This window comes from Panthera leo, chromosome A2 (assembly GCF_018350215.1).
Source record: "Panthera leo isolate Ple1 chromosome A2, P.leo_Ple1_pat1.1, whole genome shotgun sequence".
In the NCBI taxonomy this organism is placed as follows: Eukaryota; Metazoa; Chordata; class Mammalia; order Carnivora; family Felidae; genus Panthera; species Panthera leo.
The window spans coordinates 12947426-13017647 of NC_056680.1; the positions used below are offsets into that span (position 1 = coordinate 12947426).

The window sequence follows — 70222 nt, forward strand, 5'->3', positions numbered from 1 at the left end:
TCCAGGCTCCGAGCTGCCGGCACAGAGCCCGACGCGGGGCTCGAACTCACGAACCACGAGATCATGACCTGAGCTGAAGTCGGGCGCTTAACAGACTGAGCCACCCAGTCTTTTAACAGAAAGTGTTTAACAGAGGAAACTCTGCTGCTGTAGCCTGAAAGCAGCCGCAGACTGCACCGAATGAGTAAATGGATGAGCGTGGCCATGTGCTAATAAAACTTTATTTACAAAAACAGGCAGTGGGCTGGATTTGGTGGGGGGCGGGGGGCGGGGGGTGGGGATAGTTTGCCAACTCTTGGTGCCCAGGAGCGGGACCAGGACTGGGCCTACAGGAATGATCCTGCAGAACTTGCTCACCAGGGGAACCGAAGCTCCTCGAAATGAAGGCAGAGAGTCAGGTGGGCCTTGAAACCTCCCACGCTGGGCACACACCCTGTATCTGTGATCCAGAAATCGAATGCCGCCTTTGCCTCGGCCACGACTGCTTTCCGACGCCCTCCAAGCCTGACACCGGACAAGGGGATGCACCTTCCAGAACAGCAGGTGTTTCCATGCCTGGCAGCTGGCAGAGCGAAGGGGAAGCAAAAAGCAAGACAGCTCTGGGTCTCTTCTGGCCTTCCAGACTCCCGCAGGCATCTGCGTCGGTGGACCTGAGCACGCGCCCAGCTGCGGGGAAAGTCCGTGAGCGCGGCGACAGCTCGGCAGCCTCCGCCTGGAAAGGGGCTGGAATCGGGGCGGGTTCTGATGTCAACCCACCACGTCCTCCTCGTTTACCGCTGTACGTTATGGCGAGGGTAAGAATGATTGGGTAATTGTAGGATGCATAATCATGGAGCCTATTATATGTAATTGCAGGATTAGGAACAGAGTAATTATCACGCGGTGTAATAAATTATGTAATGAAAGGGAATCGTACATGGATCATGAATCACATAATTGGATTACACCCTCCAGGAACCTGGTTATCTTACTTACGTTCCCTGGATGGTCCCGGCAGGTTGGCAGGTGGAGTGATGAGAGGGTGTGGGTAAATGGGGTGGGATTAGGGTAGATTAAGGGGGGTTGGGGGCAGAGCAGGAGGACAGGGTGAGGTTGGGGCTGGGGCTTCAGGTGACAGGGGCGGGTGGGCTGAACACGGGGATGGTTGCTGAAGTTTAGCCCAAGGCTAGGAGAGGTGAGGAGAAGCAGGAGGGGAAGTCGAATAATGGATTAATTAGGTCAGAGGTTGGCAAACCATGGCCCAGGGGCCCCAATCTGCCCAGCTGCCTGTTTTTCTTCTTAGTGTTAAAAATTGAGGGAAGCCGGGGTGGCTCAGTCCGTTGAGCGGCTGACTTGGGCTCAGGTCATGATCTCACGGTTCGTGAGTTCGAGCCCCGCGTCGGGCTCTGTGCTGATGGCTCAGAGCCCGGAGCCTGCTTCGGATTCTCTGTCTCTGCCCCTCCCCTGCTCACACTCTGTCTCTCTCTCTCCCTCTCTCAAAAATAAATAAACATCAAAAAAGTAAAAATAATAAATAAAAATTGAGATGAAACTCAGATAGCATAAACTTAGCCGGGCGAAAGCGTACAACCCCGTGGCATTTAGTACGTTCCCAATGTCGTGCAGCCGTCACCACCATCTGCCTCCAGAACTTCTCCATCTTCCCAAACTGGAACTCTGTCCCCGTTAAAGATGAACCCCCCCCATCTCCCTCCCCCAGCCCCTGGCGCCCCCCCCCCCATTCTACTTTCTGTCTCTACAGATTCGGCTACTCAAGGGACCTTCTATAAGTGGGATCATATTTATTTGTCCTTTTGTGACTGGCTTCTTTCACCCAGCGTAGTGTCCTCAAGGCTCATCCATGTCGTAGCCTGGGTCAGGCCCTCCTTCCTTCTTAAGGCTGAAGAATATTCCAGAATGTGGATAGACTGCGGTTTGCTCATCCATTCATCTCTTGATGGACATGCTGGGTTGCTTCCACGTTTTAGCTATTGTCACCCATACTGCTGTGAACACGGGGGTACAAATATCTCTTCAAGACCCTGCTTTCAGTTCTTCGGGGAATGTTCCCAGAAGCGGAATTCCTGGCTCACCCGGGAATTGTATTTTTCAGCTTTTTAGGGCCCTCCCGATCGTCTCGCACAGCGACTTGCACCGTCTTCCATTCTTACCGGCAGGGCACCCGGGTGCCAACTTCCCCACACCCTCATCAACACTTGCTGGTTTCTTTCTTTCTTTTTTTTTTTTTTTTTTTTTAATGTGTGTGTGTTTTTTTTTAACGTTTTATTCATTTTTTTGAGAGACAGAGCGCGGGCAGGGGAGGGGCAGAGAGAGAAGGAGACGCAGAATCCGCAGAATCCGAAGCAGGCTCCAGGCCCTGAGCTGTCAGCACAGAGCCCGATGCGGGGCTCGAACCCGCAAACTGCGAGATCCCGACCTCAGCTGAAGTCGGAGGCTTAACAGACTGAGCCACCCCGGCGCCCCAAGACTTGGTTTTTCTCGGTCAGCATCACGCTAACACTTATTCCCGTCCTTGGTCGGAGAAAAGCCTCCTGCAGAGAGAAGGGCAGGAGTGAGCCCACAGGTATGGCCTTGGCTACAAGACTCGGTCGATCCAGAGCCAGCCCGTTCGGTTCCCACAGCACAAGCAGCAACGTGAGCCCCTCCCCGCCGCCCCGCCCCCGCTCCCAAGCCTCAAGGGTGACACAATGGACCCCACGTGCTGAGGGACACGGGGCCGAGGGCTGAGCACCTTTTGTAGCGAGCAGCCAGCAAGCCAGCCCCCTCCGTCAGGGAGCGAGCGAGCGAGCGAGCAGTTACGCAGAAGACACGCTGTGTAGACCGTGTGCCCAGCTATGGAAACTGCCCGGGTGTCAGGGGAGAGGAGAGAAGCTTTGCAGCCCGGCGCAGTCAGCAAAGACCTGCAGGGGCCCCGGTGGCCTGCGTCTTCTGACATGACGCAGACAGTTCCAGCTTGGCCATTTTCACTGCTGTCTAATACTCCCCCGTGTGAACCCCCCCCCCCCACCCCTTCCAAGGCTGCTTCCGGCCTTCCGGCCCAAGTGCAAGGCTCCCTGAGGGCGCACTCGGAGGAGAGCTTCAGGCCTCGGTAACGCCGCTGCAGGTCCTGCTTTTAGCTTTTTCTGTCCCTGGTAGCTCAGAGCACTCAGGGAAACCCGCTCCCGGTGGCCGAGCTCAGGGCCCCTGCCCTGGCCACTCAAATGCGGAAGCCACCCCGGATCTTAAGAGCGGGATCCTCAAATTCACCCAGGAAACCCCGAGCTGGGTGAGGTTCCGTTTCTGCCCCCTGGTGGGATGGGGGCTCAAAACAGAAATTGAAAGGAGCTGTAGAAAAAGGAGGGTTTGTTCTCTGCATATGCGAGCTTATGAAATGAGATTCTTACCTGCTACGTTCGAAAAAAACAACAACGGACAACAGACGGGGCTGTAGGTTGAAGATGAGGGTGTCCCAACTTGCTTGAGCTAAGAGCGACAGCTACCGCATGAATGTCCTCGGTTCAGATCCCGCCTCTTTCCTTCTCTGCAGTATCTTTTTTTTTTTTAAGTTAGCCCCCCCTCCCCCTTTTTTTTTTTTTTTTAACGCGTATTCATTTTTGAGAGACAGAGACAGAGCGTGAGCAGGGGAGGGTCAGAGAGAGAGGGAGACCCAGAATCCGAAGCAGGCTCCAGGCTCTGAGCTGTCGGGCACAGAGCCCGATGCGGGGCTCGAACCCACGAACCGCGAGCTCATGACCAGAGCCGAAGTCGGACGCTTAACCCACTGAGCCCCCCAGGCGCCCCCTTTTCTCTGCAATATCTTGAGTCGCGTTCGTGGGTGGGAAGTGTGTTCAACAGCGTGTGTGTGTGTGTGTGTGTGTGTGTGTGTGTGTGTTAAGTGCTAGGCTGTTTTTGTTGTTGTTTTTGCTGATTCGGGAGTGAAAGGAAGCCACCACACGTCTGAGGCTTTTCGTTTTTTTCTATTTTTTTTAATGTCTGCTGTTAATAAAATATTTTTACAGAGACCAAAAAGTCAGAATAGTGCAAAACATCTCAACACCATGCATTCATGACCGCTTCTCGTTGGTTTTAAACGTTTGTTCCAAGTCACGTATTTACAGAGAGATGGGGGCATCTGTGCCGACGCCAGACCAACGGGATGGAATTAAAACAAACGAACGAACAGACAGCATTTTGATTTCACATTTGCAATCACATGCTAAGAGAAGGTGTGTGGAGGAATGAACCCCCCTGGACTGCGTGGCCGGGTCTGGGGGGGGGGGCGGTCTCAGGGTGCCGGGGTCAGGGGTGAAGCGTGGGTCCCCCTGGCCGTGTGGCCTGGGATGCGCAGGGGACCCTCCGCCTGTGACCTGGGTCTCGAGAGAGCCACCACGGTTAGGCAGGGGTTGGGGAAGGGGGAGGTCTTACTCGACACCGTCAACTTGATTTCTCTCTTTAAAAAAATAAAAGGCAAAGAGAAAAGCAACACGTGTCAGCGAAGACGACTTTGGTCCTTGACAATTCTTAGGAAAGGACGTTCAGGGGGCAGGCGGTGTCGTGATACGAACCCGAACCCCCAGCGAGCTCCCCTCCCTCTCCACTGGGGCAGCAGAGTGTGGGGCGACTCTGGGCTGTCCCTGCCCTGCCCCGCCCCTCAGTGTCCCCATCTGCAAAACGGACAGCACAGGGTGTGGGGGACAGAAAGGTCTCTGAGGTCCCAAAGATTTCTAGTTGGGTGTTAAGTTTTTTGCATCTCTGATGGGGTCACGGGGAGGTGTCAGGCTCTGGAGACTGAGAGGGATTGCGGGTCAAGGCCAGGCACCTGCTCGTGTAACATAAATCCTTCCAGGCTGGACCGGGGAGAGCCAGAGAGACCGGTGGGTTCCTCTTCCTTCTAGATCCCTGATTTCCCTTTCTCCCCATCTCCGAGTCTCTCTCTCCATCTCAAGGTCTCTCTGTGTCCTCTTACCTTCTCTCTCTCCTTCCCTCCTCTTCTCTGTGTCCTTACTCTGGGCCACTGTCCCTCGTGTGGGGGAGGGGTGGAGGAGGAGAGGGGATCGGCTCTGTCCAAGATACAATGTCGCACTCCCCCTACCCGACTAGGGGCCAGCCCTACTCCACCCTTTCCCTGACCCCTGGAAATCTAGGGCCAGATCGTGGCATGAAATGGGTCCGGACGCAACCCCTAGGCCCCACCAGGGCTCAGAACTTCGGGCCACCCCAGGTGAGGTGGTGAGTGGCCTTGGGGAAAACCCTGCTCCTCTCTGAGCCTTGTTCCAATACAGGAACTTCCTAGTTCCAGAGGCTTCGGGCCTCCCAGACTCCTTTCCTTTCCTCTCTCCTCCTCGTCTGCTCTCGTCCTCTCTCCCCCGTGTGTCCTGCCACCCAGTCACAGGCTGGCTGGAACGCCTTCTGTGTGCCCAGGTCTATGTGGGAGGGGAAGGTTGGTATGGCCAGACATAGATAGACACGCAGGTGGACCCTCCACCCCAAGACCGTTCAACTAGGCATACCCTTCCGTCACCCCCCTGTGCCCGGTCTGTGCTGGGTGAACTTGGGGCTGTCAAGAGGCCTCAGACCCCAGTCCGGGGGGGAACAGGGCCTGTCCCGTGACATCAGGGACAGAGGGGTGGGGACGGGGGCTGGGGAAGTCCTGAGGAGGAGCAGGGAGGGTTTTCTACAGGACAGGATATTGGGGATGAGTCTTGAGGGATAAATAGGAGTCCCCTGGGGGAAAGAAGAGGGAGGAAATTTCTAAAACAGCTCTAGCCTGGGAGTCAGGGGAAAAAAAAAAAATCATTCAACAAATACTCCCTGAAGCTCCCTCCATGTGCCTGGGCTGGTGCTGGGGAACTGGACACACACACACACACACACACACACACACACACAAGCAGGTGCGCGCACACGCGCGCGTGCTCATACATACACGCACACACACGCAGGCCTTGACCAGAGACTCCCAAGGATCTTTTGGGAAATAAGTTGGCTCGCTCAGGCAGAAGCTCAGCTCCCCCTTTTCTTGCTGGTCACCCATAGATCCCGCAGGGCTCACCCCAAGACACGTTACCTCCCCTTTGGCTGTTGGCTGGTGTTCTCAGTCCACCTCACTCCCACCCCCCTACCCCCGTGGCCAAAATTTAAAATCTGCCCCTCAGTCCATGTGACAGAGATTCTCAGCTCCCCCCTTGCCACCTCCCAGCCTGCCCCTGGCCCCTGCCCCTCCCCCGCTGTCCTGTATGAGAACTTGCAGCTCAACCTCTGGTTCAGAACCTTCAGTCACCCACAGCTGCCGAAACTCAGGGGACACATGTAGCACCTCCAGGTAACGCAGGAAATGGTGCCACTTCTCCCAGACTCGTCCACGTGCCGGGAAACCATCAGTATAAACACACAAGTCCCAGCACCTAGGATTTGCACATGGCCTCCTTAGAAATGCCAGACCCTTGGCCAGGGCACAGCAGGAACAACTGTACCCATCAGCCCTGGGCTCGTCTAAGGGGTGGGTTTTTGTTTTTTCCTTTTTACTCTATCTCCCAAAATCTTTCCAGGAATTAATTTCAATATCCCGAAAGCACTCTGTCTCTCCCCCAAACTGCATTGGTCCATTCTCCATGAGGTAGCCAGAGGGAGCTTCTGACGCCTGAAATCCAGACTGTTCTCAGCTTTAAGATCTCCTGGGGCTCCCCAAATCCCTTCGGGTAATATCAGAACTCCCCAGAGCAGCACACAAGGCCCTGCCCGGTCTGATATCTCTGCACGTCTCCCCGACATCAACACCTTCTCCCTGTGGTCCCCCTCGCCAGCCACAGTGACCTCGCTGCGCTTCAAACCTGCCCACCTCAGCCTCCGCACCTACGGTTCCCTCTGGTGCTTGGTCAATCTGGCAGGAAAAGCAAACGGCCCATAAGCACCCGTCCAACATGGAAAAGCAGATTCTGGGCAAAGACAAGCCGTGACAAACTTTACCAAAAGATTCTGTCTCCGTGAGCTAAAATGGGGAAACTTGACTCTGGCCAGATTGCCCCACCAACGCCTGCTGGAGGAAGAGCTTCAGGCAGGTGGAGGCCCCACCTGGGGGTATCCTGTGGCGCGGTGCCTGAATGAATGAATGAGATTTTGGAGACTAAGCTCCGAGCATGTTGGTATATTTACACACACACACATATATACACACACCTAGAGTTTCTGGTCTCTTTCTCGCCTGCCTGGAGAATTCTGGGAGAGGAAGAAGGGGTTGGGGGGGGGGGCGGTGCCTGGGTCCAGGGAGCCCCAAACCCTCACTCTTTCTTGGTGGGAGGTCAAGAGTTCTCAGGGAATCTTCCCATCGGGTCCCAGGGGAAGGGCTGAGGGCTGGGGTTTTGCTTGGCAGCCAGCCGTGGGAGGGGGCAGTGGGGGCCTTGGCCCAGAACCCCCATCCCTTGTAAGGAATGGGGGAGGTCCCCTGAGGAGGGGTTAGCAGCAATGGGGAGCTGTGTCGGGTCATCCGATTTCAGCCCACCCTTAGATGGGGCACACAGGCCAAAGGGAGTGGGGAGAAGGTGTGGCACTGGGGCCTTCAGCAAAGTCTCGAGCGGCTCTCTGGGCCGCAGTTCTGCCATCTGTTAAACGGGTGGGTTCAACTCTATGCTATGAGGATGGGTATGTTGGGGGAAAAGGAGAGGCAAACCCCCATGGGGAAGTGGGGGCAGTGCGGGTGCTTCAGAGCCGTCCACTTGGCCCCCAGGGTTTGGGCGCCCGAGGGCGCATGTGCTTTTGAAATCCCATCCTCCCCTCCCTCCCTGTTTATTTTTTGCACAAACATGAAAAGACACTCTGGTCCAACCTGGGCCCTCCAACCAGCTTTCTAGTGCCTCCAACCCCTAGACCACCCCAGGGGGCGCTCTAGGAAGCCCTGCCCCTTGCCCAGGGCCCGCCCCTCCAGGGAGCTGAGAGTTTCATACTTGGCAATTGGTCTCGGGCCCCAGGATTTGGGGACCCATCTTATGGCTTTTCCAGGGGACAGGAGGCAGGGTCTCCCCGTACCAGAGCCCCAGGACCTGGCCTCCTCCACAGGGGGGCAGGACTCCCTCCCATCCCAGCTCGAAAGGTCCCCTAGGCGCTGGGGACTTGGCTTCTGGTAGGGGATGTGGCTTCTTCCTTCATCGCGCCCTAGGGCGTGGCTGCTCGAGGGGGCGGGGCGTCGTCCGTTCACCAGTCCCTAGAGGTGGGAGCTAAGTCAAGGGCGCAGGCGCACTCAGCCCTCCGCACCGGAGCCCGGAGACTCGGCCTCTGGGAGGTCCCAGCGCACAGACGTCGCCCCGCCCCGCGCGCAGGCGCAGTGCTGCCCGCCCGCGTGCCCCGCGCTAGGGCGCAGGCGCCGCGCCGCCCTCCTCGGCGGAGCGCGTGTCCGACTTGAGCTTGACGAACTCCTTGGCCACCTCGTCGTTGCTGCGCTGTGACAGGATGCGCAGCACTGTGAGGCCCGTGTCGTCCATGTGGATGCGGCGACCCAGTGGCAGCCAGCAGGCGGCGCTCCCGCGCTGGGCCAGCTCCCGCAGCTGCAGCACGGCCAGCCCCACCGTGCGGTCCTCGCGCGCGAAGCAGTAGTCCTTGACGCACACCTGCAGCTCGTAGCACTCCGGGCCCGCGTCAGCGCTCAGCGTGCTGCGAGGGGGCGGGGCGTGAGGACAGCCCCGCCCGCCGGGCCACCACCCCCTCCTGCTGACCCCGCCTCCGCGCCGGGCCACGCCCCCGAGGGCTGGGCCCCGCCCCGCCCCGCCCCCAAGTAGTGTCTCTGCCCCGTCACTCCTTCCTCCCTTCTAACCCCCACCCCACCTCCAGCCCACAATACCGCCACCATCCTACTTTCAGCCGAGGGCCAAACCCCGTCCCCACCCCAGGTGACACTTTTCCCAAGACACCCTGGCGAGGCCATGCTTCCACCCGTCCAAAGCGCCCACACCTTTGGCCCGCTGAGCTGCTGCTCGCCAACCTGCCCCAGACGCCACGCCCGGAAGCCCCTTTACCAGGCTGCCACCTGAACTCCGGTTATCTCCTTGGCGTGCCCCACCCCCATACTTCCTAGCCCACCCCTCTCACCTCTAAGGAGATCTGTCCGCGCGAACTGCTCTCAAGCGTCACCGTGAGTGACCCGCCCCACACTCCAGCACGTCTCCCCCTACCAGCAGGCTGTGTCCCCAGTGACGCTGGGCTTCTGCCCCCAGGAGACCTGCCCTAATGGGCTATGCCCACACCGCTCCCTAGAAACACCCTCCCAGGCTGCATTCCTGGCCCTCAAGGACTACCAGCCACCCCAGGAGACATTTGTCCCCCAACTAGATCATGGGCCTGCTCCCAAGCATTGCATCAGGTGACCTACCACTCCCAAATCCTCTGACCAAGAGCCCTCTTCTTGTCCTTCAGGGGTCCCCACCTCTCCCCTGTTCTGATGCTCCCTTACCCCTCTGCATTTCTGTCCCCCAGGAACAGCCCCCTGCCCCCACTATCCTGCCCCAGCGAGGTTTACACCTGATCTAAATGTCTGCCCATCCCAAGTAATACCCTGATCAGACATATTTATGCTCCCCAGGTCATCTGCCCCTCTGGACCCTGGATGCTTCTGACTAAGCTCACTCTTGCTCACCAGGAAGTCCCTTCTGGATGCGACCCCACCCCACCCACTTGACGGGCATCCCCATGCCCTGGACCACGGTCCACTCCTGTCCCCCAATGCAGACTCCTCCTGACCTGCCCCAGCAGCCCTGACAAGGCTCACTGCTGACTCCAGGACACCTGCCCCCATGGCCCTGAGACCCTCACCCACACGTTCCTTGCCTCATCATGATCGCTCATGGCCCTTAACCAGACCTGAGTCTCCAACCCCAGAAATGACCCTGCCCAACATGCCCCCTCTGCTCAAACTTCCCTTCCTCTTCACAAGCCTTCATCAACATGTTATATCACATTTACTGCCTCCCCTGGGAACTGCCTGTCTCCCAAAGTGGTTACCCCCATCCCCTCGCCAGCGTCACTCCTGCACCAAGGCGCCTCGCTTCCCCGGGCCCTCACCTAGGATACGACCCCTCTCCTTCCTGCACCCAGATACCACTGGCCCACCAGACTTCCCTCTGGCCTAGCGGGCCCTGAAATTCACGCAGCAGATGGCCCCTCCCCGTGATCCCCCAACCAGCCTTAGACTCACAACTGGAAGCTCTCGTTGTACTTGGGGGCCCAGCTGTTGTTCTTGGATTTGGTCGCAAACTTGCGTTTCTTGTCGCTGAGCTGGGGCCCGATGATGTTGACCTCGATGAATGGCCGGAAAATGCCAGAAGTCTGCCACTTGAGGTCATTGGCCGCCACCACTGTCGGGGGGGAAGTAGAGGGTAAGACTGTCAGGGTCCTCTCTACGCAGCTGTGGTTTTCAACGCCTGTCTGAAAAGCCCCAGTCCCCGCAATATTCCTACAGCTAAGTGCGGCCATGTGACGAAGTTCCAGCCGGCAAAACGGGAGAGGAAGTGATGTGTACAACTTTCAGGTTGGGGCTTAAAGGGCCGGGAGAATGCGCTACACGTTCTCCTTCTCCTAGCTGCAGGCTGGGATGCTGGTGGGGAGGAGGAAAACATTAGAGATGTAAGTGGAATCAGAGAAGGTAGGGATCCCCAACACTGGAAAACCTCCACGTCAGCTCCGGGCTGATTGTCCTCGGAGTTAGAGAAAATCGCATTCTGTTTTGTTTAAAATTTTTTGTAATGTTTATTGATTTTTGAGAGAGAGAGAGAGAGAGAGAGTGTGCAAGCAGGGGAGAGGCAGAGAGAGAGAGAGAGAGGCACAGAATCCGAAGCAGGCTCCAGGCTCCGAGCCCTCAGCACAGAGCCCCACGTGGGGCTCGAACTCACGGACCGTGAGGTCATGACCTGAGCCGAAGTCAGACGCTTAACGGACTGAGCCACCCAGGCACCCCTCATTCTATCTTGTTTAAACCAGTGGTATTTTAGGCCTTGGTTAAAACAACCGAGTCTGTTTTAATCTAAAAATAAATAAATAAATAAATAAATAAATAAATAAATAAAAGCCAACAAAAAGAAGGCAGAGCAGAGGAGGGATGGAGAAAGTGGAATTCAGTCCCATCACACTTTCTGGAATTGTTTAGTTTTATGAAATTTTTTTTTTTTTTAAATAACAACTATTTTTCTTGATTAAGCTCGTCTGAGGGCGGTTTCTGTCATAGGACTAGCGAATCCTGGAGAGGGCACTCTCCCTCCCAACTCAGACCACTCACCTTTCACAGTGACCTTGTGCTCCCCGGTTCCCGGATGAGTGAAGAGCTCGACGTGGACTGAAACTTCACCCACAGGGTCTTCCACACCCGAGCCTGGGCGGGGTAGGGGAGGATGCTTGGCGTGAGCTCCATTCCTCCCACCCACTTAAGGGACCTGGACCACCTCCCACCCACCATGTGCTGGCGGCACTGGGCCATCAGCCCTGACAGGGTTGGCACTGAGGGTGGGGCTGGGATGGCACGTGGTCTTAGGAGGCCAAGAACGCTGGGTTCTGCCCCTTCACTGCCTTGCTGTAGGGTCTCAGGCGGATCTCTTAACGTCTCTGAGTTTAACGCACCTGCCCCCCATTTTTCTCAGGCCAGTGATTGCCGTCTGGTCGAAACTCATCCTGGCAACACCTGACCCCCTAGCTGCCCGGGATTCATTTTCTCCTTTGGGTTGTCACAGTGCCAGACTCTTCGGGTTCCCATCCTGTACACTAGCTGAATACACCAGAGAATCTGTCCCACCTCCTTAGCCTCCATCCCGTCCCATCCCCCACCATCACATGCCTGGACTATTGCAGTAGCCCCCTTCTGAATCCTCTTTTCTCAGTACACCGGCCAGAGAAATCCTATTAAGTTAGGTCACTTCCCTCCTCTGCTCAAAAGCTTTCCATGGCCTTCCGTCTCACTCTGAAATGATCGAAGTCCTTTTTGTGATCTGCGAGGTCGCTCCCAATGTGTCCTCGCTATTCCCTGGCCTGCCTCGTTTCTCTCCACTCTCACCCTCGCTAACTCTGCTCCAGCCACATGGGCTCCCTCGCTGCTTCTCCAAAACACTGCGATAACCCGACCCGACCCAGAGTCCTCACTTCTTCTGAGGCGACAGCTTGCAGGCTATCTTTTCTCTCCCTCCTTCAATGCCATTCCTCTTTTCAATAGAGAATCTCAAGTTTCCATTGAGAAATACCCCCACACCCACCTCAGATCTTGGTATGGCTAAATGAACCATGGCTGCCCAGAGCATTCCCTGCCCACAGTTGCAGTGATTGGCTCCGGAATGGTCATGTGACCCACGCTGGGCCAATCAGAGTTAGCTCTGGGACTTTGGCTGCAACTCTGAGGAAAGACTCTTTGGTGCTAAGCTAGCAAGGCTGTCTCTGCCCAGTGGGGGGAAGGCCTACCTCACAGATGTCTCAACAGAGACCAGTGACCAAAGACATTGTTAGAGGCTCTGGATTCAGCTATTATTGGTGTCAGCGTAACCCTTAATCTTTCGGTTCCAGGCCCACAAATTCCCCAGTCTGCCTCTATTTCTAGCTACCAGGAATGCCCTGACTGATTGGTTCCGATGGGGGTCATTGAAGGAGCAGCTTAACACTCTCTGTCCCATCCCTCTCTCTGTGGCTCTGGAAAGGGCATCCTGTGGGGCCTGAAACCTGTGACCGCCAGCACCCCCACCAGGCCCCTCCCCTGCCCCTCAGGAAGCTCCCCACACCTTGAGCGCCCCATGCATGGGGGAGGAAAGGGAGAGTCAGGGGTGGGTGCCCAAGGTTAATCCGGGTTACCTGGCATTGGGTAGGAAGTGACTGAGGCTCAGGGGGCAGAGAGGCCTGGAGACCCCCATCACCCCACTGCTGGGGCGTGCACCACCCCCATCTTTGCTGCCCACCCCAGGCCACCTTCCTTGTCATTTCAGGCTTCGGTCCCCCCTCCCCCCACCAGTCACATGCTCAGCCTCACCTCCCCCACCCCCCAAGGCTGATGCTTCACAGCAAGCTCAATCCGGGCCAGACTGAGGGTGCCAGGGGGGGTAGTTGGGCAATGGTGGGTGGGGTGAGGGGTCAGACCATGGCCAAAGCTAGTAAGAAGGGGGAGGAGGGCAGTGCTGGGCGCCCCCATCCCGTAGTTTGCTGGCTCCAAGGGGAAGGGTCTTTCTGGGGCTTCCCTGTGCGTACCCCAATCCCATCCCTCCCCGAGTATCTTCCCGTCGGGGAAGGTTCCTTGGGCAAGTGGCTTAATCTCCTTTGAGACTCAGCTTCCTCATCTGTGGAATGATGGACCATCCTGGGGGGCAATTGGGAGAAATCTTTTCAAAAATCCCTGAGAAATGCTTCTTGGCACAAGCGCTGGCCCAGAGTCAGAGCCTGAAAACTGTTAGTTTGCTATGCTTGGAAGAATGACATCAGTAATAATATTAATTAATTAATTAATTAATAATAAAAGTAACAACAATACACTCGCTGGGAGCTACTGCATGTATGACAGGTCAGGAACTTCTCTACATTTAATTCATCTAATCCTAAAAACAGTCTTATGAATTAGGGCCCCTGACGGTTCCCATTTCACAGATGAGAAAGCTGAGGCTCAGGGAGGCGACATGCTCCCTGCAGGCGTCCGGCCCGCCCAAATGGCGGAGCTGGGATCATAGCTCACTGGGATCTGAGCCCACTCTTAACCGTGCAGGCGCTGTCCGGGGGACCGGGATCTGGCTTAAGAGATGCACCTAGGAAGAAGCGGATTCCGACTCGAATCGCTTCTCCTTCCCCACGTGGAACCAGCAAGCCGTCCTTCCCCCTCATCCACCTAGGCCCCCACAGCCGGTCCGGCCTGGACGGGGCCCGGCGGGCCGGGGAGGCGGAAGGACGGGCCTTTTACTAGCCGGGGCCGGGAGGGGCGCAGGCACCGGGCACCGGGCGGGCGGCGGGCGGCGGAGGCACGTACCCTTCTCAGGATAAATGTCTTCACTAAGGGTAAACCTAGTCCCTTTTCCACCATGGACTAATCACGGGGGAAGGTGGAGAAAGGAGGGAAGGGAGGGGTGGGGGGAGAGACGAGCGAGCGAGAGGCGAGGATGGAGGGCGAGAGTGTACGTGGCGGGGAGCAGGGGAGGCGCGGAGAGGGGGCGGCGAGTGAGAGGGAGGAGAAACAAGAGAGAGAGAAACGTCAGCTGCAGACGGACGGACAGACAGCCTCCCGCTCCGGGGGGGGGGGGGGGACGGGACACCAGGGACACTAAAAGCAGCAGCTTGGACTGGGCACGAAGCTGAGCACAGAGGCCTGACGCCCAGGGAGCGCCCCGGGCCCTGGGCTGACTGGAGGGGAAGGGGGCCGCTCCCCTCACCCCAGCTTCCGGCTTGCGGGCAACTCTCCCTCCTACCCCCCTGCCGGAGCTAAGCCTGGGTCAGCGGCCAAACATCTCTCCCCGGTCTTAGGGCCCGTTTTGAAAAGGGCGGGTCCTCAGGGAGGGGAACTAGGACCCTGGAGTCCTGCTCCCCTCAGCCCCAGCTGCTGTGTGGGAACTCAGAGAGGGACAGGAGACAGAGACAAGAGGAGAGAGAGAGAGAGAGAGAGACAAAGCGAGAACTTGAGAAATGGAAACCCCCTCTCCGTCCACTCCTCCAGGTCGGGGCCCCGCCCATCCCCGGGACAGCCAATCATTCCTTTGCCGCGTGACGTCATCTGCCCCGCCTCCCCCCGCCCCTAAATGTCAACCACCCCCTGGACCCTGCCCTTCAAAGCCGCGTCCCTTGGTGCTTTCAGTCGCTCCCTGGTCCTGGCCTTTCAAAGAGGTCCCGCCCCACAGCTTTCAATCCCCTCCTGGCCCCGTGAGGTCATAGATTTTCCCCCAGGAAATGCCAATCACCTCCTGGCCCAGTGACGTCAGAAGTCCCGCCCCCACGAGTTGTTGATCCCTCACTGGCCCGGTGACCTCACGGAGCTCGTGAGCGCCGAGAGCTGGTCAGTTGCCCCGGGCCGTGACGTCACAGAGGCGAGTCAGTGGCAGCCTCGCTGGGTAGGGGCTGGGTCGCCGCGCGCTAGGCCGCCGCTTACCCTGGGCCGATTGCGTCTGCACGAAGGTCTTGATGAGCAGGTCGGTGGCCTGCGTGTAGAGGGACAGGGCGTAGCGCAGGGACTGCAGGTCTGGGCTCTTCTCCAGGAAGGTCTTCTTGAGGCCCACGCCACCTGCGTGGAAGTATTGCTGTGGAGGACGGGGTGGGGAGAGGTGAGACCAGTTGGGCAGCCCCAATCCGCCCTCCCCAACTCCGCTGCCCTCCGGTGGTGACGCGCCCCGGATGGCCTGGGGGCCCTCAAAACACCCAAGTCGTGCTCTCCACTCCCCGACCTCCAACCCTGTCCCAAATCCACGGGTGGGCTTCCAGCACTCTCAAAGTTAATACCCATGCCTCCCGCCTCTCCCCAAGCCTCTGTGGCCCCAACCCTGCAACCTCCCAGGCTTCTCTCCAAATGTCTTCCCCAGAACATACCTGCCTCGGGGTCTTTGCACTTACTGTGCTCACTGATGGGGAGTCCCCCCCCCCACTTCAAACACCCCCATTTTGCCATGGTGGTCTTCCTCTGGGTAAGGTCTCGAGGAGCTTTCCCTGACCACCCTCCTTACTGTGTTGCGAACCCTGTTTCACTATAATTCTCTGTTGCAGCAAAAAATGTCTTCTAGAGTAATTTTCATGCTTTTTGTGTCATGGAGACCACAGTGTTCTTGCACGGGCTGGTCCTCTGCCTGCAATGCTTTGTTTGCTTTGCCTTGTGAACTCCTACGCATTCCTCAAGACCCACCTCCCACATGCCTTCTTTCAGAAAGCCCTCGCTTCTCCGTTCCTGGGCTCCCTCAATTCCCATCCTCCCTTCTACCCGGCCCTGACCCCACAGAGCTGGGGCTGTCCCCCCTGAACCTAGGGCTCCTCGGGGCCCCGCCATCAGCCAGCCTGGAGCTGACAGAAGAGTCATCAGGGGGTGTTTGTAAATTGGATACATTGAGGTGGGTTCAAGCCTAAGTCACACGCTCTGCCTGCTCCCCCTGGGATGACACAGGGGTGGGAACTCTCACCTTGATGGTGTCCAGGGCCAGCTCAACTACTGCACACTGCTTCGGGGTCAAGCTCTTGGCTTCTTCTCGTACCATGTGGTCCTGGATGGATGGAGAGAGGGCCCGGGTGGGCAGACCCACCTTAGGGATCTGCCTGTCTATGGGCCTCATCCCTGTAAAACTCTGAGGAGTTGGAGAGTGGGTCTGTCTTTTCATCACGATGTCCCTGGTGCCTAGCGTGTGAGTGGCACACAACAGGGGCTCAATATTTGTTGAATAAACTATGTGTACCCTTGATCAAGCTGTATCTGAAGCCGAACTTTGCACATCTTTGCAACACAGTGGAGCAAATCAATTATGCTTCCGTCAGTCTGAGCAGGGTTTCTGTCCCTTGAGCATGTCACCATTCTGGGACCTCTCCCCCCAGGAAGCTTCCCCACCCCAATCTCCTGCCCCCACCCCTGGCCTCACCTTGAGTTTAGACAGCTGACCCAGTTCTTTGGCTGCATTGAAGATCATCTGGGTTCCCTGCAGATAACAACAGTCACAGCCAAGGTGAGCGTGGGGGTCCTCCAGACCAATCCCCACAGCCTTACTGACACCCCAGCCTGGGACACGATCTTAGTTTTTGTCCAGAGGCTCTGGGCAGGGCAATGGTTGTGTCCCAGGGACAGAGGCCTGGAGCTTCCCCCTCAGAAAGTGCTGAGGAGGAGGTGGTGACTTTGTCCTTGCAAATCCCAGTGTGGGCGTACTACCCACCCTCTTGCCTCCCTCAGGACCCCAGGTTTGTGGGACAGAGACGACAGAATGGGCAGCGAGGGGCCGTGGGTTAGGGAGCCGTAGATGGTGTTTGTCAGTATGGGATGGGCTTGCCAGCCCGAAGTCAGGGGGTTTTGAGAAAACTAGGGGATGGGCTCTAGTGACCCCCGCCCCCAGCCTTCCCCGCCCCCTCCCTGGGCCCATTCCCTGTGTGGGCGAATTTCCCCAATAATCTGGGTGGCTGTTAGTCTGACCTTGTAAAGGGAAGAATCCTCCCCACCCACACACACCTCGGTACCCATCCCCCACCCCACCCAAAACAGACGCCAGCAAGATGGCGTCCTGGTTATGGCCCCGATGAGCCGGGTGGGCCTGGGTTCAAATCCCAGCTCTGCTGTGTGGTCCTGGGCAAGTCACTTAACCTCTCTGAGCCTTCCCATCTAGTTGGGGGACATCGTATCCACTTCACGGCTTAGCTGGGGCTCAATCTGTCTTTGTTCGGTGTTCGCTGTTATTATCATTTGGTCTCAAGGTCATGAGCGGTGCTGGGGGCAATGGTCCTGCAGCCTCCGATCGCTGTGCTGGGTGACCTGCGGCATGTCCCCGGCCCTTTCTGGGCCTCAGTTTCCTTCCCTGGTTAACAGGGGCACCTACGCTAGCTTGGGGGATGGGGGAGGCCGAAGTGTCAATGAGGTAATGAGTCCTGCGTTTACTGGGCCCTGGGATGGTCCGGGGTCCTGAGCAGGGCGAGGCAGGGAGGAGGGCCATTCATAGCTGGGATCTTTGGAATCGTGTGGAGGGTCGACCAGCTGGCCGATGGGAGCTGTTTTCATTCCTTGTCTGTGATGACCGGAGGCTGTCATGAGGTACAGTGACTCAGGAGCCCAGCCGTCTGGTCCTTGGTTCCCCCTGCCACCCTCTCCTCCCCTCCTGCTCCCCCCCCCCGCCCGCTGCCCCTCGCGAGCAAACCAGACAGACAAAGGAAGAAGAGACCACGGATGGGTTCACAGTGCGCCCCCCGAGACGGCACAGACCACAGAGGTGGAAGGAGGCACGGGGTGGGGAGGGGGTGAGGGGGTGGGAGCCAGACAGACAGTGACGGGCTGGTCTTACATCTGAGTGGCTTGGCAATTTCACCCTGCCCTGTGGAGAGAATCAGGCGGAGGTCAGAGTTTGGGCGGCTGATGGGAGGGTGTTCACTGGGGTTTCCCTGCCCCCTGAAAGCACAGTTCCACTCCCCGGCCCACAAGCTGCCCTCCCCCCCCCCACCCCAGCTCCTGGGTTTAACGCTGGGCCCCCTCCTCAGCTAGGCACCTTCCCTCGTCTCCCACTGGGAGCTGGGGGGCTAGACGCCCGGACTAGCCAGGAGGCTAGAACCAGCCCGTCACCTGGGGACAGCCTGCCCAGGGATGAGGCGCCTTGGGGAGGAGGAGAGAAGAGAAAGGGCTTGGGTTTCTCTCCTCCCCCAACTCCCAGGACTCTTCCCTGGGAACCCTGGCTCTCAAAGAAACGTACTTCTAGGTACCACAAGTTCCCTCAGTCTAGAGAAACGCACCCAAGCACATCCACGCAGGTGCAGAGAGTTTATGCCCCCTCATACACACACACCTGGATCAGCATACAACACACACACACACACACACACACACACACACAGAGCTCACACACTAAAATACACACGTGCACTCCCAAACGCTTGCACACGTGTGCACAGTCACACACATCAACCCACACACTCTCACCCCCACACGGATGCACTTGCATGTAAATGGTGCCCCCCAAAAGGGCTACATGAGTGAGTAGGGAAGCCCTACAACCCATGTTCATGTAGCAGAGACCCCTCGTGTGCGCTCACAGGGATGACAGTTCCTGCGTGAATTGCACAGCAAGGGCAACTGTTCGTGTGCTGCCACAGCTCCCGTCTCCTTACAGCAAACACCCGTTAGAACAACAACAAAATCTACATGAACAACAAGGCATGTCTCGGTCGAGGGCCGCGGTGCAGCGTCTGGGGCCCTTCTTGAAGCCACAGAATTTCAGCGGAACCCAGCGCTGAGATAAGCTCTCTGGGTCTTGTTATGAGAGGGAGGGAGCTGTTTGCATACGTTTGTGTACACATTTGCCCACACGTGCACCCAGACTCCAAGCCATGTCCCTGAAGAATCAACTCGTCTCTGACTTCTGGTTGTGTGGGAGTTGGTTAAGACACCTGCCTTTTACCTGTGATCCCCAGCTGACCTTCCTGCCCATGCCAATGAACACACACACGCACACACACACACTCGGACCCCAGAGCTCAGGACCTCAGCACAGATGAGGCCCTCATTACCTTTTCTAATCCCTTGCCATGTTTTCTCAAGAGGGTGCCCTGCAGAGACAATGTCACAGGGTGATCAACCTGGCAAGCCATGTGGGGTGGGAACCCAGGGTGATCACATACGTACTCATGGGGACAGGAGGTAAGGGGCATCTTATACCGCACAAGGGGCTGATGGCTGGGTTGCATGTGTGTGTGCCTCAATGATCAACTCTTAAAGGCTGTAAGAGAGTCAGAGAGACAGGGAAGAGAAAGAGAGGAAAAACAGCAATACAGAGCCAGAGAGAAAGAAGTCACTGCCAAAATATAACCCATTTACGTTTACTGTATATATGAGGATCTTGTTTCTTGGGTCAACAGGAGAACAAATGGGCTCCAAATTCAGACAGACCTGAATTTGAAACCTGACTCTGGCCTACATTTACTATGTGGCCTTGAGCAAGTGACTTCTCCTCTCTGAGCCTCAGCTTCCCTCATCTGCAAAATAGGAACAATAATATCCACCTCACTCAAAGGGTTGTCACGAAGGTGGCCTGTAACATCAGCTATGAGGTCTGGCATACAAGGAATCATCAATAAATGTGAATCCCTGGCCCCCTGGGTGGCTTAGTCGATTGAGTGTCTGACTCTTGGTTTCGGCTCAGGTCATGATCCCGGGGTCATAGGATCAAGCCCCACACTGGGCTCTGTGCTGAGTGTGGAGCCTGCGTTGGATTCTGTCTCTCTCTCTCCCTCTGCCCCTCTCCCCTGTTCATGCCCCCCACCCCTCTCTTTAGCGGGGACGGAGTGACTCCCCTTAGCTCCTTGCTGCCACCAAGTGGTTACAGCCAAAGATCCAGACTGCAGCCACCAAGAAGTGAGACGAGTACGAGTATGTGCGAACTTTGGACAGGTGACATCTTACGACGACCTGTCTTGCCCACAAAGGGAGATCTCTGCCCTCCTATGTGTCTACATATTGCCTCCGCCAACAATAATATTAGCTCTAATTTTAGTGACCACACAGCCTAAGCTAGTCACGGAGATGAGCACTTTAATGCATCATCCCATTTGGTTCTCATCACAACCCTCAACAGAGTTACTACAGTTAACCCCTTTTTCCAGACAAGGAAGTGGAGGTTGAGAGGTGAAGTGACTTCCCAAGGTCACAGAGAGAGTGGCTGGGCTGGGATTTGACGCCAAGATGGCCTGACACAGAGTCACGGATGCTACCTCCCACCTGGGTGCCTGGGCGTGTGCCCGGGATTCATGTGGTCGTGGGGTGGGACTGGGAAGGCAGAGGTGGCAGGAGGGTCTGCACTGAACAGCCGAGTGGGGACCCAGATGGCGAGGGCCTGTATTTTGGGAGGCTGCTAGCAGTTCAGAGCCCAAAGGGGAGGTCAGAGCGACTCCGTCGAATTTTAACCTCCTTCTAGCTTCGGGGAGAGACTGATACCCTGCTGGAGTCTGAGAATATGGGAGGAAGGGTGGTTTCCAACTAAAGGACGAGGTCAGATGGGAAGGTCCTGGGCTCGGGGTTTGGGGTTTGGGAGGCGGAAGGTAGGTCCTCTCTGCTTATAACGGGGCGGGGTGGGTGGGCGTGGCCTCCCTCCCTCCAGGCCCCGCCCCCTCCCCATGCCCCGCCCCAGACAGACACAGGCACATCTAGGCGGGAGGTGGGACAGTGGGTGGGGGGCCGGTGGGTGAGGAGGGGGCGCTGGGTGGGGTGGGTGCAGCCACGCGGTGGGCCGAGTCCAGACACAGAGCGGACGGACAGACAGACGGACAGAAGGGCCTCTACTTACGATCATCTGTCAGCCGCGATGGGGGCGGGGCGGTGGGGGAGGGGGGAATAAGTCACCATGAGTCTCCCAGGAAGGTCAGGGAGGGGGCGGAGACGGCACCGAGGGGCGGACCCCGTGCCCCTGCCCAGCCCAGAGGAGGCAGGCAGGTGGTCGGAGGTCCGAAGCCTCCCCCACCAGGGTTGCCTCCTGGTGGCCCTGCCCATCCTCCCCAAGCCCCCCTCCTGTCCACCCAGGAATGCCCTCTCACTCTGTGCTGTGCCATGAACCCGTGCCATTGCTGTCCTCAGGCCCCCACACTTCCCGGGAGGAACCCACTCCCAACCACGCCCCACTGCAGAGGTCTCGGGTCCCCCACTCCCTCCTGGAAGCCTGATCCCTGGGGATCACGATCTCTGGGCTGTTCCCAGAAGGGTTCCAGAGGCATCGCCCTGGTCTCTGGATGAATGCTGACCTCTGCTTGACTTCTCTGACCTTGGATGCTCTCTGTGACCTCTGATTGACCTCTGGGAGCCCTCTGTCTCTGATCTTTGAAGTCCATGGTGTCTCCCCTCCTTGTCTCTTGATTGACCCCCCCAAGAGCCCTCCGATGAACACACTGACCCATATGCCCTGTGTGATCCATGGATGGCCATGAGCCCCAAACTGACCTCTTTATTTTCTGGCTGACCTCTGACCTTCGTAAGCCCTCCTGACCCACGGGCGGCTTCTATGTCCCCTTAGACATCTCTTAACTCTACTTGACCTCTTTTTATATATCTGACCCAGGAATGACCTCTTTGACTCTTTGATGACTTTTGACCCGTGTATGACCTCTCTGATCTTTGAATGGCTCCACTGACCTCTGAGCCCCAATGCCTTTGGCATCAAGTTCTCTGGGCTCCCACAGGGGAGGTGGCCCAGGGATCCCCTGTGGGCCTCACCGTCTGGTCGGTGAGGGGTGGCAAGACGATGGTCTTCTCCATGGTGTTCATGACCAGCTTCCATAACTCCTTCAGCACCCGCTTCAGCACCGTCTTCTCGCAGATTTTGGCAAAGAGAGTCAGGCTGGAAGTGAGGGGCAGATCTGAGAGACAGCCCAGCTGGCCCTTAACCCACAGAGCCCCTTTCCCTCAACAAATGTGGGAAAGGACTCCATGGACCCACCAGAGGGCACAGAGCCTCTACAGGGACCCCTGGATGGTCAGCCTGATGGAACTATGGTGTATGATACATGTGAAGAGTGAATGGCAGGTGGACAGGCCAGCAGGGGCCAGACCGGAAGGGGACTCAACACCTGGGAGGAAGGCCTGGGCCTTCGGATGAGGGCAGTGGGGAGCCATGGAGTGTTCAAGAGAGACACAGCCAGACTTTCCTGTTGGAAAGAACAGAGTGGGGGGCAAACTAATAGGAAGGCTGGAGACTAGGGACTGTGAGGGGGCTGGGGCCATGCTCAGGAGAGAGGGAAGGGGACCGATGGGAAGAGGGAAAACAACAGGGGCGCCTCGGTAGCTCAGTCAGTTAAGCGTCCGACTCTCCGTTTCGGCTCAGGTCACGATCTCATGGTTTTGTGAGTTCGAGCTCCACATCGGGCACGGTGCCGACAGCGTGGAGCCCGCTTGGAATTCTCTCTCTCCTTGTCTCTCTACCCCTCCCCTGCTCACTTAAAATAAGTGTCTCTGTCTCTCTTAAAATAAATAAAATAAGTGTCTCTGTCTCTCTTAAAATAAATAAATAAAACTTAAAAGGTTTTTGGCAAAAAAAAAGGAAGGAAAACAACAAAGAATCCGTGATTGGATGTATGGGGATTGAAGGAGACAGGGTAAGCCACTATGATCCACCCAGCAACTGACCCACCCATCCAACTATCCCTCCCCCAACTTCCTTTAATGACCCCTCCATATTTTTCCTTCCCCCTTCCTCCCTGGCTCCTTCCCTCCCAACCATCCTTCCACCCATCCATCCATCCATCTTCCTACCTCCTTTCCTTCCTTCTTTCCATCCTCTCATCTACACTTCCATCCACTTATTTCAATCGATTGATCCATTCATCCATCCATCCATCCATCCATCCATCCATCCATCTTCCTATCTCCTTTCCTTCCTTCTTTCCATCCTCTCATCTACACTTCCATCCACTTATTTCAATCGATTGTTCCATTCGTCCATCCATCCATCCACCTTCCTATCTCCTTTCCTTCCTTCTTTCCACCCTCTCATCTACACTTCCATCCACTTATCCTTATTTCAATCGATTGATCCATTCGTCCATCCATCCATCCATCTTCCTATCTCCTTTCCTTCCTTCTTTCCATCCTCTCATCTACACTTCCATCCACTTATTTCAATCGATTGATCCATTCATCCACCCATCCATCCATCCACCCATCCAACCACCATCCACTCACCCTTACAAATATTTACTCACCAGTCCTTCCGATCATTTACCCACCCGTCTTCCCATCCTTCATACCTCCACCCACCCATCCAAACCATCCAACCACCACCCAGCAAACATGCCCCTAGTGTCCCCTCCGGGTCAGCCCTGGGTTTCTGAGGTCCCATCCCTGACCACCCCCTGGCCGTCTCAGTCCACCCAGCCTGACTCACTTGCTGTCCAGCAGGTCCATGATGGGTTGCAGCACATTGTCAGCATCCTGGGCCACGCTGCTGCAGGCACTGGCTGGCACGTTGCCCGTGCCCTTCACCTGGCTGAGGATGTCACCCATCTGCTTGACACACTCCTCGATGTGTGGCTGGAAGCTGGGGGCACAGGGGGTGGAGCTCAGGCCAGGCTCTCCAGGCCTCCCAGAGAAAGGGTCAGGTGAGGCCTCAAAAGCTGACCCGTGGACCTTGATGTTTTATCCCAAGCATCACGGAGGCATGGCATATCACTGAGCAGGGGAGGGGATGGTGTGGAATAGCAGAATTGGGCACTGTGCTGAGACATTTACTTGTGTTGTTTATTTCATTGCACAGTCCTACCCAGGCACTATTATCATCCCCCACTTTATAGATAAGTAAAGTAAGGTTCAGAGAGGTTGAAGGACTCACCCAAGGCTATATAGCTAGTAAGTGGGAAGCCAGGATCGAACTCAGGTCTAACTCCAAGCCTGAAGTCTTCACCACTAACTACATCTGCTGAGTCTCTGGAGGCCCCAGGCTCAGAGGTCTGGGGGCTGCCCCCCTCTTGTCTGCTCCCAGCCCTAGAGGTGCCCCCACCTGGTAGCAAACACCCGGCTGAGCTCGTCCAAGACATTGTTGAGTTTCACCTGGAGCTCCTTCAAGATGTCACTGGCCTCAGCATCCAGCTGAGGAGGGAGAAGGGACATTAGATCAGGTTTACAGAGCATCCACCTAAGTGGGGCATTTGCCCATCCAACCCGGGGAAAGAGAGCCCAAAGGGCTGGGGAGGAAACGGGCACAGATTGTGAAGCTTCTTGCTTGGGTTTGAGGGAGTGGTTGAGCTGGAATTCATCAACAGCCTGCAGGGACACAGGGGAGATGGTGACCCTGCCCAGGCCTCGCCTTACCTCTTTTCCTCCCATGGCTTCGAACATCTTCTCCAGCTGCACTCGGAGCTGCTGCGTGTTGTTCATGAGGATGCAGGGCTGGCGGTGCAAACAGAGCAGAGATTCAGGACTCAGGATCCCTCCCCAGAGCCTCCCCCATCCACTGCCGGGGACCCTGGGATGGTTTCAGGGTCTGGGTCCAGAGAAAGCTGGGGTCCCATAGGGTCATCTGAGAATGGAAGACAGCCTTGGGATCAGATTCCTGGGAATGTTGGGGAGGACAGTCTCTGGGGATTGGCAGGGGGAATCAGGGCTCAAATAGCTTCTCCCCTGGGGCGGGGCTGGCTTCTGGGAGTAGCAGGAAGGGGAGAGTTCTTGTCACACACCTATATTCTCCTACGTGGTCTCAAAGCTTTGCAAGCTCACATCCATACACCCTGAAGGCTTCATTCACAACAACCAGACTGACACACTGAAGGCACGTGCCCTCACCTCCAGATCCCCTCAGACACACACAGCCAGGTACACGGACACACACAGTTGGACATACACAGACAGAAGTATCAGAGCCCAGGGAAGGATGAGCCCTTGGGGGTACAGAATGGGGATGGGAGGGGACAGGACAGGGACCCCCAAAGGTCACCACTTTCTCCTTCTCCTTGGAGCAGTAAGAGGCGAAGTCCTTGGAGATGATGTCTGCATACTGGAGGAGCACATTACTGATGGTCTGGGGAGGATACAGATGTGGGGGAAGAACAGGAGCTGGAGTTAGGCAGGCCCATCAAGAGCCACTAGTGAGATCAGGGATGAACCCAAACCCCTATGAGCACTCAAGATGGACCCATTTGATGGGCGAATTCTCCACCCAGGATGACCATCACAACCAAGAGGAGACACCACCAGGTAAAGATGATTATTTTATGTAGAGCCAGCTTTTTCACAGAGCAACCAACCATCATACTAACCCAGCTCCAAGCATGAGCGCGACTCAACCCCAAATGGAATCCCAATTCTTACTTGCAGTCCTCAACTTCAACCCAGCTTAAAGCCAATTAGCTGGAACCCTCAAACCCAGTTGGATGGTCTTGACTTCCAAACTCACCCCAAGACCCACCCAAATCCTACGTAAATCCCAACACTCACTCCAACCTCAATGCCAAATTGAATCTCAATCCCAATAGTAACCCTAAACCCAACCCCAACTTCAACCCCATCTTCAACCCTGACCCCAGCTCCAAATTCAACTCCAACTGTAACCACAACCCTGACCTCAACCTCAACCTCAACCTAAACACTGTCCTCAACCACAACTCCAACACTGATGTCAACCCCAACTTCAATCCCACTGATATCACCAACCCCAACTTTGACCTCAGTCCTAATCTTAACCCTGCCCCTGACCTGGACCGCAATCCCAATCTCAAGTGCAACCCCAACCTTGACCCTATCCCAATCCCATCCCTCCCCTGGACTCCATTCCCAACCCCACCCACACTCCCGCACCTTGGCAAAGCGCCTCATGTAGTGCCCCACGATCTGGGGGTCAGGGCACTCGAGTTTCTTGATGATCTCAAAGCTCTGGTTGAGCTGGGAGAAGACGTCCACCACGGAGCAGGAGAACAGAGCGTGCTCTGAGGTCTGCTGGAACTGCAGGGGTGGGGAGGCCATCAGGGAAGAAAGGGGTCAGAGCCAGACAGTCCCTAGAGTCCAACCCTCCCACTCTTCATGGGGAAAGCCAGAGACCAACTGCCCTGGGGTGAGATGGACACTGTGGAAGGGTGACTTAGAGGCGGACACAGAGACTATGGATAGAGAGAGTGGGGCTTCCAGCTGCACGAACTCTTTCATTTGTTGAGTGAACAAAAAACTTTCAAAATCATGAACAAGGTGAAGACAGTAGTCACCTTTCAGAGACTGGCTTCATCTCAAGGGCAAGTTTTGCCTCCATATTGGATCCCAATGGACCCCAGAGGGAGCAAGACCACTGTGGGCAGACTAGGGGCTTGGTCATGGGTCAGTCTCCTCACCCCATCCTTCTTGTCTCGCTCCAGGGCCCCATGCAGGAAATCCCGGGACACCTCCTCATTCTCATCCAGCCACTGGATGACAAAGGGCTCAAACCACCTGGAACAGAGAGCAGGAGTGAGGTCTTGCCACCTCTTGTCCCCTGGCCCTCTGCTTTGCCTGGTTCTGGATGGTACTTGGGCAGGTCCTCCTCTCCCTTGAACTCACCCTGTGGCCTCCGGTGGGGGGCTACTCCCTGCTTCCCTACCCCACCAGGCCTCAGTTACTTCAGCCATGAAATGGACCTCATGACCACTGTCAGAGAAAGGCCCATACTTGCAGGAACCATGGTTCAGATAAACGACCCATGGGTAAGGGCATTTACTCTCTGGGATCCCATTACCTGTACAACAGAGGAGTATCTATCCCACAGTGCTGCTGTGAGCGTGAATGACACAATGTATAGTAGGTCCTCGGTAAATGGTGACCACCATCCTGCTCTCCAACACAGCCCGTGAGTCAGACATCCAGAGTTCAAATCCTGGCTCCGTCACTTATTGGATGTCACCTTGGGCAAGTCCTTCGGCATTTAACTCTCCATTTCCTCATCCACAAAATGGGAATTATAACGCTCCCATCTTATAGAATCGTCAAAAGGATTAAATGAGAAAAGGCACATAGGACTGCTCAATGCAGTTTCTGATACTTATGAATATTAATTGGGCTATAGGAGTCCATAGTCTAATGGCTGAAAATAGAGAATACTAGGTTTGCACCCCACTGTGACCCTGATGCCTAGGGAACCCTGAGTAGGTCAGCCCTCATCTCTGGGCCTCCGTCTAGCTGTCAGCACTACGGTTCTGGCCTGGGGCAAGGGACTTACGCAGGGTACTCAGGCACGCGGTCCTTGAAGGCAGGAAGCTCTGCCACATACTCGTTATATAGCCACTTGACCTTGAAGTGTAGGTTCATGTAGTCAGCACTCTTACACAGGCGATGCTTGTCATGCTCTGGTAGGGGGAGAACGGACGTGGCTCAGTCAGGTAAGTCTCCACCTTCTGTCTTGGCAGCACCTGCTCTGGCCATCACAGGTGTCCAACCTCAAGCTTGAGGGTCCAGGACACTCACAGCCTTGGAGGGGATACTGAGGCACAGCTACCTACTGTAGCCAGGCTGGCAGACATGGGAATTGTGGGGGGGGGGGTACTTACCCTCCATGGCATACTTCATGTCCTGGGCAAACAGGTTCCACATCACTTCAGCACTGATTTTACCCACGTTCAGCTCCTGGGGAAACCTGGTGAAGGTCATGGAAGTATGAAACCTTGGCAGATGGAAGCAAGATGGCACAGGCTGCTTTGGCTTTCTGACCCAGAGGGTAGTGCAGGACAGGCAGAGGGATCTGGATTCAAGCCCCCTCAAAGCCACTGACTTGTTGAGTGACTCTGAACCGAAGCCCTGCTTCTCCCTGAGTCTCCATCCATCTATCTCTCCATCCCTCCATCCACTCATTCACCCAGTCATCCATCTTTCTACCCATCCATTCACTCACCCATTTGTCTATCCACTCACCCATTTCTCTATGCATCCATCCATCCATCCATCCATCCATCCATCCATCTCTCCATACAGCCATCCATCTCTCCATCCAACCAGCTATCCATCCATTCCTTTATCTACCCATTCATCCTTCTACCAATGTATCCATTCATCAACCTATTCACCCATTCAGTATATCCCCATCCCTCCATCCATTCATCCATCCATCCATCCATCCATCCATCCATCCATCCATCTCTCCATACAGCCATCCATCTCTCCATCCAACCAGCTATCCATCCGTTCCTTTATCTACCCATTTATCCTTCCACCAATCTATCCATTCATCAACCTGTTCATCCATTCAGTATATTCCCATCCCTCCCTCCATCCATCCATCCATCCATCCATCCACCCATCCATCTCTCCATACAGCCATCCATCTCTCCATCCAATCAGCTATCCATCCATTCAGTCATACATATCTCCATCCATCTTCCCATACATCCATCCACCTTTCAGTCCATCAATCCCAAATCCCTGATCTTAACTGAATATCTAACTAACCAAGAGATACTGGCACACCAGAGTTAAGAGCCCCTCTAGCACTCAGGGATAAATAAGACACAACAGTTCATTCAGCTAACATAGATGAAAACTCTACAGATACATAAATCCATATAAAACTGTGTACATATTCACACACAATTACACAATATACAGTATTGTATATTGAAGTGCATTCCACAATTGTATGCATATATACTATACACATTTAAACCCATAGGCCACAACTATACACAGAATTACATCCACACACAAGATATAATGCAATTTAAATGTTAAACATTTGGTAGAGTATTTAACACACATTAAATACTTGAACAACACTGCTTATTGTTATTTACGAGCCTACACTATCATATACATATGTACACATTTTTATTCACACAAATCAACATGTACAAAATACATATCCGATTATACCAGTGATTGTGTACAAACACACAGTTTTATGTTTCTGTTTATAAATTATGCCATATTTCATTCAGGCACAACCACACCTACAGTTGCCTCCACATACACATCATTTTATGTGTAATTAGACATGATCACCTTTACACATAAGACACAAAGTTGTGTACACACACACACACACACACACTATAAACATACACCTGCAGATAATTAACTGCACGGATGCACAACTCACTGGTTGAGGCAGGGAGTGTACGAATTCTTGTCTTCCTCAATGATGGACACTATGAGAGTGATCAGCTTGGACCAGAAGTCAAGGTTCTTGATGCTGGGTCCCTGTTCCTCTGGGGGAACTTCTCCTTTCTTAGCCTGGAAGGGGCAATGGAGAGATTGGCCAGAGGGGTCCAGGGGGTGGGTGCCTCAGTTAGTTCATTATTGAGGGGTAGGAGGTTAGTGAGGAAGGGGCCCTGTTAATAGTGTGTGGTTCAAGTGGGAAAACTGCATGAAAAGGAACTGAACTCTTGTAAACTGGTCTAAACAGAGCTCATGTCCCTGCAGCTCAACAAAGCTTAATTAGACTCAACTCATAAAATTGAATAGAACTGAATTTAGTTGAAAAAACCTGAAGCCCATGAAACCAAATGGAACTGAAATGAATGCCAATCAGGCCCACTTAGCTTAACAGATGGAGGTTCTCAGAGTTAATTCAGTGAAACTGAACTTGGACCAATTACACTGAGTGGAGTGGAATTAAACTTAACTGGATTGAATTAAACTCAAATGAATTCAATTGGATTGAACCTAATCAACTCGTCCAAGAGCAACATCATCCTAAGTCAAAATAATGGAAATAAATAGACTTGAACTCAACCCAACCTAAATTAATCTAATTCAACTCAACCAAGTCATCCCAATCCAACTCTACCTACTCAACTCAACCTAATATCCTCAGGCCAGCTCAATCCAACTGTAGTCAGTCAATGAAAATGGACGCAGCTAAATTCAACTGAAACAAACCCAACTCAACCCAACTCATCTGAACTCAACTATACCCAAGGCAACAATCCAGCGTATCCTAACCCAGGTCAACTCAACCCAGTCGAGAATAACTTCAGTTCAACTGAATAGAAAAAAAAATGGATTTTTGCTCAAGGAAACTCAGCTTAATCCCACTCAGTTCTGCTCACTAATTAGCCAAGAGCAATTTTAAGTCACCTGAAAAGAAATAAATGAAGCTGAACAGTTTATAGTTAAACCAAACTCAACCCAATTTAATCCACTGCACCTCAACCCAATTCAATTCAAAGTGACTTGATTTCAACTCAAGGGACTGTAAATGAATGGGATGAAATAAAATCTGGCTAAATTCAGCTTATCTTATCTCCTATCAGAAGCCCAAGGTGAGGTAGGGGTCACCTTAGCTCCCACAGACTCTTGCAATTCCTCCACCCCAGGGCTAATCATCCTAGGTTGTGAATTTCCGATGTATCCACCTTTCCCTTCTAATAAGCCATGAGCTCCTTGAAACCTTATTGACAATCCTGGGACGTTATATGTGTAGATAAACACATATGAAAAGATCTCAAATAAACTGACTTGAAACGGCCCAAACTGAATTTTACTCAAAAAATTCAATTCAACTCAACATTTAGAACAGTGATTCTATCCTAGGCACACTGTATGCCTAACTCAACTAAATTTAGCTAAAACTGAATTTATTGAGCATCGATTGTGTATCAGGTGCCAAGCACTTACCTACACTTTATCTAAAGGTTGCAGTTCATTAAATCTTCTCTTCAATCCTGAGATATGGGTTTATGACCTCATTTTACAGAGGGAGATACTGAGGCTCAGTTAAACCGCTTGAGAAGGGGAAGATCTGGAACTTGGTCAGGGCCTGGTTGGTATCCCCTATTCCTTTCTCCTTTATCTGGGGTCCTCACCGGATCTGTCTGGTATTCCCGGCTGTAGAGTTCATGACAGTTGTTGAAGATGTACTCATAAGTAGAGTTGAGGCAGGCTTTCACGCAATCTTTTACCACTTGGCTGGCTCGGGGTGGGCTCTGGAGTTCTTGCACCTAGAGGGAGGGAGACGGGCACGAGTGGGCATAGCTGGGACAGGAGGTATGCAGGAAATGGCTACAAGTAGCTATGAGCTTAAGGAAATGTAGCAGGATGAAAGCAGAGGGTCACTGAGAAAGGGCACATTTCTCCAAGAGAAATGTTACTCGGTTAGGAGCTAAGAGTCCTGGAGAATGCCCCTTGGAGAGCTAATGGCACCGGGTCCCCTTCTTACCTTCATCCGAAAGAAGGTGATGCTGGTGAGAAGGTCCACAGTGGATTTGAGGTCCTGGAGTCTCTCTGGGCTGCTGGCTGGGAAGTTATTCTGTTGGGAGGGAGAAGAGAGGTTGGATTATGAAGAAGGCTGGGTCGGGGTAGAGTGTTTTAGGGGAAATACAAGAGCTCCCAAGTTCCAGGAAGTGGGTGGGGGGTCCATGAGAACACCTTGAAGCAACTAGGGTGGGAGCTGGTTGGATGCACCAAGCACGTTGGGCAGGTGCTGCCCATCTATGTGTACACATGTCAAAGGAACACATTCCACGTGTTAAGATGGGTCCTCCCATGTGCACACCTGCCGGGAGCTCTCCCTTCCAGGCACACACGTGTAGGAGCAAGCAAGTCATTATGGGTGCACTTCTCACCCGATACATGGAGAGGTCGATCCGAAGGGAGTTGTGCAGCTGGTCCAGAAGCTTGACAAAGCGCTCTTTCTGAGGAGGCAGAGGAGGAGGATGGACAGAAGCAGGGACATGGGGGGTCGAAGCAGGGACATGGGGGTCGAGGTGGCTGCCATATAGGCTGAGTGCTTACTATACACTAAGTGCACCCCATCCATCATTGAAATGGGCCTTCACAATATCCATTTCCATTCTACGAGAGGTAAACTGAGGCTCAGAGAGGACAAGTGACTGGTGCAAAGTCACAGAGCAAGTCAGGTCCAGATTGGAGACCACGGAGTCACACAGGGTCCGACCCGCACAGGGTTGGGCTTGCCCTCATCCCCCAGCCCCGGTCCCCGGGACTGACCCCAAAGTTGGAGGCAGCGAAGCGGTCAGAGGCGGACACGTTGGTGGAGGCGGTGGTGTGCGCGTAGTAGGCATTGATGTTGGCGAGAAGGGTGCTCATGACGGCGGGCACCCCGGGACACATGTACTTGGAGGAGAGGCAGGCAAAGTGGCTGGTGGGAGGGAGTGGGAGGAATTGGGCTTGGCATCCAGCCAGGACAGGCAGTGTTCCCCCCAGAATGCCTCCAAGACAGCATCTGTGAGGGACTCCCTCTGACCCCTCAAACCATTCCCTCTGCCTGATTGTGTCTCCCAAGTTTCTCTCGGTCTCCTCTCTGGGTTGCCCTACCTCTGTGCCTCTAACTCTGACCCTCACCCTGTCACTTTAGCTGCCAGAAACTGCACTTTCCTAACCTCCAGGGGATTACAGGATGCCCACCACACCCACGTCCTCTCTGGCTCCTTCTCTCAAAAACCCTTCCACCCCAGATCTGCCAGTGTCTGCTAGGGAACCCCCTCACCCCGGTTTCCTGCACCTTGCCCTCAAGTCCGCCCCAGCCTGCAGCCTCACGTCATGGCTTGGTAGATGGACTCGACGCCGTAGCGCATGGCAAATTCATCCACAATCTCCTGGGCTGTCTCATCATAGTAAACCTTCCAGGCGTCATCACCCTTGGCATCTGGGATCTTCACAACCCCATTGTTCTGCACGTCTGTCACGAAGTGGAACAGGTTCTGCCACCGAGAGGGAGAAGGCATCGTGAAGAGTGCAATGAGGCACAAGGGGTCGGAGACCCCAGGCTGGAGGCAGCTTACATCATCCATCCGTTTGTTTATTCACTGATTTATTCATCTACGCCGTCATCCACCCATCACCCATCAACTCTCGCAATTACCAAAAAATTTCACCAATCCACTCATCTGTCCTTGTGACAATTCAACCACACAACCATCCGTCTGTCTGTCCATCCACTCATCTACCCATCCATCCACTTGTCTACTCACTCATCCATCAATCCAAATACTCCAAAATCTACCTATGTACTCCTCTATCCTTTCACACATTTATCCGTTTGTCCTTCCGTCCAAGCATCTATCTAAACATCTGTCTGCCTGACCATTCATACACTCATCCACCCACCCAACCCATTCAACTACCCAAAACTTCCCCCATGTGCGAATCCTCCCTTTTAATAATTCGACCACGCATCCGTCCATCCCATACGTCTACCCACAACTTAGTCTGTCTATCCAGCAATGCATCCATCCACCCCTTCAACCATCCATCATCTATTTATCTACCCATCCATTCATCCACCATCCATCTTTCCACCAAGCCGCCTGTGCAACCGCCCCAGATCCACTTATCTATACTTTCGATAGTTCAACCACACATCTGTCCATCCGCCCATCCTTTTATCCACCCATTATGTATGTGTCCGTTCAACCAATCATTTATTCACTCAAAAACTGAGTCATCTCCAGGAGCCCCCTCTTCAGGTCTGGGACGGGCGAAACACCTGGAGCTGGGTAGCGAGAGTCTGCCTGGAGGTCAAGGAGGGCTTCCCAAAGGAGGGGGCCCTGAAGTTGGATGGATAGGGAGGAGTTTTCCAGGCAGTAGGAATGGCATGGGGGATAGTCTTTGAGGCCCAGAGAGTATGAATGGTGTGGCTGGAAACAGGAAGGTGGAGCTGGGGTGGTCAGGGATGGGAGGAGATCACAGTGAGCTGCGAAGGCAGGGAGGGGCGTTGGGCCTCACCTCGTGTAGACAAGTGTACTGGACATGGTAGGGGGCCACCTTTTCTTCGCCTTTGATCTCCACGCTGATGTGTAGCCGGATGGCACCTGATACGGCGGATTTGTCAGTCCGCTTGTCTGCAGAACAGAAGGGGACCTCTGCATCAGACCTTCCCAGTGTAGGCCTGGGATATTCTAATGTGTGCATGACGGTAGGCCAGGAGTCATGACCCTGAAGTTAAGACCCAGGTATGTCTTCTCAGATCGGCTCTCTCTGGGCTTGTGCCTCTCCCAGTAGCCTAGAACTCCCTAGGCCCCGTCTCTTCCTTCAAACTAGGATTCCACACCCTGCTTCCTTGCGCAGATTAAATTCCCGAGTCTGCATCTTCTCTTTAACCAGGAGCCCTAGGCCCTCCTTCTCTCCCAGACTGGGCTCCCCAGCCCTGCCTCCCCTATCAGATCAAGATCCCCAACATCCACTCATCTTAGATAGGATTCCTGGGTCTGCGTCTCTCTCCTCAGACTAGGATCCTCAGGTTTTGCTTCCTGCCTCCATCAGACTGGGCCTCACAGAAGACCCTTCCTCCCCCATCGGACCGGGCCTCACAGAAGACCCTTCCTCCCCCATCGGACCGGGCCTCACAGAAGACCCTTCCTCCCCCATCGGACCGGGCCTCACAGAAGACCCTTCCTCCCCCATCGGACCGGGCCTCACAGAAGACCCTTCCTCCCCCATCGGACCGGGCCTCACAGAAGACCCTTCCTCCCCCATCGGACCGGGCCTCACAGAAGACCCTTCCTCCCCCATCGGACCGGGCCTCACAGAAGACCCTTCCTCCCCCATCGGACCGGGCCTCACAGAAGACCCTTCCTCCCCCATCGGACCGGGCCTCACAGAAGACCCTTCCTCCCCCATCGGACCGGGCCTCACAGAAGACCCTTCCTCCCCCATCGGACCGGGCCTCACAGAAGACCCTTCCTCCCCCATCGGACCGGGCCTCACAGAAGACCCTTCCTCCCCCATCGGACCGGGCCTCACAGAAGACCCTTCCTCCCCCATCGGACCGGGCCTCACAGAAGACCCTTCCTCCCCCATCGGACCGGGCCTCACAGAAGACCCTTCCTCCCCCATCGGACCGGGCCTCACAGAAGACCCTTCCTCCCCCATCGGACCGGGCCTCACAGAAGACCCTTCCTCCCCCATCGGACCGGGCCTCACAGAAGACCCTTCCTCCCCCATCGGACCGGGCCTCACAGAAGACCCTTCCTCCCCCATCGGACCGGGCCTCACAGAAGACCCTTCCTCCCCCATCGGACCGGGCCTCACAGAAGACCCTTCCTCCCCCATCGGACCGGGCCTCACAGAAGACCCTTCCTCCCCCATCGGACCGGGCCTCACAGAAGACCCTTCCTCCCCCATCGGACCGGGCCTCACAGAAGACCCTTCCTCCCCCATCGGACCGGGCCTCACAGAAGACCCTTCCTCCCCCATCGGACCGGGCCTCACAGAAGACCCTTCCTCCCCCATCGGACCGGGCCTCACAGAAGACCCTTCCTCCCCCATCGGACCGGGCCTCACAGAAGACCCTTCCTCCCCCATCGGACCGGGCCTCACAGAAGACCCTTCCTCCCCCATCGGACCGGGCCTCACAGAAGACCCTTCCTCCCCCATCGGACCGGGCCTCACAGAAGACCCTTCCTCCCCCATCGGACCGGGCCTCACAGAAGACCCTTCCTCCCCCATCGGACCGGGCCTCACAGAAGACCCTTCCTCCCCCATCGGACCGGGCCTCACAGAAGACCCTTCCTCCCCCATCGGACCGGGCCTCACAGAAGACCCTTCCTCCCCCATCGGACCGGGCCTCACAGAAGACCCTTCCTCCCCCATCGGACCGGGCCTCACAGAAGACCCTTCCTCCCCCATCGGACCGGGCCTCACAGAAGACCCTTCCTCCCCCATCGGACCGGGCCTCACAGAAGACCCTTCCTCCCCCATCGGACCGGGCCTCACAGAAGACCCTTCCTCCCCCATCGGACCGGGCCTCACAGAAGACCCTTCCTCCCCCATCGGACCGGGCCTCACAGAAGACCCTTCCTCCCCCATCGGACCGGGCCTCACAGAAGACCCTTCCTCCCCCATCGGACCGGGCCTCACAGAAGACCCTTCCTCCCCCATCGGACCGGGCCTCACAGAAGACCCTTCCTCCCCCATCGGACCGGGCCTCACAGAAGACCCTTCCTCCCCCATCGGACCGGGCCTCACAGAAGACCCTTCCTCCCCCATCGGACCGGGCCTCACAGAAGACCCTTCCTCCCCCATCGGACCGGGCCTCACAGAAGACCCTTCCTCCCTCATCAGACTGGGCCTCACAGATCCTGATTCCCCCACCAGATGGGACACACAGACCCTACCTTCTCCATCAGACTGGGCTCCTAGACTACCTCCTCCTGACACTGGTTCCCCACTTGGGCCCCCTGGGGCACCCTCCCTGTCCCCTTGCAGGACACCACCCATGCTCACCCAGGTTGTACCACACGTCCATCTCGCCGCTGAGTGTCCGCACCTCGATGATCGTCTGTCCCAGGAAGTCATCGGATTCCCTCTTAAACCGCTGCTTCACACGGGATTTGATGTCATCATCCTCGTCCCAGACACGCACCTTGATTCGGTCTGAGGAGTTGTGACATTCACTGCGGGGGGGGGGGGGGAGGGGGAGGCAGAGGCGGGGGTCAGGTGGCTGGTCTTGGAGCCCCCTTCGGCTGCTCCGGCAGGGAGTCCACCTGGGCGGCCAGGGGTTCAGCCAGGCACTTACAAGTGGAAGTTCTCCTCCCACACAGGGTTCAGGTTCCCATAGATGGTTTTCGTCCGTTTCTTGGTCTTCCCAACCTGGACAGTGACATAGGGGTCACTGGATCCCGTCTTGTCCTTTGCCTGCAAGCCCTGGGCACAGACCACTGGAAGACACACAGGACAAATACAAATACGGGCTCAAGGAGTGAGGCGTACGAGAATAGTCACCGCCACAGGGTCCCTGTTGCTTATTGGGGACCCCTGTGACATGGCCTGAGGGCTTTGTTCTGACCATGGGAGCCCATGGGGACACCCACAAGACAGGAAGGGCTTCCTGAAGAGTTAACACCCCCGGAGTCCTCGGCTGATGCTGGATGGGAAGGTTGCCCTGGGTCACCCCTGGGTAGGACATTCTGTACATTGTCCTCCTGAAATTTCCAGCAGGATTGAGCCTACAGTTGCTCTCAGAGCCGCCTGTTTATTGGGGTCCCCTGCAGGGCTCCTTCTCTTCCTGCTCCCAGCCTCATGTCTCCACCCACACTGGGGCTTCCTGGGGCCACCTTCTGGATACCCATCTGCCCCGAAATCCTCATCTTGGGGTCTGCTTTCAGGGAAATTCGAATGAGGTTGGGCATGGACGAACACCCGAAGGCCTCCACCCGGGCAGGACCCTTCTGCCCCCAGTGGTCAGCACTGTCCCCCAGTGGTCCTGATCGTTGACACCCTGTGTAGGGTTCCTTCCGTCCCAGGCTCACTTCTCAACTCCCACGGCATCACCCCCTAGATAAACAACGTGCCCTCAACTCTTCTTCTTGGGGTCTGATTCTGGGGGTGGGGTGGGGCACAAACCAAGAGTCATGCAGACAGCGTCATGCATTCCCATTTGGAGGCACACATGCCCACCGTGGGAGCACAAACACACCTAGGGACATGGGACAGATATGGACACACTACACACAGCCAAAGGAAGAGCCACAGGAGGGAGCACAGGGGGCTGAGAAGAAGGGACCCTGTGGCCACCCCCACCCCCGCGGCCTCACCAGTGATGCTGATCTTGGCCGACCACTTGGACGTGCCGTCCAGCACGCTCTGCTTGACCGCCTTCATCTGCTGCGTATGCGCGGTCTTGGTCACGGCGAAGATCTCCTGGATGAGCTCGAAGATCTCAGGTTTGTTCCGCTCCCGGATCTTCATGCGGTCCTTGAGCACCATGATGATGTTCTGCGTCCGGTCCTCCGCCCCGTGCTTGGAGCTCTTCTCTGCAGCCCCTGTGGACGCAGAGAGCAGTCACCGTCCAGAGCGCGCCCCCTCACCGGAGCGAGAACCCCACCTCCCACTCCCCAGCTTCCTGGGCTGCGGCCAAGAGCACTTAGAGCCGTGGGGGCTCAGGTGACTCGCGCCCCAAAGCTAGAGCTGCTAGATATTTCGACATGCTCTCTGAACCCTCCTACCCCTTCTCCGCGTAGTGCCCACCTTGCTGCGCGAGGGGGCCGCACTGAACCCTCGCGCTCCACCAAGACTCCGCCCCTTCTCTGGCTCCTCCCCCCCACTCAGAGCCCCCTCCCTCTCTGAGCCCCCTCTCTAACCCATTTTTCTCCAGGGGAACCGCTGACTGTCAGTAAGCCCACCCTCGGACAGTTTAGTCCCTGAGTCTCTCCCCACCCCTCTCTGACCCCCTCACGCTCCCTTTCCCCTCCTCTCGCCCCACTCCTGCGGCCAACGAGTCCCTCCCCTGTTCTTGCCCCGCCCCCGAGGAGCCCCGCCCCTCCGCGGAGCCCCGCCCCAACGGAACCCCGCCCCTCCGCGGAGCCCCGCCCCTCCGGCCCCGCGCTCACGCTGCAGGCAATCTGCGTTGAGCAGGTCCTGGCACTTCTCGTGGCACTTGACGCCGCACTCCGTGCAGCGCATGCCCTGCCGCGCGATGCCCCACAGCAGCCCCTCGCACTCGTAGCAGTAGGTGGGCGTGGTGGCCGTCCACACCTCGAAGTTGTGCGGCGTCGTGCAGGAGATGGGGTAGATTAAGGCTTGCAGGGTCTTCTTGTAAACGTGGTTTTTCTGAGCGGAGAGAGAGGGGCGGCATGGGGCGCTGTCCGGCGCCACCCTCACCCCCTCGCTGAGTGTAGTAAAGTCCCCGTCCCTCCCCCTGCCCCCACACCGTCGGAATCCACGGTTCCGGTGCACAGATCATGTCGGCCGGACGCAGCGCAACCAGATCGTGGGGAGGGAGGAGTGCCCGTCCCTGCCACGCTCTCCTCCTCTTCCTCCCCGGAGCCTCCAGCCCACCCGCCGCTCAACCCCGTGGAAGGGGAGGCGCCCCACGCACCAGCTCCTCGTTGTTCAAAGTGCTGGAGGCCAAGGCGGAGGTGATGCCCGCTTTTCTGGACTGGACCAGGGACTGGGGCAGGGAAATCACCAAGGGAGTCACCGGGGTCGATTCACACCCGTAGGGTTGTCACCACGAGCAGAATCCACAGCCATGGTTTGGGGCCGCCAGCGACGGATTGCAGCCACGGCCACAAATAGCAGCAGGAGGAGGGCCAGTGAAGAATTGGAAAGTGACAGAGGCTCTGGGTTAGAAGGGACCCTGGAAGGTGAGCAGCCTCACACCCCTGACTCACCCATTCTCCACCCCCACCAGGAACCAGACTCAGGAGCTGCATTTGGCCACGATCAGCAGCCACAGAGCAAAACTACCAGCCACTCCAGGAACCAAGATCGGGAGTCACCTGCTCTCTTCCCCACCCAGAAACTGTAGGACAGGGCAGGGTCCCCTCACCCCGGAACCCATGCATTGGGGGCCAGTTGGAAGATCCTAATGGGGGGGGAGGGGGTCTGAGGAAGAGATGGGGGCCCAGGTCACTACCACTCACCATGGCCTGAAGTGTCCATGCAGCAGGCAGGGTAGAAATCAGATTACATTAGTCCCAGGGAACACCTTGCCAGCCCCCAGCCCCAGGTCTGCCATGGGCAGTTGTATAGGTTGAGCACTGCTTATGGCAGGCCTGCTCTGCTGGGGGAGGAGAGGGCACAGGCGCTCACCAGGTCGCTCACGAGTGGAATGGGCTTCCTCTTGCGGATGTCCGGCATGCTGTCAATGATGATGAGGCCACCGCCAGGGCTGTAAGACACACACGGGGATGTCAAGGGCCCAGGCGTCTCGCTGTCTCCCACAGACATCACTGGAGGCCTGGGCAGGACACTTGATCTCCCCGGGCTATTAAAGGTTGAATGGTGTCTCCCAAAAAGATACATTTAAATCCTAGCCCCTAGTACCTCAGAACGTGGCCTTATTTTGAATATCTGGGTCATTGCAGATATAGTTAGTTAAGATGAGCTCACGCTAGACTGGGTGGGCCCCTAATCCAATGTAACGGGTGTCTTTACAGAAAGAGAGACAGCAGTGTGACAACAGAGATCAGAGCGACACATTTACAAGCCAAGGAATACTGAGGATTGCCAGCAACTACCAGCAGCTGGCAAGGCAGGGAAGGAGTCTCCCCTACAGGTGACAGTGACAGAGGGAGCGTGGCTCAGCCAACAACTTGACTTTGGAATCCTGGCCTCCAGAACTGTAAAAAGAATATCCTCCTGTTGGTTTAAGCTGCCCATTCGGTAGTGTGTTACGGCAGCCCCAGGAAACGAAGACGACTCCGGGCCTCAACTTCCTCACCTGGGAAATGGGGAGATGATGCCGTTGCCCAATTTGAATAGAAGTTTGAATGGACGTTTGAATAAACTAAGGTATTCATGAGACACTACCTAATTGAAATAGGTATTTCAAAATTGAAAATACCTATGTATACTTGAAGTCGATCCTGGAAGGAGTGATTTCGAAGCTGATGGCTACGCAGCTTTGGCGTAGCTGGTGGGTCAGAATGAGCTACTTTGGGGGAGATGCTATGGTGGCCTTTATGGATTCACCTTACTGGGAGGGGCCCACATCCCAAAGAGGGTTCAGGCGTGGCTCTTCTCCAGAAGGTTCCCACTGGCCAGGGAGAGAGATGCCTGGCAGCCAGTGACTCTGGACAAGCCCCGGGGTGCCATCCATGTTCCAGTGCTGCCTGGAAGATCAGGCAGAGGCCTGGTGACTCCCGAAATACACCTGGGCTTGGCTCCCCAGCCTGACCCCGCCCGCGTCTCTCGAGGGCATTTCCTCCATAGATCACGTGTTCATCCCCATGTCAGTCCCAGCTTCCGGGGCTCCCCCCAAGGACACCGGCTCATCTGGGAGTCACAGCGTCTGTCTCCGCGCCTCTGTTTGCAAAGGACGCACAAGGGAAGGCAGTCACCCTTCCCGCTGCTACTTGAAAACATTAGTGTACTTTAAAAGTATCTTTTAGGGGCGCCCGGGGGGCTCCGTCGGTTAAGCATCCGACTTCGGCTCAGGTCACGATCTCGCGGTGCGTGGGTTCGAGCCCCGCGTCGGGGCTCTGTGCCGACAGCTCGGAGCCTGGAGCCTGGTTCCGATTCTGTGTCTCCTTCTCTCTCTGCCCCTCCCCCACTTGTGCTCTGTCTCTCTCTGTCTATCAAAAATAAATAAACGCAGAAAAAGTATCTTTTAGGGGCACCTGAGTGGCTCGGTTGGTTAAGCACCAGACTCTTGATTTCAGCTCAGGTCATGATCTCACGGCTTCCGGAGCTCAAGCCCCGCGTTGGGCTCTGCGCTGACAGCGCGGAGCCTGCTTGGGATTCTCTCTCCCCTCTCTCTCCGCCCCTCCCCGCTTGCGCGCTCTCTCGCTCTCAAAACAAATACAAACATAGATAAAAAATAAGTGTTTAAGAATATCTTTTACATCTTCTAACCTCTCCACTCAGGCGCTGAAGGAAGAAAAGCCCGCGTAAGCGCTTAGATAGGACAAAAGGCTCCACGGACGCCCAAATAACTGTCATTAAAGAAAGGGTCACCATTAAAGAAAGAGCCAGCAACCGTAGCCATAATCTGGGATGTCTAAAAACGGAATCAGATCAACAACTTCACCCCGGGATTGCAGAGGGACGCTGCAGGACACAGGCTTCTCCTCTCTCTTACATTTATTTCTCTAGGAGGAAGTGATCTTGGGTAACGCGAGTGTCTGGGGCAAGGCACGTACCTCTCTGGACTCAGTTTCCCCACCTGGAAAATAGGGGTAGCGGTCCTCCCGTGGGTGTGTTGTGGGGATTCAATGTGCGACTCTCTTTGGCTTCTGTCCGGGGTGAATGCTTATGCTAGTGGCTACATCTGTCGGGCTACACCCGATCTGTCACTCAAGCTGTCCCCTGTCTCCACGGAACCGCTGGCTATCCTCCCTGGGCTGACGCTACAATGTAAAGGAGTCTCGAGCTCTGGATTCAAAGCTTCCTCCTTCCTCCTTCTCCCACGACTCCGTTACTCACCCGCCTTTGAACCATAGGGATTTGGACATCTCTCCTTCTCCTCGGGCCTGCGTGACAGACAGACAGACAGACAGACACGGTCAGTGTGGCAGCCTCTCCCCAGAGCAAGGTAGGTTTCACACCCGCTTTCGTCTCCTCTTTGGGCCGGGAGTCAGGAGGCCCGGGTCCTAGTCCTCACTGGGTGTCCTTAAGCTCTCTCTGGGCCTCAGTTTGCCCAATCTGTAAAATGGGGAGAGAAGAGCTCCTCTCTACCACCCACCTCAGTAGGACTCGGTCTCCTTGTCCGTCAAACGTGGGGACGTGTTAGCATCATCTCCAACAAGAGCCCGTGCACTACAGTCCTGGGCTTCTTTTAAACACTCGTTAAGATTCTGTCATTCTCTAAACTTCTCCCGGCCTCACCTGCTCATCTGGTCTTGTGCCCCAGGGCCTTTGCTTGAGCTGCGTCACTTGCTCATACGCCCTCCCACCTACTGCTCCCGATCAGCCTCCATTGATCCTTTTTTTTTTTTAAATACATGAAATTTATTGTCTCCATTGATCCTTCAGATCTCATTGTAGACCCAGAGCCGACACCCTTACCTCCTATGCAACTAAAGGGTGGCATGGTGGGAGAAGGGTGGGGAGGGTCCAGCACTCTTCTGAAATATCGTTGAAGCATTTTGGATATCACTTCTCCTTAAGTGTCACCTCCTCCAGGGAGTTTTCCTGATTACCTCGGATTCGTTTTACGCCCCTTCTACGAGACCCACAGAGCCTGCCCACGTTTATTTGGTTTTTGCCATATTACGAGTTCCACCAAAGAGTCGCTGCTGTTTTTTATTTTTCATTCAAATTGCTGACGTAGTGAAAGTTACTCAATAGACCTTACACTGCATATTCTTTTCTACCCTTTGCTTTTAGAACTTAGTAAAAAAAAAAAAATTTCAATTTTAAAACATAAGACATTCGATTGGAAACTTCTGTGGCTCTGACATTTGACGGTCTAAGACCTTGAGAGTCTGTTTAGGATATCCTACTGCCAGCCTCACCCCCTGGATAATGGTCCCCCTGGATAATGACACTGCTCTGTCCCCAGCCTAGGGTGGCTTGAACAATTGAAGAGAGAAATGAGGGGCCTCAATCCTGCTGCCTGACCCTAACGCTAATGCCTTCGCCTAATTCCTTCTCTGATACTGACCAGACCTGAGACCTTTCCCCAACCCTGACTCTGGTACCCAGTGTGATCCCAGACACTGATTCCTTTCCCTAACCCCAGTGTTAACCCAGACCTCTGATCTCTGACTGCTGCCCTCGCTCTGACCGCTCTCCCTCTCCCTCACCTCTATCCCTATCCATGAGCTTGACTCTGACATGGCTGTAACCGTGACCTGGCTCCAGGTTCCAGCTCACCTCTCCTTCCTCCCTCCTCAGAAATCCCAGGTGGGCACGAGGGAGGCTGGGCCGGGCCTTGGTGGGGCCGGCTGGTTGGGGGGGAGGGCAGGCAGTCATGGGAGACCAGGGAAGGGCCCTTCTGGAGACAGATGAAGTCAAGGTGCAAACAGGGCCAGAGAGGGGTCAGGTTGGACAGGGGCTGGGCCGGGACGCGGGCAGGTGTGGGTGGGGCCAGGTTGGGGTGGGCGGAGCCATAGAAAGACCAGGATGTAAGAAGGCGAAGCGAAGCCGTGGTGGACAGGGGGAGGGGGGGGGGTGTCCGGGGGCAGTGGGCGTGGCCACGCTGTCCACGGGCGGGCCACGGCAGGTGTGGGCAGGGCCTGGAAAGGGACGCAGGTGGATGGGGTATGGGAGCGGTGGGGAAGCGGGCCAGCGGGGCTGCAGCTGTCACTCACCTCCTGCAGCTGCAACCGCACTTTGTTGAAGGCTCGAAGCCAGTTGGCCTTGGCCCTGGACACGGAGTCCTGACCCTCCTGGCCTTCCTCATCCTCTCGTCGCCTGAAACTGAGGCAAGGGGCGTCGTGAGGCTCCAGGACCGGCCCTCCCTTCACCCTCCGCCCTCCGAGCGATGTCAAGCCCTGCGTGGCCTCTCTGGCCCTGCAGAGACACAGTGACCCACCTGTAGCCCCTCTGACGGGCCTCAGTGCCCCCTCCGCTTTCCCGGCCATGACCCTGCGACACCCTCCCCTCCATTCCCCGGGTCCATGCTGACCCCATCTTGGCCCCCGCGACATCAGCGCCACTTGGCCCCCGCGACAGCCCCTTGGCCCCCTCCCATTACCTCTCCTCAGACTTGGGGGGCTCCGGCTCAGGGGCCCGCTCCGCTGTGGGCACCTCCTCCAGTGCGGCTGGCCCAGGGGCCGCCTTGGCCACGTCGGGGGCCTCAGCAGGCCCGGCCGGAGGCCTATCCTCCTTCTCAGCTGCGGCCGGTGGGAGGCTGACACGCTTGAAGTCTTTGGGCTCAGCCACGGCCACCTCCTCCCGCTGGGCGTAGCTCCGGATGTCATCCGGCACCTCCTCCTCCTCCTCCAGCTCCTCCTCCTCGTCAGGCAGCTCCTCCTCCTCCTCCAGCTCCTCGTCCTCCTCCTCCTCCTCCTCCTCCAGGAAGTCCTCCAGCTCCTCGTCCAGCTCCTCGTCCAGCTCCTCCTCATCCTGGTCCCAGCGCGGCGAGTCCTTGTGGTAGCTGACCGAGCTGTGGCACGAGTGGTAGGAGTCCCGGTCCCGCTCATCCTCTATCTCGGAGCCCTGCAGGCTCTGCTCGTCCGGGTCGAAGTCCTCACTCAGCTGCGAGCTGCCCTGGCTCAGTTCCCCCGAGGAGGCGTAGCGACTGCTGCCGGTGGGGCTGTGGGGACCAGCCAGCGCTCAGCCGGGGAGGCACCCCCGAGCCACCGCCCGCCCCCCCCCCCCCCCCCCGCGGCCGTCACGCAGGCGCCACCACCCGGTCATTCACTCAGCACTGGCGGAGGAGCGCCTACGGGGCGCCCGGCCTTGCCCCGGGTACCTGGGAAACCTCGGCCTGGAGAACCCGCCTTGCGCCCCTCCGATGTGCTGGGGACCCCAATCAGTGCCTCACCTCCAGTCTTGGGAGATTTAGTGCTTCTGCAGCTCGAACCTGGCCATGGCTCCTGATGTCCCCAAATCTAGATGCTGCCCCAACGTCCCCTCCTGTCCCCGACAGCACTCGCCTCCCATGGAAGCCACAGAGGGGCTTTTTCAAATCATAAACGCAGGCACTTACGTCCCTGTTCTAAAACCTGCCGTAGCTCCTTAGAGCCCTTGGTATGAAATCTGGGCCCTGCCCTACACCCCAGGGTGGCCCAAACCCTCCAGCCTCCCCACCTCATCTCCCTCTGTGCTCCCATCTCTCCCCCTCCCTGCTCCGGCCACACTGGCTTTCTCACTGTTCCTCCAGAGCCCCTGCATCAGTGCCCACCTCTGAGCCATTGCCCTTGCTGTGCCCTCTTCCAGGAACACCCTTCCAGAGTCTCTTTTGGTGCCCATTGAGATGTTGTCTTTGAGTGAGTTTCCCCCACCCTCCCGCCAAGTCGGGTCCTTAGGTGCGCCCCGGGTCATGCTGGACATGACTAGGAAGGAACACCTAGCCCTGCTTGAGGGCAGGCAGCATGACGCATGGGCCACCACTCGTCCCCCTTCTAATCATTCACTCAGTCACTCAACAAACATCATTCCTTGTCTTAAATACTTCCTCTGCTCTCAAGGACCGGGACCCCTCTCCCCAGCCAGCTCCAGGGATGCTGTAGGGACCAAAATGGGAGTCTCTCCCTTTCGCCATTGGTTGCTAGTTTATGCATTTAGGTGATTGCTTTTTAGTGGCCCACCTTGTAGATGGCAGGGGACAGGTGAGGGATCAGCAAGTATTACTTGGCTGGAAAGGACTTCAAGCTCCCTCTGCTGATGAATAACCCTGAAGTCCATCCCGGCACATTCTGGGGTCCCTGGGGAGGGGGGCAGCCCAGGACTGGAATCCCAGCATAGGCCTGGATGCGTCCACCTACGACCTCAGGCGCCGCCTAAGTTGCCCCAGGCTCGTCTTTGGGGCCATCCTCCCATCCTGGCTCTGACGTACTGAGTCTTTACACGGCTCTCACCCCCCTCAGATGCTTCCCCTGGCTCCCATGCCCCTGAGTTGGCCACCCAAGGGCCTTCCTGATCATGATCTGGGACCTGATCTCCAGCCTGTGGCTGAGCTGTTTCCTCTGCCTGAAATTCTCTTCCTCGGACTTCTCATTTATCCTTCTGGGGCTATCTGCCAGGCACCTTCCTCCAGGAAGTCCTCCCTACCCTTCCCCACTGCTAGAGTGTCCCGCTCTGCCCCTCCTTCCAGCCAAGCCCTGGCTTGTGGGATGGAATGTCTGGGTCCGGCTCGGTGTCCCCAGCCTCTCGGATCATCCAGCACCAGGCAGCACGGCCAGGATGGCCAGGGAGCGTGGCTTGAGTCACTCTCAGGGGAATGCAAGCTGTTTCTACCTCTACATCCTCTCCTCCCCCCTGCTTCTGGAGGGTCTCCCCTCACTCCTGTGTGGCCTGACCAAAGCACAAGAGGAGAGGGTTCCTCTTACCCCGACTCCCCACCCCCCCATCCTGTCCCAGGAATGCTCACGGTAGACAGACTTCTCCCAGCCAACCCTTTCTGGCATTTTCTCTGGGTAGGATGCTATGGCCACTCCCCCGCTCTCTTTCTCCAAGGGCAGACCTTTCCTTTTCACTAACATTTGGTCTCTGACTCTCCTCTCGGCTGTTTCCGACCCGTTGAAACTTTGTTCCCGCAATCGCGTCAGCCTGAGCCAGCTTGGGTATGCAAATGAATGGGAGTGAGGCTTGAATGGGAGAACCGTATTCTGGGGAGAGCAGATAGTTCGGAAAAAGACCCACAACCAAAAATCACGGGGCACCCACGGGGCACCCAGTTAGCTCCAAACGGTATTGTTTGTGCTGTCGACACAACAGTCACCACGTGGCACGTTCAGACGCCCCTCTAGGCGCTTTACAAACGTGCGATCCGTTTAATATCCCCTGCGTCGCAGTTTTGTTTGGCAACCAGGGCTGGGTGATCGGGTCGGCGCGGAAGGACGGCAGGCACGACTCTCAGCCTCACAGGCTTGGAGACCAGCGCCCCGCACCGGGCAGTGGCGTGGCCCGCCTGTCGGACAGGTCTGGGGCCAGCCGACTTTCGAGGGGGTAGCGGTAGAGGCCGGAGCGCGCAGGGGCAGCTCCCGAGGGACGGTGCCCGAGCCTGCCAGCCAGAAACAGAGTCGGGCCGTCAGGGCAGGACCACGCCAGGACCACCAGCCGGCTGCTTGCTGGGAGACTCTTTCCAAAATCACCAGCGCCCTTAAAGGGAGCGCCCAGGCACCCCCGCATCTCAGGGGCACCGCTCGGGGGGGGCCTCCTGACTCAGCTCCCCTTCGTCAGCCAAAGCACACCCCCTTTGACCACGCTCGTGAGATCTTCTTACAAGGTTTAGCGTAAAGAAAGGGCTCTACTACCCTACAAGAATGCTGCTTTCCTGGACCCGCTGACCTCCACCCCCAGCTCCCCCGGGTCCTCTACTCCTGTCCCCACTCTGGGACCCAGAGCCAGATACACGCACAGGCACACACACGGATCCCCTCCTCGAGCACCGTGGCTACCTGAGGGCCCGCGGCTCGGAGAACTCCTCATAACTGTGCATCGAGTCGCTGTAAGATTCCCGGGAGCCCAGGGGTGGTGGACGGACAGAATACTGGTGGACTGAGGCATTGGGCTGGGATGTGGTGTAATAGGGTGGCGGGATGCTGTTGCTTGTCTCGCTGCGATAGTCGCTGTCGCGATCGTCCACCGCGCTGTCAGGGTCATCATCTGGAAGAGAGAGGAGGGGAGGGGAGAGGGTGAGGAGGGGAGGGAGAGAGAGGGCGTCCAATGGAGGCCAACACAGTCTCCCAGACTTAGGGAGTCTTCGCTGTCTGCTAACCCAAGAAGAGGGATCTTTGCCAGAATGAATGCAGGATCTCGGGTCACGTTAACAGAAGTAGAGGCTGCAGGATAAGGGAGGTGAAAACCCTGCTTTGCCAGTCAGACTGGACTCCTAGTCTGGGGTCCAACGTAGGTCCTATAATGTGAGGGGGACAGGGGCAAATTGGAGGGTGTCCTTCGGCTCAAACGTGAGCACGGACTTGGCTAAAGACCAGGCTTTCTGAAAGCACGATGAGTTTTTCCATCAGGCAGTGAGCTTCCCTTCCCATAAGAGAAGTCACACAAAAACTCAGGGGGACGTTCAGAGGGAGATCAGGGGGACAAGGTTGGAGTATCAATTTCCTTTAACCCTCAGAGATTTCTCGATGTCCGAGGATGGCGTTCCTAGATCTGAGCTCACACGTGTGGGAACAAACATGGGGGCTGACGATACTATAGCCCTCGAAAAGGATTAGATTCTTAGGTCAGATTCTTAGATTCTTAGGCAAGACCATCGCGCACCCAGAATCTACGGCTGAATGGAGCAGGGCAGAGTGCTGAACTTCAAGTGTTTTATAAGCATTAAAGGGCATTTTAGTTTGGTTTGTTTTCCTTGATTAAAAAAAAGAACAGCGTCGAAGGATGCGAGATTGTGGTTAGGACAGTAGAGACTCAATTTATTTAAAAGGCAACCCTTGAAAACAAATGGGCTGCAAAAGAAAAGAAATGAAAGCCCAGATTAGGTGGCCCAGGGCATGAATTGACCGGTGGTATTAAATGCCAAGGGGCGTGATTTGCCCCTTTTTAATGCCTTTAGGTTTCTTTGCTCGTGTTCCGGATGTGTGTGTATTTTTCTCGCCTTATTATTTTAATCTCCTAATCCCCCCCCCCCCCCCAGCTAATCGTGTCTGTTTCTATGTATTTGACAAATAGGTCCATTTTTTTTAAATGGGGTGAACGGTGGCGGTGGGGGGGGGGGCGCGCCTGGGTGGCTCAGGTCATGATCTCACGGTGCGTGGGTTCGAGCCCCGCCTCCGGCTCTGTGCTGACAGCTCGGAGCCTGGAGCTGCTTCGGATTCTGTGTCTCCCCATCTCTCGGCCCCTCCTCTGCTCGTGCTCTGTCTCTCTCTGTCTCTCAATAATAAACAAACGTTAAAATAAAATCAAGTTCATCCTTCATGTAAAAACCTATTTGGATTCATTCCCTAAGTTAGTTTGCCTTCTGGGAAACCTTGAATTCATTCTCCGCGAGCAAAGCCAGCCTCATCAAGGTCACTCTGGCCTCCTGGTTTCTCATCTGACTCGGGTCACTGTGACCTACAAGCTTTTTATCCTGCCCCTGTCGTAAGCGGCCACCATCTGATGTGCTGGGTGCCATCAGTGCTCGCATTTTAGGCAGAGGCAGATGTGAATTTCCACGGCTCAGGTCTACACGCATCAGGGTATAACTGGGAGGCCACGGGGGCCTGAAGCCGGGGATCTGAAATCCGGACAGAGTGTCCCCGTGGAATTCTGGACGAGTTGCCAACGTTACCGAATTGTTCCTTTGACCAGTTTGTTCGCTACCCAGTTTTCTGGGTGTAGAGCCTCTAACCAAACCGGCATCCCTTCTGCCCAACTGTCCTGGACCAGGCCAAGACGCTTCCGGCCAAACTGCCTGACGCTGCGGGTGTAGTCGGCAAACGGTTTTTGTTTGTTTGTTTGTTTGTTTGTTTGTTTGTTTTTCTGGACACATGGTCCAGTTTTGGGGGGCAAATTGCTTTCTGTTGGTTTGGGTTTTTTGGTTTTGTTTTGTTTTGTTTTGTTTTGCTACCACCCTGACTTCGCTTCCTCCCACATGGTTTTTGACCGAATTGCCTGCTTGCCCAGAGAGGCATTTTCAGCCACTTGTGTTTCGACCAACTGGCCCGATTGTCTTTGCGCCTCTCGACCCAGCGATCAGCTTTCGCCAAGTTGGTTTTAACCAAAAATATCTCTGTTTGTCGACCGTGCCGTTTGTCTGTGGCAAACTGGTTGGTGCCGGGCCCTCTTGCTTGCCGAATGGCTTTTCTGGCTAAATGGGTTTTTGACAAATTGTTCCGGATCAAAGTAGCGGTAAACATTTCCCCTGGTCCCGGAGGGAAGGGGGGAGTGGGGTCTGGCCGTCAGGTTATGGGCACTAGTGGAGGCGTTCCTAGTTGGTGGGGTAAAGGGAAGGAGGGAGATTCACGTTCAGGCCATAAGCCTGGATTTTTCTGGAAGGGGCAAGACATGGAGGAAAGGGAGCTATTCCTTGGGGAGATAAATGGGCACCCAGTTGTTGGGGGAGGGGAGGGCTGGTCTCCTTCCCCCGGGGTTAAATTGGAGGAAGATGGCAGGGGCCTTTGGGAGCTGAGGTCTCTGAAGTGATCCGTGCCCGGGGTTCCCTGCCCAGCTGCTCTTTCAAAGACCCTCTCCCCCCATACCTACCCCCCTCTGAGTGACACTGGGGCCCATTTCCCGGCAGAGGAGGAAGGTGGGGAGACAAAAGAGAGGAAGGAGTCACAGGAGAGGAGATGACGTTATACACGGGGAACAGGGGGGAAGGGGTCACAGTGCCCAGCTGGAGACAGACAGGTCTCTGGTCGAAATGCCCACTCCTCCCGGCTGAATCCCTCCACCCCGGTAATGGTGCCCGCTCCCGAGCGAGCAGAGCAGGACCCTCGAGACAGACGTTAATGGTCAGGGACAGGAGGGCACAGGCGGGGTCTTATCAGTCCTCAGGCCCCCCAGCCACCGGCTCCCTGATTCCCTGGCGGTCGCGCAGGGGGGGTCTCAGGGTTGCCAAGGCCCCCACCTCCCCATGGCCTCCCAGAACACCAAGCTGAGTACTTACTGTGCTGTTCACCCCAGCCAAAATAATTCCAGTTGCCTACAAAGAGAAGGGGCAGAGATAATAAAAGGGAGCAGGCGGGGGGGGCACGGGGAGGGGGACTCCCCCATCCTCCCCATTTTCCCCTTCTCCTCCTCCCACCCCAGGACTTCGATCCCCTCCTGCCCCGAGCGTCTCCTCAGAATATCACTCTAACCCTCCTGACATTTGTGCTGCCTCTGGTCATCGAGGTGGGGTAACCGCATCCCTCAAAGAGGCCACAGGCTCAGCCAGGAAGTGATAAAGGGGACATTCGGGCCCAGGGTTTTATCACCCTGAGCGCTGGAGTCAGCACTCCCACTCCTGCCCTCCCCCTTCCGGCAAACAAGGAAAGAAACCCTGGACTGGAAATCCTACACTTCGAAATACCACCACCACCCCCCCCCCCACCCGCCATTGGGTGGGGTTTAATAATTCTGTTCGTTTGACAGGTGAAGGCATAGGGCTCAGAGAGGTAGAGTGAGCAGCCTAAAGTCACACAGCTTCTGAGCATCAGGACCGGGGAGAGAAACGCATTTCCCCCCATCCCCTCAACCCCAGCGTCCCCCAGCATCTTGGGAAAAATGCCTCGGGCCAGAATCCTGACACCGGGCTGCCTCCTCCATGAAACGGAGGCGACAAACTGTTCCCAAGAGAACTTGGAGGTAGAGGCTGAGGGGTAAGGTAAGTCTCCGTTCCCAGACTGAACCCACCCCTTGCTTCAGTCCACCTGTCCAGGAGTCACCTATCTGCTCCTGCCTGATGCTGTCCCCACCCCAACCCTTCAGTGACCCCGTTCGCCACCAGGGAGGGGGGTTGTAATTTCCTCAGGGCGGTGATGACCCCTCCCCAGGTAGGGAAGTCAAAGGGTTTCTCGATAGCAGCCCCAAGAAATGAGGTCCCCCAAGTGCAGTCCCCCCCCAGCCCCTCCACCTCGTGGTCACCATCCTGGGCATATGGGGGGTCGACAACGCATACAGGGGAGACTGGGGGGGGCGAAAGAGGGAAGGGGGAGCAGGATGGAGAAGGAGAAAGAGGTTGAAAGGTGGGGGGGGGCAAAGTGCCACAGGTGGGGTTCTGCCCTGAGACTGTATGATTTGTCCCTTTCTCCCCACTCCAGAGGACTCGGAGGGCACTTTTAGGAGAGAGACATCTCCTTGGCCCAGGCGCGACTGGCCTGGGTGCCTCTGAGTCTCCGTAAGGCCAAGGAGGATAAACCCCCCTGCAGACTTCAGCCTCGACGGAGGGGCAGCGGTCAGAGGCACGGGACTGTCATTGCCATCAACAGATGCGGTGCAGTGGACCGGCGAGTGACACGAAAGGGTCTGCCAAGGGTTTTTCAAGTCTCTAGGACTCCTCTGCGTGCTTCCAACAGGCCTCAGGGTTGAAGGCACTGTCATGCCCTCTTTCACAGAGAGGGGATCCGAGGGGGACACCGGCAGGCCTGCGACCACACAGCAAGGCAGGACTCGCATTCAGGTCCCAGGTCTTTTCTTTCCACTGCACCGTGAGCAGGCATCGTGCGTTCTTAGGACGTGTCCTCTGGAGGGGAGTGGCCCGTGACACAGGACAGCCCCGGGTGGGGGAGGGACGAGGGTTCAGCTGATGCCCAGGGAGGACTCGAGAGATACTTACAACACTGGTTGCTGGGGACGGGGAGAGGCTTGTCTTGTTCATCTTGGAACGAATACTGAGAGGGAGGGAAGGAGAGAGGGTGCCTCTCAGGAAGGGACAGAAGCCAGGGGACCAAGATGGCCCTCTGCTCTGTTCCATTCTGGCCCCCCCCCCCCCCCGCGGCTTCCCAAATCCCCTCCATCTGCAGGAGGAGGATACAGATGTCCACAGAGAAAGACACACACACACACACACACACACACACACACACAGAGTGAGAAACAGAGACGCGACAGCAAAAAGAAACACGGATGAGAGAAAGGAACAAATAGACGTGGGGGCAACCGAGGCAGGGAGTGGAATAAAGAAGACGAGACAGGAGGCTGGACAAAAACGGTTAACTTGTGAGTGTCGCCCGTTTTGGGCTCCACCTCCCGCGGGACAGAGCTCTGGTCTTGCGCGCCGTTTCTTCCTTGCCTTCGCCTTCGGAAGGCTGTTCTTCTGGACCTCAGTGGCTCTTTGCGCGGTGATGACGCAGAGCCACGAAGAAGACGGGGAATGTCACGGAAGAACAGGGGGGCAGGGGCGCCTGGGTGGCTCTGACGGACACGCGTCCGGCTTCGGCTTAGGTCACGATCTCGAGGTTTGCAACATCGAGCCTCGCGTCGGGCTCTGCGCTGACAGTGCAGAACCTGCTTGGGAGTCTCCATCTCTCTCCCTCTCTCTCTCTGCCCCTCCCCTACTCTCTGCCCCTTCCCTACTCTCTCTGCCCCTCCCCTACTCTCTCCCTCTCTCTCTGCCCCTTCCCTACTCTCTCTCTGCCCCTCCCCTACTCTCTCTCTCTCTCTGCCCCTCCCCTACTCTCTCTCTCTCTGCCCTCCCCTATGCTCTGTCTCTCTGCCCCTTCCCTACTCTCTCTCTCTGCCCCTCCCCTACTCTCTCTCTCTGCCCCTCCCCTACTCTCTCTCTCTGCCCCTTCCCTACTCTCTCCCTCTCTCTTTGCCCCTCCCCTACTCTCTCCCCCTCTCTCTGCCCCTTCCCTACTCTCTCTCTCTCTCTCTCTGCCCCTCCCCTACTCTCTCTGCCCCTCCCCTACTCTCTCTGCCCCTCCCCTACTCTCTCCCTCTCTCTCTGCCCCTCCCCTACTCTCTCTCTGCCCCTCCCTTACTCTCTCTCTCTCTGCCCTCCCCTATGCTCTGTCTCTCTGCCCCTTCCCTACTCTCTCTCTCTGCCCCTCCCCTACTCTCTCTCTCTGCCCCTTCCCTACTCTCTCCCTCTCTCTCTGCCCCTCCCCTACTCTCTCCCTCTCTCTCTGCCCCTTCCCTACTCTCTCTCTCTGCCCCTTCCCTACTCTCTCTCTGCCCCTCCCCTACTCTCTCTCTCTGCCCCTCCCCTACTCTCTGTCTCTCTGCCCCTCCCCTACTCTCTCTCTCTCTCAAAATACATAAACTTTCAAAAAAAATCTTTTTAATTAAAAACTAAAGAAACAACAGGGGTACAGAGGCCAGAGCTAGTGGGGGAAGGAGGACTTTGAAGAAAGTCCGAACGGGTGACCCAAGGAGTTGAGGGGTGTGGGGCGGAAAGCAGAGGTACGGACTGCCGACTGCCGCAGGGCCCCCCGTGTCTCCTCGAGGGCGGGCGTCTGGCAAGGGCAGGACTTGAGCCGATTGAAATCAGTTGGTCGTCGGGGGACTCTATGCCCCTCGACGCCATCCCTGCTTTGAGACGGGACCCAATGAGTCGCCGATGTCGTCCAGTTAGGGACGCAGACATGGGGAGACCCGTGGAGAGGGACGAGCACGTGGGGAGACAGAGAGACAGAGGCAAGAAGAACAGAGTCGTCGTCCCCCCCCCCCCCCGCCCCCTCCAACGCTCACCTCATCCTGGTCCCGCATGGCGTTCAGCTGCTCCAGCTTTTTGGCCCAGTAGCGCGCTTCCTCCTCAGGGATGTCTGGAAGCGGAGCCCCGGCTCTGAGTCTGGAAGCCCGCCCTGCCCCTCAGCCTTCACCCAGTGCACCCTGCAGGCCCAGGGGCTGGTCTCAAGGGGGTGGAGGAAGAGGAAGGGAGAGCAGGGCGAGCTCCCATCCCTCCCCCGCCCCCCCCCCAGGCCGCCTTGGGAATGAACGGTGGGTGACATCCCTCCCCCCCCCCCCAGGCCGCCTTGGGAATGAACGGTGGGTGGCCGAGGAGAAGCTCGTGGCGTCACAAGGGTCGGGGAGCCACGGGTCCTCGGAAAGATGGTACGCAGATGACTGAGCTGGGTCCAAGAAAGCAAGAGGGGCTTCTCTGTGTCTCTGTCTCTGTTTATCTCCACACGTCTCTCTGACTCTGTCTCTCCTCGTATCCCCAGCTCACCAAGGACCAGCCCAGCACAGCTCAGACCCAAGCCCCATGGGTCAAGAAGCAACTGGCTGCCTGCTGGTGACCTAGAGGGCCTGGGACGTGCTCTGCGCACGGCAGACACATGGCCCGCTGCCTCGCTGCACCTGCGAAACTCTCTCTTCTGGAGAGAGGAAACTTCATCTTCAGAACGAAGGGCGGCCTGAAGCCACCCAGGCCTGGCCGCTCTCCTGGGCCTGAGGAGGGTCCTGTGCCCCCCCACACTCACCTAAAGGCAGCTCGAAGCGGGTGTCAAGGAGGATGCGGTGGAAGGTGGGGTCCTTGGTGCCGCAGATCTCGCTGTCTGCCATGATGACCTGAGAGTCCAGTGTTAGCCACTCTCCAGGGCCCTCCTGGGGGTTGGGATGGGGTGACAGGGCCCAAAGTGACACAGGGTGGAGCAGGGATCCGCCGCACGCCGGCCAGTGGGCCCCCTACTCTCACAGAAGAGCCCCTTCGCCTCACCTCACTCTTACCCCGAGAGCAAGGGTCGTGCCCCACTTTACAGATGAGGCAACTGAGACTCAGAGAGAAGGTCCCAGTCCAGGGCCACGCGGTAGGTCAAGGACGCAGAGAGAAGGCCCTGTGGGGCCAGGGAGCGGGGGTCTGAAGCTCGCGTCGCTATTCCTCATCTCTGGTGAGGCGTATGTGGCCCCCGCTTCGAATAAAAGCCCTGAAGCCCAGCCAGGGGAGAACCCCCACCCCAAGCGAACAAACCAGACCCGCCGTCACGGGAGACAGAGCCAGACACAGGCACCTCCAGCCCAGAGAGTCAAGGGCAAAGCCAGAGGAAGGGAGGGGGCAGGGGCATCCCGAGGGAAGTTAGGGAAGACTTCCTGGAGGAGAGGACATCGGAGCTGGGCTTAGACGGTGATGGAGAGGATAGTTGAAGCCCAGGGAACAGCATGTGCAAAGGTTCAGAGGCCATCTTTGGGGCCCATAAAGGGTGGAGGTTGGGGTGTGGGGGGAGCTGAGGCTGGCAACGTAGGCAAGTGCCATCAAGAAGGCCTCCCGGTGCCTGGGGCACCTGGGTGGCTCAGTCGGTTAAGCGTCCGACTTCAGCTCCGGTCATGGTCTCACGGTTTGTGGGTTCAAGCCCCGTGTCGGGCTCTGTGCTGACAGCTCAGAGCCCGGGACCTGCTTCGGATTCTGTGTCTCCCTCTCTCTCTGCCCCTCCCCTGCTCGTGCGCTGTCTTTTAAAAATGAATAAGCGTTAAAAAGAAAAAAAAAAAAAAAAGAAGGCCTCCCAAAGGAGATGGGCAGAGATAGCAAGAAAAGGTCCCAGGGTGGTAAGATCCCCCTGGGTTCAGCATGAAGGGGCGGAGGGGAAGGGGTGAGGCTTAAGGCCAGGAGGCCAGGGAGGAGGCCAAGCTTACGGTCTACCGCCTCCGGGGCTGGTGCAGCCTTCCCCCGCACAAAGTGCTCATTACCCACAATGTGTCCCTTCTCTCTCTTCCATCGGAATACATCTTCAGCAAGGCCACGGCCTGTGTAGCTTAGGACTACATTTCCCAGACTCCCTTGCAGCTAAGGGTCCGCTCGACTAAGTTCTAGCCAATAGGCTATGAGCGCAGTGCGGTGAGCCTCTTCCAGCTGAGGCCCTTAACCAAGAGGGTGAGCCCCCTCCCTGGCCACCTTTTCTCCCCTTGATAGCAAAGCAGACGTAACGGAGATCCTCCAGCAGCCGTCCCTGGCTGCACAGGGAGAAAGGCAGAGCAACAAGATGGAAGTTTAGACCCTAGTGACTTTGGAGTCACCATCACAAACGTGGTTGGCGGATGGAGATGCGCGTCCGTCGTGTTCAGGCCACTGGCCTCTGGGCCCCTCCAAGGCGCTCTTCCCCAACCCTTGACCCACCACTCACTTCGTTGGACTGGCGGATGGTCCGCAGGGGAATCCACACGGTGCCCACCATCGTGTCCCAGATGAGACCCTTGTTCCACACCTCTACCGTCAACCCCAAATCCAGGCGGTTAATCTCACTGTGGAGAGAGGGGAGGGGCATGAAGGGGTAGGAGTGAGGGGTGAAGTCTCGGAAAAGTCCGTTCACCTGCCTTATCTTAGGACACACAGCCAACTGGAGTTCAACCCCAGGCCTGGACGAGGCCTACCAGGAAGGTAACACAGTAATCCTTGTGTTACAGAGGGGAAACTGAGGCCAAGGGGCTAAGTTACATGCTCAGGGTATCACAGCAGAACCAGAATTTTAACCCGGGAAGGTATCACCTCTCCTGAACCCCCAACTCCCTTGGCCCTTCCTGGAGCCCTCAGGCCCAGAGAGTACTGGCTAAGGGAGGAAGAGGCTCAAACACTCTCTGTGGCTCCCTATTACCCCAGGATAAGGGCATTCAGGATGCCTCCCTCCTTCCCAATGTCACCTCCATCCAATCATATGGGGACAACCCTGAAAATATGAATGATATCACCTCTAAGCACTTTTCTCGCAGGACCCACCCTGGAAATAGCAGATTGGGAGGAAAACCTTGGGGAATGTCCCCCTTCACTGAATTTACCAATCTACCAGAGATTTGTCTCGAGGACTGTTCTCCTTGAGTGTATCTGTGACCTGGCCGTTCAGTGACTGGTTTCCAGGGAGTTGGGGACCACACTGTCTCTCCTCTTCCACATCTTCCCTGGAACCTGCAACTCTCATTCTTTCCTCAAATTCCTCTGCTCCAGGGTCCCAACTCTGGGTTCTCTCATGGCCTCCACCACTGCTCGTCCCCAGTCAGGCTCTGCTCGGGGGGTTGAGAGCTGCCTGGGTCCAAATCCCAGCTCTGCCAGGTATGAGCTGTGTGACACTGAACAGGTCGCTTTGCCTCTCCAGCCTCTGCCTCATCTGTAAAATGAGGATTGAAATAGCGCCCTCCCTCCCAGGCTTGTGTGTGTGTGTGTGTGTGTGTGTGTGTGTGTGGCGGGGGGGGAGGGGATTGATTTAATCAAAGCCTTAGAAGGGGGCCTGGTATTTTGTTGGTCATCATCAGAGAAGATGGGGTGTCATACGGGGCGCCTGGGTGGCTCAGCCGGTTGAGCGTCCCACTTTGGCTCAGGTCATGATCTCATGGTTTGTGGGTTCGAGCCCCATGTCGTGTTCTGTGCTGACAGCTCAGAGCCTGGAGCCTGTTTCGGATTCAGTGTCTTCCTCTCTCTCTGCCCCTCCCCCACTCAGGCTCTGTCTCTGTCTCTCTCTCTCTCAAGAATAAATAAACATTACAAAAATTTAAAAAAAAAGGAAAAGAAATCACACAAATGACTAAAATAACACTTGGTGGCTAGACCTGAAACTGCCCTCCAACTGAAGCTTGGGGCTGTGGTCGGGGAGGGCTTCCCTGAGGAGGTGACACCGGTGAGACCCAAAGGACAAGATGGAGCCTGCCAGGTCCGGTGGGAGCGGTGGGGGAGAGGAGAGAAGAGCAAGTGCAAAGGCCCTGGGGCAGGAACAAGCTGAGCCAGAAGAGATGGAGGCAGATACTGGCAGGAGATCACAGGGGCCGGGCCGGGAAAGGGGGTGCTAGGGAGAAGAGTGTGGGTTTTGTTCTGAGGTTCACAAACCATGAGCCATGGGCAAGTTTAGAGAGTGACAGGATGTGATTTGCAGTTTTAAAAATATCCCCCTGGCTGCCTGGAGGAGAACAGATTGCCGGGAGGCAGGAGGCGGGCAGCAGCAGGAGGCCAGGGGCGGAGGCTGGCGGGCAGCGGGGACTTGGCTGGTGGCCACGGAGATCAAGAGGCTAAGCCGATGGCTGGCCTCGGGGCCGCGGGAGGAGGGAGCGGAGTCCCAGACAACACCCGGGTGTCCGGCTCGCTCTGTGGGACCAGCAAGCGAGGCGACAGGCCCTGCTAACTCAGTCACTGCAAACTCACAACATGAAATCCTGTTCCCAGCTGGGCTGGCTGCCCCGCACCGCGATGGTCGTGCTCTTGACATTTTGCACCTTCAGGGTCACATACGTGTTGAATTTCTCTGCAGTGGTGAGAGCAGGGGTCAGCACAGGGGCCCGGGGAGTCCCCATGCCCCTTCCCAAGCTCCAGACGACCCTCTTATAATCCCCCGGGGTCTCCGTGTGCTTGGGGCCACGGTCCAATCACCAGGTCCAATAGACGGAGCTGTTTCTGTGCCTACAGCCCAGGCTGACCCCCAGAGCCCCTCCCCTGCCCCAGTCCCTCAGAGCATAAGGGAAGGGCCTTGTGGGATTTGGGGGTGCCTAATCTAGCTGCTTAGAAATGACTACGTTCAATAGCTTTGGTTTTTCAGATGGGAGGACTGAGGCCCTGGAGAGGGGAACAAAAATGACAGTAAGGGGCGCCTGGGTGGCTCAGTCAGTTGAGCGACCGACTTCGGCTCAGGTCATGATCTCACAATTTGTGGGTTCGAGCCCCACATCGGGCTCTGTGCTGACAGCTCAGAGCCTGGAACTTGCTTCGGACTCTGTGTCTCCCTCTCTCTCTGCCCCTCCCCCACTCATGCTCTGTCTCTCTCGGTCTCAGAAATAAGTAAACATTAAAAAATATTTTGTTTAAATGACAATAAGAAATTCCCTTCGCCTCTCCGAGCCTCACTTTTCCCACCTGTAGCCTGATCTAGGAGTCCCAGCCTGTCTCTTAGGATCCTGGGAAGGGCTGTTGGCTCAGGGTGAGCCCCACCTCCACTGGATTCTCCAGGGGATGGCTGGGGAGACTCTGGGATCACAAGCCAGGTCTGACACTCTGTGATGCTCAGCAGACAGGCAGCCCAAGTCCCCTGTCGCTGGCTCCGACCCCCTCCCCTATGTCTCCAAGACACAGACAGACAGACAGACGACACAGGACAGGGCAGGAATAGAGGCCACTTACCTTGGGCACCATCAAACTTGGCTTTTTTGACTGTGGAGAGAGACAGAGATAGGGAAAGGAGATGGGGAGAGAGGTGGGGAGAAGAGAGAGACAAAGACACCGAGATGGAAATAGAACAAGACAGGCAGAGAGGACAGGGACGCAGAAACAGAGACAAAGAAAGGCAGAGACAGAGAGCAAAAGGGACCGATGGAGAGATCAAACAGAAAACAAAAACGAGAGAGAGAGAGAGAGAGAGAGATGAAATCAGAGACAGAGACAAGAAGAGGCGAAACAGGAAGGAGAGGAGGGAGGCAGGGATGAGAGGGAGAGAGAGAAGCCATCAGACAGATGAGCACAGGCAGACCTCAGGGTTGAAGGAAATTTGGACCCTGGGAGCAGTTTCTGCCCCCTTTCCCTTCCCATCAAACTCGCCCCCAGATCTCCCCCACCTCTGGCTGTGCCTTTCCCCACAATTGAAAGGGATTCAAAAGAAGGAGCTGGGCAGGGCACAGGAGAGGCCTCCCACAGGAAGCCCTCCAGGATTGCAGCAGTGAGAGACCAGTTAGGGAGGAAGAGAGGTGGGGAGAGAGGAGAAAGTCGATCTCCAGTGACCCCCATGTCCCTGTCAGGCCAGTGAGGCTTCTCCCCCAATTATCCAGCTCAGTCTGTCCTACCAAATGCCCCCCCGGGGTTGAGGTCTCATGTTCAAACGGGACTGGGCGATGTCGCACAGAACCGCCCAGAGACCTGGCTCCTTAGTGCACAGAGAGACATCCGAACCCCCGCCGGGAGGTTGTTGCGGCTTGTCCAGCCCAACCCGCCGACGAAACGTGAAACCCAAATATGTGTCGGGTCCCAGGTGGTCCAGTCTCTCCGTGTTTCACGTAACCCCACAGTCCCAAGGGAGTCAAAGCAGTTCCACTCTTCCCTGGCTCTTCTCGCGGGATGCGGAACTTACATTCAACATCTCTCACACCCTGCAGCTGCCCCCGACATCCTTCCCCGCCACCCACTCTGTATCTCCACCCAAACCCTGCTTCCCCACTGAGCCCTTCCTCCTGTTTTCCCCCATCCTTTTCCCTTGTTGCTTTTCGATGTACGTTGTGGTTCCCACGGGCAATACACGCACATTTTGCAAAATCCAAGGCGCCCCAGAGATTGGTACGCGACGAGAACAAGGCTCTTCCCACCCCAGGCCCCACAGTCCCCGCCTTGTGCAGTCCACACTACCGGCTCCTTCCAGGGCTACAGGCACACAGTCTGTGATCCAGCAGCCGTGTGCACGTGTGCGTTATTTTACTTCCTACGCCAATGGCAGCATTCGACACCCTCTGTAGAAATTTGGTCTCTCAGGACGGACTGAAGAGTGTGTGCAAGCGAGTCGGAGGATAAATTCCTAGAAACAAAGTTGCGCGGCTTGCTATTCTTTCTTTTATTCTGAGAGCCAAGTTCAGGCCTTTTGTGGGCAAATGCCATGACCTCCCATCTTGGGGTCGTATCTCTGTCCACATCGCTTGAATTTCTGTCTTGCAAAAGCATCCAAAAGATACCAATGAAGGGAGAATTCCCATCAAGGGGGGGGGGGAGGTGTGGAGTGGTTTTAAACACTTGTCAGTAAATACTGTTTGTTCCTGTCACAGACAGACGGTGCAGGTGGGTGGGGGGGGTGGGGGCTGCGGGGGCGGGGGATTGACGTCCAGAAGCACAGCGAACCCCCCAGAGTCGCAGAGCAGGAGGGAGAATGATCACCTTCCTATACTACTGCCCACCCCCCACCAAACTTCAAATGCAGATGGGCTGTGCCTCGTACTCAACACCCCTGGGTTTGGGTTTGGCAGGTTGAAGTGCGGAAGGAGCCCTCGGCTGGACCTTGGGAGAGGCGAGCACTGGTTCAGCACGGAGTCAGGTGGAGTCAGGTTCAGCCTATGGTGCTGTGTGAACCCGGGCAGGTGAACCCCCTTCTCTGGGCTTACTCCATCTCTCTCTTTCTGGTTTTCTAGATCTGGCTTTCTCTCTGTCTCCTGCTGTATTTTATCTCTGCGTCTCTGTCTCTCTTTGTCCCACACCCCAAATCAGTCACCGTGTCCTGTCTTCCTCACCTTCCCATTCAAGACACGTAACGGCATGGGCAAAGGCCCCTCTCTTGAGTACATGCTCAGCTCCTGCCCCAATGCCCCCTTCTTGTACCTTCAGCCCCACTCAGCCCACAGGGAGCTCAATCACCCAGCTCCTCACCCCTGGGGCTGAGTGAAGCTCAGGGACCCTTAGGAGGGTGCCCTCTCTGAGCTCTCTGAGCTCTGCCCCTGGTCTGTAAAAAGGGACCCAGAGCAGGAGCCGCAGGTGTCCTTCCTAGGGGACCCCCTGCTTGCATTCCTGTTGATTGGGAAGGGCGGAGCAGTGATGGTGCAGAGGCAGGGGCCAGGCAGGGAGGAAGGACGGAGAGGGACACAGACAGAGGCTGAGGAAGGGGCACGCACGGAGGGATCAGCCTGGCGGAAGGAAGAAAAGGAGAGAGGAGGAAGGGAGGTAGATAACAAGTCATAAGAGTCGGAGACAGAGATGCAGAAAGAGGGAGACACACAAATGTCCGCTAGGGAGGGCCAGCGAGAAGGAGAGGCAGAGTGGGGAGAGATGGGTTGGAGGGGGATCTGAGGGGCTGATTGGTGTCTAGCCTGGCCTGGCCCGCAGATCCCGCTCTGGGTCCCCTCACCGGGGATAGAGCTCAGAGAAGAGGCCAGTCATCCAAAGTTTGTCCTTCATCCTCTCTTCCTGGGCGGGGATGGGGTGACTCTCCCTGTCTCCATTCTCCTGGTTCTGTTTCTCTTCCTCCCCTTCTCCCCCATCTGACTGTCTCTGTCTCTCTTGTCCCCTCTCCCTCAGACTACCCACATTCTTCCTCCTTAAGCCTCAGTGGGCCGGAGGGTGATGAGCTCAGTTGGGGCCCACCAGCAGTGGACTGATTGCTAGAAGGCTCTAGCCCCGAAAGCTGTGGCCAGGCTCTGGCCTCCAGGACCCTTGAGTGAGTCCGGGATGAGGACATCACTGTATATTCCTTACTGAGAACTCAGAGGCAGGAGGGGGAGATTCGGGGGCGGGGCTCAGAAAGAAACATGGTGGGGGGTGGGAATCAAGGAAGGGGCTCAGAGTGGGGAGAAGGACTCAGGGGGGCTTGGGGTATAGGGTAAGGGGTGCAGGGGAGAGGACTAGGAAAGGAAGCTCGAGAGTTGGAGGAAGGTCTTGGTGGGGAAGGGGGACTCAGGAAGGCAGAGAAGCCATGTCATCAGGGGAGGGGCTCAGAGGAGGAGAGGCCTCAAAGGGAGGGAGGGGTCTCAGGGCAGGAACCAAGTCTAGGTCCTTCTGTCTTCCCCCCTCAGTAAACGGTCCCAGTCACTGTCGCCTTCACCACCGTAGTCATCACGTCTCTGCCCGGCCACTCCCTCCCAACCCCCCTCGCTGCAGTATCGGGGTCAGCGGGGCGGAAGCGCCACCCCTCCCCGCGAGCTCCTGGTCACATGCACAAGGCTATTTATAAAGTGAGCACAGAGGGCGTGGGCGACGCGACAGCTGGGAGTGACGGCTGGGGGAGGTGCACACTGCTGGCCCCTCTGACAGGAGGCTGGGGAGACACCGTGTCACGACGGTCAGCAGCCTGCGCGGCCCTTGGGGACCCCATCAGCCCTGACTGATTAATGTGGTTACACAGGCAGATGCTGGCCAGGGCAGAACCCGGGAAGGCAGGCACAGGGGCTCAGGCTTCAGGATTTCCATAGGCGCCGCCAGGCTCTGCATCTAGGAAATGGAGCGAAGTAGGGCCTTCTCCCCTTCCTCCTCCCCTCTTTCTCCCTCCTCCTCCTGCGCCCCTTTCTTTTTAGTCATTATTAGAATCGGCATTATTATACTGCCATTGTTACTGTTTTTATTATTACTCTCACCAGCATCATTACTATTTGTATTGTTTGGTTGGATTCTAAGTGTGCCCCTGGTCTGGACAACCCGGGAATTGAGGGGCACCTCCTCCTTGACTTGCCAGGCCTGGGGTGGGGGCGGGGGAAGCGTTGGACCCCAACCATCAAGGGAAACATCAGGAAGCTCCCTTCAGAACATGCTCACTGGGTGTTGGCAAACACTACAAGATGGAGTAGGAGGGAAGGGAAGCATAAAGAATTCAGAAATTCATCTTGAGATATTTGGCGGTTTTATACGTGATGCCAACGGCCTATATGAGTTTTGTGATAAGGACACTGGCCCCACTGGCTTTCATCTGGGAGAGAGGACTCCTACCTTCCATTAACGGAAATAAGCCAGAGCCCAAGTGGAGATTTCAGTGTAAAAAAAACACACCAAGAACCTCGACAGAGATTTCTGTGTTTTTTACCCACTGCCACTTAGAACTAGGCCTGACATATAGTAGGTGCTCATTAAATAGTGTTCAATGAAATAATGACATAATTTCCTCCTCCAGCAGCCCTGTGGTGAGATCTGCCCCCTCGTCGCAGGCGGGCGCCGTCCGCGGTGTGGCACGCTCTGTCCCTGCTCTGTCCAGGGTGCTGAACCCCTTTTTCTGGTTTTACCTCCAATGAACTTGGCACGCCTTTTTACCTCCTGTGTACTACTGAGCCCTCCTCAGGCCTGAGAACGCAGTGAGCTCTCAGGAAACGTCCTACACCCACGGACCTCCTTCCTGAAGGCTTTTAGTCCCCATTAATAAAAACACCATCATTGATTTTTCCTGTCATTGGCTCACACTTACGGAACTTTTCCACAGGCCAGGCAGCATGCCAAGGGCTCTGTGTGCCTCATCTCACTGGAGAGTTCTAGCAAACCTAGGCAGTGGGTGCGATTAGTGTGCCCATTCTACAGATGGGCACGCTGAGGAATGAAGAGGATACAGGACTTGCCAGGAAGCGGTGGATTTAAGGGTTCAAACCTAGGCCTGTTGGACTAGGGATGTCCCAGTTGGCACTCACAGAGTAAGCCCATTGTATGTGGGAGGAAAGTGAGGCACGGGTTAGGAGAGGGGCTAAGACTGCAGCCCTGAAGATGAATCAGAGCCAACCCTGGAGGGCATCCTATGATTATAGTGAGAGCAAAGACCCAGAGACAACCTCCCCTGGCTAGGTGGTCATCAGAAATAGGGCAGCCAGGGGAAGAGGGGTTTGTGAGGGCTTTCTGGGAGAGAAGCAGGGGGAGAGGCCACAATGAATGGGGGAAATAATGACATGTCTCTTTATCGAGTGAGTGAAGGAAGATGGTGATCCCAGGACAGACTCTCACCCCATGAAAGGGAGGGTTAGTCTTCTTCCAAGAAGAGGTTCAACCTTCACCCTGAATTCCCAGTAGGCTGTGGAGTCAGACAGCTACATCTCTAACTCTGTGGCACTAAGCAAGTTGTCGAACCTCCCTGAGCCTCAGTTTTCCTTATCTGTAAAATGGATATCTGTAAGGATTAAAGAGGGCAATGGGCATAAAAGTCCTCAACACCGTACTTATAGAATGCCGGATAAATGGGGTTTATTGTTGATATTATTAGTTTTGAGGCAAACTCACTCATGTACGCATTTGCTAATTGTATGCAATATTCATTCACCAACTATTTCTGGAGACTTTAAAACCACTGAGTGGCCTGGCCAAATGCTGTAAGGCACATAAGAAGGTCTAGAACTGAATCCCCACCACCATGATTTTGCACGTGCTATTCCTTCCACCTAGAGCACCATGTCCCTTCTGCTTAGCTCCCCTTCATCTTCTGAGACCCAGGCGAATGTTGAGGGTTGGGGTGGGGGGAGGTAAAAGCATGCTTCCTAATGGGAGAGAGCTCTGGATCCTACCTTCCCTGCCTCCCTCAGCCCTTCCCTTTCCCTCCCACTCTGACCGCACAAGCCTGAGGCCAGGAATAGTGCTGGGTCTCCAGGAACGGTGCCTACCATATAGTAGGTGTTCAACAAATGCTTGCTGAATAAATATATGAATGAATTCGTGAAGGAGCAAGGTTCCTTTGCAGACTCAGGACTCTGCCAAGCCCTACCAAGTGGATGGGGTTGGGGCGGCAGCGGGACTCCATAAAGATAGATAAAGAAATGAGGGGGGGCCAAAGGCAAGACCTGAACAAGATGGTCTCCTGTATGTTGGTGTCAGATAAGTATGCAAGAGTTTACATTTGTGTGTGTTTGCATGTGCATTTGCTCATGTTACCAGGGAAGGCAGGCGTACGTACATGGGTGTACGTGTATGCGTGGAGGGACACGTGCTTATGTGTACCACCTGAATGCAGGTGATGATGTGCACATATGTGTCAGGAAGTGCAGCGTGACTGTATGGGCGAAATGCCGGTATGTGTGAGTTTAGGTATCTGCGGGCTTGCAGGTGATGTGTTAATTAGAAACCTATGTTGTGGTGTGTGTGTGTGTGTTACACTGTTATATGGAACGTGCATTTGCTTACTTGTGTGTCCACACATAAGTGTATTTTGTAAATCATCATTCGTCCGTTCAAAGGGGCTGCTTTGAATGTCCGGACAAGCGTCATCATGCATGTGGCTTTGGTATGTGTACATGTGTGTGTTTCTTGGGATTGGAGCCCTAACAGGTATACGTAGGTACAGGCCTGTGTGTCAGGTGACATGGATATTGTGAACCCGCATCACACATGTTTGGATACATCCGTGTGTGCGTACATGCACGTGGACACACATGCCTATATTTTGGGGACCATGTGTACATGGCAGAGTGGCTGTGTCCCATATACATATGTGTGTTCACACACACACACATGAATGTGCACACGTGTCCAGAGTGAGTGTGCATTCATAGGTGGTCTTCGTGCAATCTTGGTGGGTCCTGGGCATTTCTGTCCACACAGGGTGAGTCTGTGTATGAACGTTCCAGTGCGTGTGTGTATAGATATGGGCAAACATGAGTGGGCTCCCGGTTGGGGGTACGGCTATTTCCTCAACTCCAAGGATGAGTTCAAACCCATGGAAAACCCTCCCAGCCCAGCTCCACTGCTGCCTTGCCCCCTCTCCCTTTTCATTGACCCCCTCAGCCCCAGCGGGCATCACTCCCACCCCTCCCAGCATTTCACCCCTCTCCACTTCTCTTGGTCTCCCCCTCTGCATTATTCCATTCCCCGTACATCTCAGGGTTTTACTCCCCACCCCACCCTGAGCCTTGCCCCTCCCAGCAACACCCCTCCACTCTACTGGTGATTCCCTTCCTGTAAGTTCCACAGAATCATCCAACACAACTCTTCCCCCAGGCCTCCGTTTCTGGAAGCCTCACCCCTCTTCACACCACCCCCACAGCCCAGCCTCCAGTTTGCGTCAGAGTCAAGGGTGAGATTCCCCCCCCCCCCCCACACACACACAACTAGGCAAACCTTCCAGAGGAACCCAACTTGGAGGATGTGAGGCAGGGAGCAGGAATAACACACCAATTGGCCCCCTCCTCCAGTGCCAGCCCCCCCTGGCCCCACTGCTGGGCAACTTAGAGGAGGGGGAGAGGCCAATAGGGGTTTGGACGTTCACCTCCGCCTTTCCTTTAGTCAGAGTCAGGGGGTCTCCTCCACTTCCCCACTCCCCTAACTCCATAGGCCAGTGGGTAGTTGGCTTTCAATCTTATGGGCCCTTGGGCCACCATCAGCCACGGTAGGGAACGACCTGGGAAAGGAGGTCCTTGTCCCTTTAAGAACACCCGCGTCCACGCCTGCCCAGCCCCGCGCGACAGCACTCTGGAAGCCGCCGCGGCAGGGAGCGGGCGGGCGGGGCAGGGTTTGTGAATGGAGCGACGGAGGGGGAGGGGAAGAAGGGGGAGGGGCGACGGGGGCGGTTCCCGGCTCTGGGCCTGTTCACTGGGGTCCAGGTGGAGACCGGGGTTCAGTGCTCGCGCTCTCTCTCTCTCTCTCTCTCTCACACACACACACATACACGCACACACACACCCCACACACTCCCGCTGTCTAAGATCTCCCAAAGCCTAACATCTCAGGCCTCACCAACACACTCCTTCCGAGACCTCAGCCTTCTTGGAGGGAGTAGGTGTGAGTGAGGGAGATGGACCCCAGTCCTTGAAACCCAAGGTTGAGACCTCTATAAGCCTTGGGCCCCTGTTCACCACCAACCCCACCATCCAAGGTCTCCCAGAGCTTGAGTTCTCAGCAGGAATGCCCGGGATGCCTGAGTCCTGGTGGGCTCTCTTCACCCCTACCCCAACCTCAGAAGTGGGGGACAGCGATCATGCCCCTCCTGTGTCTCTTTCCTTCCCTCCCCACCCCAACGCAGAGCGTGGGCCTGGGCGTGGGCCTCCGTGCAGATGGCGTTCGAGCCCCAAAATAGCTCCACCCCACTTCTCCCTCCCTCCATTCGGCGCAAAGTGGGTGAGGTGAGGATGTCGGGAGGGGTGCAGGCCGGCACTGCACCCTCAAGGGGTCAGCTTCCAATGGGGGAAGCCGGTTAGGCGTTCTGGAGTACTGGAGGGGGCAGGGAGTGAGGAGACCCTCAGGCGATTCCCCCAGCCCCCACTGGAGAGTCCAAAGAGTTAGCGGGGAAATGTGTCCCCAGACACCAGTCACAAGCCTCTCAGGACCTACGGAAGGGTCTCCCTAGCCCCGACCCCGGCCTCTTCACACCCAAAGCTGAGGGATTCCTAGAGGTCGCCCGGCAAGCCCCCTTACCCAAATCTTACATGCTCAGGGCTTGGAGACCCCTCCTCTCTGCACTCCTTTTCGAATTCCGAGCCCAGCCCACGTCCCTGAGAACCCACAGCCCAGCCCACCGGCGCAAGACTCCCTCCAAGTACCCTACAGGATTCATTCGAACTACCCAGCCCAGCCCCTTCCACACTTAGTAACCTGGTCTACATAGACTCCCCATCTAGTCTGTCTCCAGATAGATCCCCGGATCCCGGCTGGCGTCCACGAGGGCCTCCGCATTCAGCCATGTCCGTACGACCCCCAGCAGCGGCCACTAGTACCCTCTGAGAACGCAGCTACCTCTACCTGGATCACCCTCTTCGGCTCCCTGACGCGTCTACAAGGGCCACCCTCTCAAAAGTCCAGTCTCGTGTACTCGGGTCACCCCCTCAGGAGTCCAGCCGCATCCACACGGACCCCGAGCCCGGTCCGGGTCCACACCGGTCCCCAGCCTCGCAGCCTCGCCTCCTACCTCCAACGCAAAGTAGAGACATGTCTCCGGGGTCGCCGGCGGGCCGGCTCTGTCAGGTGGAGCTTAGCGGCCACTGGGCTGGGGCATGGCCGGGGCTGCAGCCCGCGCTCAGCTCACGCCGGGGCCCGGCCTCCGCCGCCGGCCATCTTGGTTCAGCACCGGGGGTGCGGACAGCTCCTGACGTGGTGCTGATGTGGAGCTGGCGGGCGGAGCCCAGGGACGCCTGATGGGGCGGGGGCGCTGCAGGCTTGGGGGAGCTTTAAAGGGCCGGAGCCGGGTGGGGGCTCCCCGTCCCCAGGGCTTCCAGACCAGAGGGACACAGGGCAGCCCCATTCAGGTTCCCTACAGGTTCTGCGTGTTTTCGTCTCTGCTGGAGTCGCTTTGTGGGCTCTCTGTCTCTTGAGTCCTTTGCTGTCTCTGCTTTCCCTGAGTATCTCTGTTCCTCTGTTTCTGTCTACGTCTGTCTCATTGCCGGCTTCTCTATTTCTTTCTCTCCCTGTGTCTCTCTGTTCCTCTTTTTGTCTCCCCATCTCTCGGTCATGTGTCTCCCTCTGAGCATTTTTTTTTCTGTTCAGTCTCTCTGCCTCTCCCTGTCTAGATCTCCCTCTGAGTCTCTGTTTCACTATTTAAGTCATCCAGGATGTGGATCTTTGCATACACTCAGACTGGATCCTGTCCTTCACTCCCTCGTGTAACTGGCAAACTCCTATTCATCGATCAACGCCCAGATTGAACATCCCCTCTTCCAGGAAGCCTTCACTGACTCCGCCACACTGGCCCTTTACTTACCTTCTGGACTCCCCCAGCTCCCAACTCTTCCCCTGGCTCAGCCCTGACCCCAGCACATCTCTGCTCCCCGCCCTCCCCACTTATCTAGCTGGGCAGTTCCATATGGGTTCAACACAATGCCGCTGGTTTTCATCCACGTTTCTGCAAGCGTGACTGTAATACGTGCAGCTTTCACTATTCTACAGTATTCTCTTGATTTACTATACCTCTGGTTATCTATTTTCCATCTGATAGATCTTAAGATTGTCCCCGCTTTGAGTTTATTTTTTTAAAAAAAACTTTTATAATCATTCTCAGACATGTAGGCTGGTGCATGAGTAAGACTGCTGGATCATAGGACACCCACGTGCTCTGCTTCACGAGATAACATCAACTTGTGTTTTCTGACGTAGCTCCAACTATTTCTATCACACCAGCACCAGATAAGCATTCAGTTGCCCCACACCCTTGTCAACACTTGGAATACTCTCAGTTTTTGGATCACGCCAAAATGGAGGGGGAGAAGCGGCGCCTCATTTTGGTTTTGATTTGCTTTCTGATTGCTCATGAGGGGGACCTCTTCCTGTGAGTATTGGTTTCTTCTTAGGGTGCAATTCTTGCTCCAGTCTTTCATCCGTTTTTTAAAACGTGACTGTCATTTCCTACTCGTGTAGTTCTTTATCCGTATTAGACACAACCCCTTTGTTGGTTTAATGCGTGTTGTAAAACTTTTTTAAAGATCTCCAGTTTTGTGGCTGGTTGCCGTTCTATTTATGGTATCATTTTCTGAATAGGGGCTCTTAATGTTTTAAATAAACTTTTCATTTTGGAAAAATTTTAGACATACAGAAAA

The 70222-nt window shown here is 56.1% G+C and overlaps 1 protein-coding gene across 1 annotated transcript; it reads right to left on the reverse strand.

Annotated features, from left to right (window-relative positions):
• Positions 1-8312: 8312 nt before the first annotated feature.
• Positions 8313-60440, reverse strand: UNC13A (unc-13 homolog A). The gene is made up of 45 exons (XM_042927300.1): positions 60419-60440; positions 59463-59492; positions 58494-58593; positions 56494-56611; positions 54859-54982; positions 54128-54201; positions 52272-52326; positions 50622-50657; positions 47467-47674; positions 44097-44657; positions 43711-43819; positions 41882-41928; positions 39548-39626; positions 39379-39384; positions 38832-38903; positions 38344-38563; positions 37549-37776; positions 36531-36672; positions 36239-36408; positions 33740-33855; positions 32552-32715; positions 32003-32153; positions 31618-31686; positions 31212-31301; positions 30859-30993; positions 29151-29284; positions 27610-27695; positions 27282-27408; positions 26422-26518; positions 25898-26041; positions 25038-25121; positions 24416-24493; positions 24105-24193; positions 23493-23645; positions 21827-21950; positions 20907-20912; positions 19135-19173; positions 17919-17948; positions 16518-16574; positions 16068-16148; positions 15053-15200; positions 13943-13999; positions 11237-11329; positions 10160-10319; positions 8313-8622 (listed from the first exon to the last, which is right to left on the reverse strand). The coding sequence occupies exons 1-45, from the start codon at positions 60438-60440 to the stop codon at positions 8322-8324; spliced, it is 5214 nt and encodes a 1737-aa protein (XP_042783234.1). The 3' UTR covers positions 8313-8321.
• Positions 60441-70222: the final 9782 nt, after the last annotated feature.

Bases quoted from the DNA above. Each gene is read 5' to 3' on its own strand.
- UNC13A (XM_042927300.1), bottom strand. From the start codon at position 60,440: ATGTCGGGGGCAGCTGCAGGGT. The intron at 56,612-58,493 runs GTGAGTTTGCAG...CTCTCTCCACAG, and splicing joins TGGGAACAGGATTTCATGTT to TGAGATTAACCGCCTGGATT. The intron at 30,994-31,211 runs GTAAGAAGGGGA...CCCTCCCTCTAG, and splicing joins TCACCTTCTTTCGGATGAAG to GTGCAAGAACTCCAGAGCCC.